Raw genomic sequence first — 72,089 nt, 5'->3', positions numbered from 1 at the left:
GAAAAATATAACACTTTTGCTAATAAAGTGCTTACCATATCTGACCACTGTTTTCCCCCAAAACTAACCAAGGTTAGAGCAAAGTCTACAAAGGAGCCATGGATTACTGAAGGAATAGAGGTATCTTGTAAAACAAAAAGAAAACTTTATCTGTCTATCCGAAACAGTTCTGATGTTAGTGCTATAGCACATTACCAGAACTCTTGCAAAATATTAAAGTCTGTAATACAGACAACAAAGCAAATATATTATAAGGAAAAGGTAGTCATATCAGTTACCAAAATAAAGACAATATAGAATGTAGTGAAGGAGGAGACCAGTAGAACCAGCCATGAAGAGGGACAAATAGCAATAGGAGTAAGTGATACATTGGTGACAGATGTGTATAGCGTTACAGAACTTTTTAGCAAACATTTTATAACTGTTACTGAAAAGATGGGGTTGTCAGGTTCTGTAGATGCTGCTGTGGAATACCTCACACCATACGTTTCAAGTAACTTTCATAATATGAATTTAACCCTCACTACCCCAGCAGAAGTAATGTCCATATAAAATCTTTATAATCAAAAATACCCATCAGTTATGTTGAAGTATCATAAAGTTAATTAAAGAATGCGATTCTGAGTTAAGTAACATGATAAGCTATCTCTATAAAAAGTCGTTTATCAGTGGAATATTTCCTGAATGGTTGAAATATGCTGAAGTTAAGCCACCGTTTAAGAAGGGAGACAAAAAAATAGCATCAAATTTCCGACCAGTTTCACTTTTGCCAACATTCTCAAAAATTTTAGAAATGGTAATGTACAATCAGTTTGATAACCATCTTATCACAAATAAGATACTTTCAAAGTCGCATTTCGAATTTCTAAAGGGTTCTGACATTGAGAAGACTATCTACACTTACAGTGAAAATGTACTTAATTCATTAAACGAAAAATTGCAGCAACTGGTATATTTTGTGATATGTCAAAGGAATTTGACTGTGTAAATCACATTATCCTTTAAAGTAAATTATAATATTATGGTGTAACAGGAAATGCTGGAAAATGGTTCTGATCTTACATCTCTGGCAGGAAACAAAGGGTGTTATTAGGAAGGAGACATGTATTAAGCTATCAGGCATCATCCTAATGGGAACTTATTACACCCACCATGGGATCCCACAAGATTCTATCTTAGGCCGTTATTTTTTCTTGTGTATATCAATGACCTTTCACCAGTAACATTACCACATGACGAGTTAGTTTGGTTTGCTGATGATACAAGCATTGCAATAAATAGCAAATCAAGTGTAGTCTTAGAAGGATCGGATAATAAAATATTTTTGGACATTAATCACTTGTTCCTAGACAATTTTTTGTCACTAAACTTTGAAAAAACACACTACATGCAGTTCAGAACTTGTAAGGGGTGTCCCATGCGTATATGCCTAACATACAACAACAAGCAGATAGAAGAAGTGGACAGTGTTAAATTCTTGGGATTAAAAATTGATAATAAATTTAACTGGGAGGAGCACGCCACAGAATTGCTGAAGCGTCACAACAAATCTCTATTTGCAATGCGAATTATGTCAGAAATAGGGGATATCATAATGAAAAAGCTGGCATCCTATGCTTACTTACACTCCATGATGTCATATGGGATTATTTTTAGGGGTAATTCATCAAACCAAGCTAAAGTTTTCCGGGCACAAAAACGTGCAGTAAGAATTATATGTGGTGTGAACTCAAGAACATCCTGCAGAAGCCTGTTTAGGGAACTAGGGATACTAACTACTGCTTCCCAATATATTTCTTCCTTAATGAAATTTGTCATTAAAAATATATCACTTTTTCAAACCAACAGCTCAATTCATGGAATCAATACTAGGAATAAGAAACGTGCAACAGTTCAGTTCATGGAATCGATACTAGAAATAAGAATAATCTTCACAAGGATTTGAAGTCACAGACTCTTGTAAAAAAAGGTATGCATTATTCAGGAACCACATTTTCAATAACTCGCCAGCTCCCACAAAAGGCTTAACAACCAATGAAATTCAGTGTAAGAGAAGACTACAGGATATATTGGTGGCCAACTCCTTCTACTCCATTGATAGATTTCTCAGTTCAGCCAACTAATATATATTAGGTATATAATACAACAATAAAATTAAAGTTGGTACTGACTGGACAAAGAAGCAAAGAAGCAGAACTAACAAATCACATATTAAAAAATATCTAAGCCGGAAAGGCGACGTCATGAATAGTTGTAAGTGAGATGGCGAGCCGCTTAGGGCTGTTCGTACTGTGAACAAGGGTTGCAACCCTTGTTCACAGTACGAGCAGTCCTTAGCGGCTTGCCATCTCACTTACAACTATTCATGACGTCGCCTTTCCGGCTTAGATCTTTTTTAATATGTGACTTGTGAGACTGCTTCTTTTTCCAGTCACTACAAACTGAAATTTTATTAATTTATTATATACCTAATACGTTTTCGAACAGTTAGTCTAATTCTGAAGACGTCGCTCATAGTAGCGTCGAAACCTGGTCAATTTTGACTTAATATTTGTGACCGAGGGCTTATTTGTTCTAATATAGTATTGCAGTAGTTCTATTTTATGTTTATTACCTTATAAATAAAAAAAACATGATTTCTTCAATTTTTAATTCAGTGCATTAATGCGATAGTACTAAATGAATGTTTGTAAAATGATTCTTTCATATAGTGTTCATTAAAAAAGAATAGACGATCTTTCCACTTGGGACCTGTGGAAGGTACATTAGCTTATTTGTTTCAGTTGTAAATATTTGTCATGTATTATTGTTTTTTTGACATGTTCTACAACCTGGAGGACCTCCTCACTACGAAACAATTAGAATGACAGTAAATCTAATCTAATCTAATCAACAGGGAACCTAGACCTTGCTGCACTCACTGGACAGTGTTTATAACGCGTTCAGACTGACTGGGTTGACTCCACACACATCTCGGACTATTGTCTGTTTGAAGCTATATGCGACACTCATCGGTGAAGAGACCGTGATGCCAATCATGAGCGATCCATTCAGCATGTTGTAGGGCCCATATGTACAGCACTGCATGATGTCGTAGTTGCAAAGGTGGACCTCGCCATTGACGTCGAAAGTGATATTGCGCATCATGCAGCCTACTGCGCACAGTTTGTCTTAACACGACGTCCTGTGGCTGCACGAAGAGCATTATTCAAGTAGCGGTTATCCACTGCAGTAGTAGCCCTTGGGCGGCTTAAGAGAGGCATGTCATCGACATTTCCTGTCTTTCTGTGTCTCCTCCATGTCCGAACAAAATTGCTTTGGTTCACTCCAAGATGCCTGGACACTTCCTTTGTTGAGAGCCCTTCCTGACACAAAGTAACAATGTGGATCCGATTGACCGCCATATTGACCATCTGGACATGGTTGAACTGCAGACAACACGAGCCATGTATCTTCTTCCTGGTGGAATGACTGGAACTGCTCAGTAGTCCAACCCACTCCGTCTAATACGCGCTGCTCATGCATGGTTGTTTACATCTTTGGGCGTGTTGAGTGACATCTCTGAAAAGTAAAAGGGACTATGTCTGCGATACAATATCCGTAGTCAACGTCTATCTTCAGCAGTTCTGGGAACCGAGGTGATGCAACCCATTTTTTGTAGTGTGTACTTCCCTCAATATAACAGCGTCGTCACCGAACAATCTTTTAGTGGTGCCAATTGGTTTATGTTTATTAACTTGTGTGTCATTCGCTATCCAGTATAACATAGTGTCGTCTGTTAATTAAATATTCTGGGACTAAAGAAGCAAAGTTTTTCTGACAGGATTGTCTTAGAAAACCCCAAACTCCTTCAACAAACTGCATACCAAATGACATTTGCTTTATGTATTTCAGACCACGTCATAAGACTTTTTCAACCTCATATCGCGTTTACCTAGCGACATTCTCTTTTACTGGCATTTACGGCCAACGCCCATGGTATTAAAATCAGGTAGCATTCCAAACGTGACACTAGGTCAGTCGGTCATGGCAATGAAAGGTTTTTATGCTGTAAATAGCGTTAATTAGTGGTGATGTATTTCAGACCACGTCATAAGACTTTTTCAACCTCATATCGCGTTTACCTAGCGACATTCTGTTTTACTGGCATTTACGGCAAACGCCCATGGTATTAAAATCAGGTAGCATTTCAAACGTGACACTAGGTCAGTCGGTCATGGCAATGAAAGGTTTTTATGCTGTAAATAGCGTTAATTAGTGGTGTATTGCTGGAAATAGCCCCCACAACACATATATTTCATTCTTTCCAACACAGGGGACCGCTATCCATTTCTGTGTCTGTGTTGTGACCTAGCTGCAGCCAAGGAGTTCTCCATGTTTGATAATTTTATAAAGTAATGTGACTAAAGTTACATATTTTTAAGCTGCTATTTGCAATACGACGGTGCTGCTTGAGTTTTTCATACTAAGAACCAGTATCTGTTATGCATCCTTTGTCATACGCTACTGTGTGTTGAAGACTGCGTAACAGTGTTCTACGAAATGTACACTGCGTTATGAGAAGACTACACTGTGCATTTAGAAGCTGGGAATCAATTTTCCTAGTAATTCAAAGTCCTGGAAAACTGAATTTAACAGCAATTCATCTGCTATAGTGGATAACATACTTCGATTACACAGACACCCAACTTGTTTATGATGCGGTGGCCGATTTACCGAGTTGCCATTAGGGTATGATTTATAACTATAGTGTTTGCGTGTACACAAGGAAATATTAACAGCATGATAATTTTTGGATTGTTTGGGGGAAGAGACCAAACAGCGAGGTCATCTGTCTCATCGGATTAGGGAAGGACGTCGGTCGTGCCCTTTCAAAGGAACCATCCCGGCATTTGCCTGGAGCGATTTAGGGAAATCACGGAAAACCTAAATCAGGATGGCCGGACGCGGGTTTGAACCGTCGTCCTCCCGATTGTGAGCCCAGTATGCTAACCACTGCGCCACCTCGCTCGGTCAGCATGATAATAAACGGAGGCAATATATAAAAAAAAAATCAGTGACTGACGAGGGATCATATACCTAAGCACTGTAATCTGAAGAGTGACACTTTCTAGCAGAGTTTTCTGATGGAGCGTCTGCACCTCTCTGGCCCCATATTTGTGACATCGGTACCTTAATGGCTCAGGGCTATTTTGATGCGGCCATGGCCTTCCCTACAGCTTTGGTGGAGCAGCAGTCATAGTATCAGAATGGGACTATAGTGTGCGTTACTTTCGGTAGTTGCCGCAAAAGTATCTGATACACTGAATAACGTCTGATCGTGTCTCGTGCACTAGCGATGGGGAGGAGGTGGGAGGACATAGCTTGCGGCGGGAATAACTTCAGGCCTGTTCTAATATGGCTGCAAGTGTTGAGCACACGGTCCAGTGGTCTCGCCCTATCAGACACATATGACAAGGCAGCTTAAGCTGTGAATGGGGCTTTGCGGCAGTCATTGTGGAAGGCATATTAATGTCATTGCCACTGTTCTCTCCTTCAACAATCTCTCTCACACACACACAGACACACACACACACACACACACACACACACACACACACGCGCGCGCGGCCGCGCGCGCGCGCGCGCGCGCGTGCACACTGGTAACGATGTGTACAGTAAACGAAGACTCCATTACGATCAGTTCTGCAGTCGATGATAATGGTAAAGGGATGAAGTTAGACACACTCTAGTAGCATCACGTCTTTCACAGTCAGAGATGAGTCATCCTTTGGCTTCGTGAAGCACGAGAAAAGTGAATGGAAGAATTAGATTCCTTGTGTAGTGGGAAGAGGTAGGAGGCACTGTATTAAGACTCGGCTGAGCTTTCCAAGTGATTTATTGTTTCCAACTACAGTGCCCCCATTCCTCGTGATCTGCGTCACTGGGTCCTGCATTGCTGAGGACACCAATTTGATATCTGCAAAGCGGCTTGGTGCAGAATGGCTGCCTCATCAATCCGTGCACGCACTGCTGGCTGTCGGCCTTGTACAGCAGCGAAGTTGTCCTGTTGTTAGGATGCTGGCAGTTGACTCAGCAGTCTGCATCCCTGCCGACTCAGCGATGCTCGGTGTGAGCTGCAGGCAGCCAGCTGTGTGCTTCTCGCTGCTGTGGGTAAGGTCGCGCCGACAACAAGCACCCAAGACGCGGAATCCGAATCTGTGGCCCTCACCGTGGGATGCCAGCGACCCGCCGTGGACTGGAATGCTGGCACCCCATCTGCTGCTGCGTGTAGCTGGTGGTGTGACACGCCCTGTCATCCAGGACAGCTGCCACACTTGAATGAATCTTGTTAGAAATCGGCACCTATTTATACGTGGCTGTGAGCCTCTGTTTTCCCGTGCGCGCTGCTTCGCGTCACGTACTCATAACATGCTAAGTTGGCCAGTGTCCCCTTCTGCCTATGATTTGTGACATGCAAAGCTGCTACGTATACTCTTTCAGCAATTTTATGGTCCTGTGGCCTCTATTCTACTTCGCAACTGTTGATATGCGTGACTCACTGCAATCCGGCCCACACCTGGCTCTAACTTGTGCTCAGAATATTGCACAAAACTAACTTTCCCTATCCTAAACGGTGGTGCCAGCTACACTGGGAACCACTAGCAAGGCGTTATATCACCATCACTACCACAAGGCGTTATATCACCATCACTACCATTCATCAAAAATACTTACGGAACCCTTTGCTTCCTAATTTTTGAGGTTTCTGATCTATATCAGGAATGGGAATACCTTAACTTTATAATTCAGTGGACAGTACTGTTGCATGTTATGCATTTTACGTTCGGTGATATCCTGTTAACATGTTAGCTATCTTCATTTACAAATCCTATTTAGAAGGCTGATATCACGTGTGAGGTGTGGAAAACATGATGAGGTGGAATGTGAAATTCAGTTACGTGGTGTTTGTCACGCCTCATTTGCTGAGTGGGTAATTACATTTCATCCTTTGATGTATTTTTCAACTGCAGTGAGGAGATTTTGACATGGAAATTTCTCGATTTACATGGGAAATTTGTTATTTTGTTTTTGTTTCCCAAATGCCTACTGCATTTAAGTTCGCTTGTTTCATGGCTCTGTCTTAGTTATGTTCTGCCTTCAGCCATTCCACACATTCTTTGGTGGTGAATTTAGAATCATAGTACCAGAAACCAATGTTTTGGACTTTGAGCCGTTGCGCTAGTGTCCAGTAAGAGGAGGAAAAATATGCATCTCTTGATTTGTCAAATTCCAGGCAACATAAGCATTGGTTAGAAGTGACTTTAGAGTGCTCTGACGGACGTCTCAAACGGACTGGCGATCTAGAACATTGCCACCATGGAAAGGAAGCTAACTTTGTGCAGCATTTGGCAGCGGCGCCTGCAGTCGGGCCAACCCTGAGTGATGCAGAGTCTTGGAGAACGCTGTCAACTATTGCGGTGACGTCGTGTGTGTGTGGTGAGGTAGCGGGGATGGCAACGTGACCGGTAGGATCTTTTCCTCACAGTGTTGTGTTAAAGATATAGAGCAGAACGTTCCAAACTTAGAGGAGACATACTTTGCCTAACAGAATTGCCTAGACCTACACAAACATCCTTCATCTCAGGTGGTAATGTGAAATCATAGAGCCAATACTCAAGAACTTGGATTCTGGCATCGTACAGCCAGTGTCAGTAATCTGGGATTTGGATCCTGATGCCATAGAGCCACTGCCAGTATTCCAGGTCAGCCATCTAGCACCACCGTCTTCGATTCTGCTATCGTAGAGCCTGTGCCAGTATTCCTCATCACATAGCATGACAATGTACACTCTTGGAATTTTGAATTCCGCACCAGTTTATGCTTATGACAAACGCCATATGTCATAGGACTGGCGGTGGGCAAACAAACTAATGCAATTGCCTATGTTTCTACTTTCCTCCCAATTTTTGAATTTACCACTAAAAATTAGAATGTGCGAGAAAATTTTGAATTTTTACAGAATTTGAATTTCTCACCAAAATTAGAATTTCCCACAAAAATTACAATTTCCCGCCAATTTATATATAGAGCTATTGACCTTCAATGACATCATCGCTGATTTGTTGTTGGACTAATCAAGCAGAAAACTCGCTCTATCTACCTATAATCACAGTGCCATCGATAAGCTCAACAACGTGCAGTGGTAGACGCTAAAATAATGGCGTTGTGCATCTCAAAGATGATGAAATTTTTAGGCCATAGATTCTAAGAAGAGTGAAGCATTATACTACTCCCATCAAACACATGAAGTTTTATCGCCTCAAAAGCTATTGTTTCTAATTTTTTTCTAGGATAAATATTGTCAAGTTGGGAGTTCGTCTTTATTTTCAAGATTGGTAAAATTTTATTTTATTATTCAACATTTTGTCAGGCTGCCCTTACCGACGCCACAGTTGCCAAAGTAACCTAACGGACGGAAGTCGAGACCACCATAAGTCTCGTGTAAGCATTTTTGAACGTGTAATCGTATTTATTTCCTTGAGTGCAGTATTCTCTGAGGCAGAATTTAGAAACTGTGGTGGTTCTTTTTACGTATGCATTGCTGGTATTTGTTTCTTATTTATTGTTGGAGTTAGCATTATTCCGCCTGCTTTGCAATTGGAAAATTATTTACTCCATGGACTCAGTTGTGACACTTCTCGTAGTTAGTTTGCCCGACAAGATCTTTTTATACCAAAAGACACCACATCGCGCCTCACACCACGGTACGGGACTACAGCCACACCTTCACCTGCCCATGTTAAGCAAAATTTTCTGCCTGACTCATGTAGTACTATCACCGTCAGAGGGTGGCACGGGACTACAAGTCCCACCGCCACACCTCCAAAGTGAATTGCAGTGACGCAGTCACTGCTCTGTGGAAATTTACTGGCTCACCAACACAGTTAGACCGCAATAGACCGGTGATGCTGTATTGTAACATATCACCCCGGACTACAAAAAAAAAAAAAAAAAAAAAAAAAAACCAACACAATATTCTAGATTTACTGCTGCAGTTTACTTTTGTTATTATTTGATTTAGTTGATGAGGGTTTCTCAGGTCGCCAACCGGTTGGTAGCGTTGATATCTCGCGACTTCTCGGGAAGTGTCGAGATATCGCGGAGAGCGGGATATTCATATGCGCGGTCACCCCTCTCCACTAGGCTTCGGGTGGCTGCGGTGGACCAGCTTTGGTGTTGTGAAAATGTAATGCTGAAGAGATTCTCGCAATAACTGTTGAAAGGAGATCAAAAAACTTTATTGAAATCACATTAAATGAATTGTGTTCAATATTAGAAAAACTGACTACTATTACTGTTTCAAGAGGAGAAACACTAATCAAGAGAACTCTCTTACATTTAATTATTTGTCAAAATTAGAAAATATTAAAATATTTATTACGACTCTAGGCCGTTATCACTTGCAATAAATGCGTTGACCTCTGCGCCACTGTCCCCCTATAAAATTTGCATAAATTGTTAATATATATCACTTCATGAATATAGGAGTTGTTACAGTAAAACATAAGCGACGCTTTTAAGTACTATTTGATTATATTTATTCTAAATATTACATGAAACGTACACGTTTTCGTGCCACGTCACAAAATGACTTCTTACACTACGAAGAAACAGTTCTAAGTTCTAGGGGACTGATGACCTCAGAAGTTGAGTCCCGTAGTGCTCAGAGCCATTTGAACAAATTGAATCACATATCGTATTAGTTGATTGCATAGTCTTTTGGATTTTTCTGCGACAATGTTTATTTAGTTACGACGTCAGTTTTGTTAAATTCGCGAAATTCTCCAATTGTATTTTTTCATGTTTTGTGGCGTACCGCTACATGGGCCCCCAAGTGAGAGTGTACCCACATATTTTGTGAGGCCTTGTGTTTAACTTACTCATTGCCCTGCCTCAGCGCATGAAGGCGAACAGTTCGGAATAATCTATGACTCGATGACAGGCTTATACTCCCCCATTTGGGTTACGGGCGTGTGGGAAAAAATGGGTCGAAAATAACCGCGCCCGGAGTCTTCGAACTGTTTACTTTCCTGTGATACTTAATAATTTTTTCGAATGATAGACATTTAAACATAAATATATGCAACAGTTATGATAAAACAGTATTTACATCAACACAAAAGAAAAATAGTTCATGTAGAAGTTGGTAAAAGTACAAATTATCTTAGAAAGTTTTTCATATTCACAGATTAAGAATGTCCACGACATGGTTGGTTTCTTAAGGCTCAAGTCTGTAACAAGTTATACTAGTTTCACATATAAGGCAAAAGTCTTTGTCAGTTTGGCAATATTGCGTCATGCACATGAAAGTTCATTTGACTTTACACTCATTGCAAAATGTTCCATGATTTCTCAGTTACTTTCGTAAAGTGCTCATATCAAATGGTCGCGATGGCAGTTGACGGTGTCGGCGAGTATTCAGCGCAGGGCAGCGACATAAGCAGGAACAAGGTGCTCGGAAAACAGGTTCGTTGATCGTGTATGACAACAGCGAAGGGGCGAGCGTCGCCCAGCGCCGACCAGCTGAGCGGCCCAGAACTGCTACGCGCCCGCTCGCCTCTCGCGCGACATGAGGAGTAACCCACCGAGTATTAGCTTTCGCACTACAAAATACATTGACTTCGGGGACACGTTATTAGGCCATTCGCTCCACAGTCACACGTGTATTTGTAAGTGTCTGTTGTATGTTGGTCGAGAACAGACAGTAAGAGTACTTCACTTGGGATTTTGGCTTTCTCAGATCACTCTTTTACTTTACGTAAGTGTGATTCGTAACGCACGTGTTCACTATGATTTTCCTGTTGGTCACTGTGGTGGACGTCCGTACAAGGCTATCACTGTGACACTTTCACACTGTTCCGCTAACATTTGTGCCACTAATAGAGTTCACTTGCGATTTCAGCTCGCGTTTGGCTGTTTCTTAACCATACAGTTTTAGGTACGATGTATAGTTTCACTGTCTTGCAATAAACACCACTGTTTCTTGCTATGCACAGTTCAGTGAAACTATAACAACCATATAGCACTTTACTTATTATAGTTCAGCCATATGTGACGGGCATTTCTGTTTACTTCATTACTGCTGCACTATGGTACAGTTTATCAATGTTTTGTCTAGCTATAACACATACAGTCTTTTCATTTTTACTCTGTTCAAAGTTCGTACCATGTGAGTAACATCTTTCCTTATGTCACTATCTGAGTGTCCGGGAAAGTACTTCACATTAAAGGCACATTGAGAAAATTTTGATCCTTTTCATTTAAAGTATATACATAAATACATATACAGGGTGAGTCACCTAACGTTACCGCTGGATATATTTCGTAAACCACATCAAATACTGACGAACCGATTCCACAGACCAAACGTAAGGAGATGGGCTAGTGTAATTGTTTAATACAAACCATACAAAAATGCACGGAAGTATGTTTTTTAACACAAACCTACATTTTTTAAAATTGAACCACGTTAGTTTTGCTAGCACATCTGAACATATAAACAAATACGTAATCAGTGCCGTTTGTTGCATTGTAAAATGTTAATTACATCCGGAGATATTGTAACCTAAAGCTGACGCTTGAAACCTCCGACGTTCAGTTGGTGTTGTAACAAACACGGGCCACGGTCGGCGAGTAGCATCAGCAGGGACATGTTTACGATGACGACCGTGTTTACTAGTGTGGCTGTAGTGCACTTTTGTGGTTTGGTCAAGCTGTCGCAGTGTCCGCATGTAGCGCTTGCTGCTATTGTTATTCTGCATTCGTCTCCGCACGCAGACCAACTGTAGTACACCATGTTACCAGACGTCTGTGATAGTGTAGTGTTGTAGGAACTGTGACCATGGTGTATTCGAACTCTGAAAAGGCGGAGATGATACTCATCTATGGCGAGTGTCGACGAAATGCAGCTGAAGCGTGCAGGGTGTATCCAGAACGGTACCCGGACAGAGAGCTTCCAACGTGCCGCACATTGCAAAACATCTACCGCCAACTGTATGCAACAGGTATGGTCGTAGCACGCAAACGGGTCCGTAACAGGCCCTTCACAGGAGAAGCGGGTGCAGTTGGTGTGTTAGCTGTTGTTGCCATGAACCCACACATGAGTACACGGGACATTGCGAGAGCCGGTGGACTGAGTCAAAGTAGTGTCATGCGCATACTGCATCGTCACCGCTTTCACCCGTTTCATGTGTCGCTACATCAGCAATTACATGGTGATGACTTTAATCATCGAGTGCAATTCTGTCAATGGGCATTAACAGAGAATGCGTTGCAGTTCTACCTGTTTACCGATGAAGCGGGTTTCACAGACCACGGGGCAGTGAATCTACGGAACATGCATTAATGGTCCGTGGACAATTCTCGCTGGCTCAGACAGGTAGAGCGACAGCGACCGTGGACTGTAGATGTATAGTGCGGAATCATTGGCGACCACCTCATTGATCCTCACTTCATTGCGGGGGCCAAAACAGCTGCAACATACATCGCGTTTCTACAGAATGACCTGCCAACGTTGCTCGAAAATGTCCCACTGGAAACGCGTCGACGTGTGTGGTATCAGCATGATGGTGCACCTGCACATTCCGCAATTAACACTAGGCTGACCCTTGACAGGACGTTCGACGGGCGTTTCATAGGACGTGCAGGACGCATAAATTGGCCAGCCCGTTCTCCTGGTCTTACACCTCTGGACTTCTTTCTGTGGGGTACGTTAAAGGAGAATGGTACCGTGATGTGCCTACAACGCCAGAGGATATGAAACAACATATTGTGGCAGCCTGCGGCGACATTACACCAGATGTACTGCGGCGTGTACGATATTCATTACGCCAGAGATTGCAATTGTGTGCAGCAAATGATGGCCACCACATTGAACATCTATTGGCCTGACATGTCGCGACACACTCTATTCCACTCCGTAATTGAAAACGGAAACCACGTGTGTACGTGTACCTCACCCCTCATGGTAATGTACATGTGCGTCAGTGAAAAATACTAATGAAAAGGTGTTAACATGTGGACTAATGTGCTGTTCGAGTCTCTTCTGTACCTAAGGTCCATCACCGTTTCCTTTGGATCCCTACGTAATTCGGTGCTCTCCGATACACACAATCGAACAGCGGAGGAGTGGTACTCAAGCGTCAACTTTAGGTTACAATATCTCCGGATGTAATTAACATTTTACAATGCAATAAACGGCACTGATTACGTATTTGTTTATATGTTCAGATGTGCTAACAAAACTAACGGGGTTCCAATTAAAAAAAACGTAGGTTTGTGTTAAAAAACATACTTCCGTGCATTTTTTTATGGTTTGTATTAACCAATTACACTAGCCCCTCTCCTCACGTTCGGTCTGTGGAATCGATTCGTCAGTATTTGATGTGGTTTACAAAATATATCCAGCGGTAATGTTAGGTGACTCACCCTGTATAATCGACATTACATTTTCCGTCGCTTTACCAACAAGTAATTTAGTCAGTAATATGCTTTGTCTATTACAAAATTATAATGTTCTTTGCCAAATCGTCTTATTCATGAAGTGTCGACCATTTGGCCATTCTGATATCGTGAGTTCGGTAAATGTTGTACATAACATTATCATTCAACACAGAATCATTCGCTTAACGTAGATTGCGCGCTTGCAGCTGCCTTGCATCTGAGAGTGCAGCGACAAGTACGTCTAGCTGGTATTCCAGCTAAATCTATCAAGCTGTACTGTAGTTGAAATGAGGAATACGGACGATTCAGTGGGACAAATTTTCTGGCGCACGCACTATGCTCAGTGTTAGTATGTCATTTATGGACACGAACGTCCGATTCAATTGCTAATATGTTAGTTCATGTAAATACATGATGCACACATTCAATTCAACTCATTCAAAAATACATATACTCTCATACAAAACAGGACAATAACATTTATGCACAAAAATACATATTCAAATTAACCTAAATTTGTTCGAATTATGCTTGCTTATCAAGTACGAATATATTTACTATTTTTCCTGAGTGATTCTGTATTTCCCTTCCTACCGCCTGTTTTTGCGATCAGGGGATAGAGCAGGTGGCGCGGCAGAGTGTAACGTGAGCTCGGACTTGCATATTGTACTCATACCCTGTGATTATACCGAATCTTTCGGTAAATACAGAGGCAAATAGGTCAAGCAACTGTGTTAGTTCACTTTGTTGCTGTTCATTCAAATATGTGTATTCGGCTACCTCTTCGACAATATTTGTCTTAATGCTCCTTGATTCCTGTACCCAAGCATGCTCAGTATCATTTTCACTCTCTTCTGAGAGATTATTCACCTACATTAATGTGGGACTTGTAACGCCGGAAATGCATATCCTCCTGTTTCCATCTATTGTACTATAATTTTTTTCCTTGTTTTGTTACCTAAGATATGACATTTCTGTCTCTTTATATATTGTAATTGTTTTTCAAAAGTGACTGGTATATTTGAAACGGCAATAAAAACTAAACGAGCAGCGATAGAAATACACCGTTTGTTGCAATATGCTTGGGACAACAGTACATTTTCAGGCAGACAAACTTTAGAAATTACAGTAGTTACAATTTTCAACAACAGATGGCGCTGCGGTCTGGGAAACTCTATAGTACTATATTTTCCACATATCCACCATGCGTAGCAATAATATGGCGTAGTCTCTGAATGAAATTACCCGAAACCTTTGACAACGTGTCTGGCGGAATGGCTTCACATGCAGATGAGATGTATGGCTTCAGCTGTTCAATTGTTTCTGGATTCTGGCGGTACACCTGGTCTTTCAAGTGTCCCCACAGAAAGAAATCACAGGGGTTCATGTATGGCGAATAGGGAGGCCAATCCACGCCGCCTCCTGTATGTTTCGGATAGCCCAAAGCAATTACACGATCATCGAAATATTCATTCAGGAAATTAAAGACGTCGGCCGTGCGATGTGGCCGGGCACCATCTTGCATAAACCACGAGGTGTTCGCAGTGTCGTCTAAGGCAGTTTGTACCGCCACAAATTCACGAAGAATGTCCAGATAGCGTGATGCAGTAATCGTTTCGGATCTGAAAAATGGGCCAATAATTCCTTTGGAAGAAATGGCGGCCCAGACCAGTACTTCTTGAGGAAGCAGGGACGATGGGACTGCAGCATGAGGCTTTTTGGTTCCCTATATGCGCCAGTTCTGTTTATTGACGAAGCCGTCCAGGTAAAAATAAGCTTCGTCAGTAAACCAAATGCTGCCCACATGCATATCGCCGTCATCAATCCTGTGCACTATATCGTTAGCGAATGTCTCTCGTGCAGCAATGGTAGCGGCGCTGAGGGGTTGTCGCGTTTGAATTTTGTATGGATAGAGGTGTAAACTATGGCGCATGAGACGATATGTGGACGTTGGCGTCATTTAGACCGCAGCTGCAACATGGCAAACGGAAACCCGAGGCCGCTGTTGGATCACCTGCTGCACTAGCTGCGCGTTGCCCTCTGTGGTTGCTGTACGCGGTCGCCCTACCTTTCCAGCACGTTCATCCGTCACGTTCCCAGTCCGTTGAAATTTTTCAAACAGATCCTTTATTGTATCGGTTTTCGGTTCTTTGGTTACATTAAACCTCCGTTGAAAACTTCGTCTTGTTGCAACAACACTGTGTTCTAGGCGGTGGAATTCCAACACCAGAAAAATCCTCTGTTCTAAGGAATAAACCATGTTGTCTACAGCACACTTGCACATTGTGAACAGCACACGCTTACAGCAGAAAGACGACGTACAGAATGGCGCACCCACAGACTGCGTTGTCTTCTATATCGTTCACATCACTTGCAGCGCCATCTGTTGTTGAAAATTGTAACTACTGTAATTTCGAAAGTTTGTCCGCCTGAAAATGTACTGTTGTCCCAAGCATATTGCAACAAACGGCGTATTTCTATCGCTGCTCGTTTAGTTTTTATTGCCGTTTCATATATACCGGTCATTTTTGAAACACCCTGTATATATATATATATATATATATATATATATATATATATATATATGCATTTATGGCGATGTATAATTGGTTGTTTTGTAAATATTATTTGTATTTTTAAGCTGGGTCTTGCCTAGGGAAAACTATGCTTCGAACGAATACGTCGATAGGTCGTGTAGAGAACCAGAGTGTTTAGGATCTTTGGTAGTGTTAACTCTGTCGCGTGCAGCGCAGGCAGAGAGAGAGTCTGGCTGGGGTGTTGCAGTGGAGCAGGTGTGTTGTGTGAAGCTCCCGCAAGTTGCCGCGCTTTCGGGGTTTGGCAGCATATAATTGCGCTCGATTTGCGATGATAGTTTCTGACATGGTGTCGCGGACGGGAAGCATTAGCTGGCGCACATCAAGAGCCCGTTTCGTCTGGTGACCGTGTCGAGAAGAAGGCGCGCCAACATCCAGCTTCTGCAACAGCGACGGCCGACAATGAGTGACTGTCGCCACCTCCTAGATCGACGGCTTCAAACGCACGTAAAGTTTTAGAACTGTATGGCAGACCTCAGCTTTTCAAACTTTTAAATTTGTTGCATCACAAAATTACAGCAACTTACCACGAACCCTTGTTGCTCATTTTCCCACTTGCATTGCCAAGCAGGGTCCCTTCCTTTTCCGAAATGAATCCGAGTGTCGTTGAAATTCAAACGCCAACATTAAAGTAATATAATTCGATTTCACTGTTTTAATTTCAAAGTTCAGTTGAAGTATTCATAGCTGGCTACAATATTTAGATTACACAAGCACAAATTAAGAGTGCGAGTTTTGTTACCGTATTTTAGCTTACCTGTGACTGCAGCTCAGCTTGGTATGTACTAAATTTTACTACTGTTAATTGTTCAGAATCATTTAATTCAAGTTCAAAGTTAAATCTCTTATTTCTAAATTGCGTAGATTCAAATAGCTTTTGAAATGATTGTTGAGGTAGTCCAAGACTAACCGTATTTTACTGACATTCAATGTGCTTCAGAAAGAAAGCTCACTATTAACTTCAGTCACTAAATTAACTGTCGATTATCCGGTTTTATTAATTCTTTTGCTAAATTAAGTCAGAGTGTAGCGAAATTTATTACTTCTGACAAACTTTCAGTTTTCACACTACACGTGTGAACCTTCAGTTGCCACGCTTCTAGTGCTAATTATATATGTAATAACCTATCTTTTTCAGTTACTATAGTAATTGTCCTTAGGACTGGCGACCGTAATTTCCCCCAAATCTAAAATATCTAATTACCGCTAGTTAATTGTTAACGTAACGGCCGCACATTTACTTTCTTTATTAACTTTACCCCTTTTCAAAATTACTTTCCACCGGTTTCATTTGCATTTTTCCTTTCATTTAGATGTAACTCTTTCCTCCCTCTTTACCGACAGATTAACTTCGGTGACGATTGCTTTTCCCAAATTTCCATTAGGTACACGCAGTTTAATTTTTCACTGTCATTTAGGTCGATAAGTGAGGGGGAGGTTACAGACTGTCAGGGAGCACTACGCTAACGTGCCGACAACAGTTGGTGCACGTATCAGGCGTCCTGTTTAACACCAATTCGATCTACATACCATCGTATACTGAGGTGCAGACGCCTCGTGCCAGGTCAATTTTCGCCTTCATTTCACGGAGAGCATCTAAACCAAGGATACAGGGTACGGCGAGATTTGTAAGTACCAGGAATGAGCTTGTAAATGCTTCTTTTTCCAGTGTTAGCTCTACTGCTCCTGGTTTTTTATTACCTGCCCCTTCCCTCGTAGGGCTCCTACCACTCTACAGTTCTCTACTGGTAAAATCAACAGCTTCCTGATCTAGTTCACGCAACGCCGTTGCCAGTGGTCGTTGATCGTGCGCATGTTTTTCTGTGAGAAGTTGGTATAACCCACTCCCTCATCTTTCCGTTTACAGTTGTAGTTTTCATTGCGTTTTTACTCGGTGAATAAGTAGGTCGTGAATATTGGTTCCATTCCGTATAGTTAGGTTGCCAATTACTATTATTCGGCGGCTGGTTATGCCCCGCCTGCCTTTTACTGCACGCTTCACCATTTGAAGAGTCATTATTTTTCGCGAAACCGTTCTTTCTGGGACTGCTACTATTCAAATACCGTGATTTGTTTTTTCTTTTTAATTATTATTTCCCCGCTTTGCCATATTCATTTTGAGGTGCATCTTCTTGGATTAAATCCAAAGAGTCTATTTCTCTATGTCCTTGCCTGGGACATGCACGAGCCGGCCGTGGTGGCCGTGCGGTTCTAGGCGCTTCAGTCCGGAACTGCGTGACTGCTACGGTCGCAGGTTCGAATCCTGCCTCGAGCATGGATGTGTGTGATGTGCTTAGGTTAGTTAGGTTTAAGTAGTTCTAAGTTCTAGGGGACTGATGACCTAAGATGTTAAGTCCCATAGTGCTCAGAGCCGTTTTTTTTGGGACATGCACGAGTTTTTCTCGTATGGCAATGGGTAATACTCCTTTAACAATTGTCAGTACTTCTCTTGCCAACATCAGTTCATCCCAATAGCGTGTCTTATTAAGATATTTCGCAAAATACGTTCTTAAATTCTCCTGGCGTGACTTGAACAGTCCGGGGTTGTAGAATTGTTTTCTTAAATGTGCTTGTGTAGATCGTGACCAGAACCTTGTAAGAAATTTGTTTTCAAAATCAGAAAACGACGCGCACTGTTCAGCCGTTTCTAGTGCCCACAACGGTGCATCTCCTGTTATAAAGGATGTGAAGAATTGTATCTTTGGCCACTCTGTTCATGGGAGAGGTAAAATGTTTTTGAAACATTTTATAAAGATGACAGGATGCACAGACTTTTTCTCATCAGTGTATGTCTGAAACTGTTTGTGTTTTATCACCGATTCCTCAAGTTTTATTTGAGCAAGGATTGGTAATAAGCCTGATTCTGCGGCACCATCAATGCCCGTAAAAGGCGGTGGAGTCTGGATTGGCTGACTTTCGCAGACTGATTTCTCATTGTGTTGTATATTAACCAGAAGGTTGGCATGCAGATTGTCCATGGGCGTAGTTCAGGTTAAATACCTGAAAGTGTTTTCTAATACTAGTGCGTTATCGTGTCGTATCGTTATAGTTTATGCACCGCGTAGCAGCGTTAGTATACCTGCTATGTCGGCGTTGGTGTCATAGTTGTAAATACCCCAGGGTAGTTTGTGGTGTGCGTAGTTCTCTCGTGCCGGGCCCCTGGCTATGTCAGGCGGACCCGTGTCCACTATGGAGAAGTTCGCGGAGCAGCCATCGCGACCCTCCGAACCTTCCACCGCCGCCCTTCGGGGAGAACCGCGCCGGAAACGCCGCCCAACCCGGTCACCCGCCGCGCATAATGCTCCGCCCACCTCGCAATGGGCGAAGGATCGCTTGAATCGCATCAACCACCACAAATCGCCAGTGGATACCACCGGCACTGAAACCGATCATTATGAAGACTGTCCACCGTCCCGTGTCAGGGTCCGTTCATCCGTGTCGTCGTCGTCCGACGATTCACCTGATCGCCTAGTAATTGATCTTTCTCGTAGTGAGGCGGCGAACACATCGGCTCTGTCTGACCACCACCCGGCTGTACCTGCACATCTTTCTACGCCGTCCCGCCACCGTGGCGACTCTTCTAGACACCCTGACCCAGTCGGAAATTCCTCTGGCCGTCGCTCCAGACGCTTCTCCACCCACGTGGGCTGTAGTGACAGCGGATCGTGTTCCGATACCCCCCTGCCGGGGGACACCGCACCGGATGGTCCTGTTGATGAGGAAATGGTTCATACTCCCGACCCTCCTTCTCAAGAGATCCCGTCAAGCCCTCTGAAGAAAGAGAAGATACCCCCCATTGTGGTATAAAATTTCACTAATTACACGAAACTGAACACTGAGCTCCAGTGGCTCATTGTCGAGAGCTGTTTACCAAAATGATCGTGTGAAATACCTGCTTGACAGTAGGGACGACTATCTTACCATTCTCGATTACGTAAAATCAAAGGCGATGCCTTACTTTACCCACCAGACGTCGGGTAACAGCCGCACCAAAATCATCAAGGACATGCCACCAGAGGTTACGGCAGAGGAGATGAAGGAGGAACTGCTTCGATTCTATTTCGAAGATCCTTTGGTCCACCAGTATAGCAAGAGGAATCCTGAGACCAGGGCATTGATCCCCTGCCCTACCCACGTCATCTCCCTTTTCCAGGATGAGGACATAGAGCGGATTTACCAAATCCGGTATCTTCTCTACAAAAAGTATGGATTGAATCTTACGAGGGCCGTAACGGGCCAGCCATCTGCCGCAAATGCCAACGTTTACGACATACTGGGAATTACTGCTCCCTGCCGTTGCGGTGTGTTAAGTGTGCTGGTCAACATTTAGTGGAGAACTGCACACTCCCTGCTTTGGAGAAACCTACCTGTGCCAGATGTTTGGGAACGATGCACGATCCCCACCACATGGCATCCTGGAGGGGGTGCCCTGTTTACCAGAAGGCACTGAAGTCTTCTCGTCCTCCCAAAAAGAAGCCAAGAACAAATCGACCTCCCCCACCGCTATGGGACATGATCAACTACCCTGTTTGACGGGGTCAGCCTGGTGCATTGTCCTCAGCAGCCACTCTGGTACCAGCCACTCAGGCACCAGATGGTTTGGTGGCTCTTGTGCCCCTTCCTGCCGAGACTCCCACGGCATCCTTTGCTGCTGCAGCCCGGTTACCTCCTTATTGTCCATCTTCCGTGATTGCTCCCACTGCTCACCAACTACAGGAGCCAGCTGCAGCTCCCTCCAGTCCATCTGTGGCTCTATCCCAACCCTCTGCCCCTACCCCCACTCTGCCTACTACTACATCTGCACCTGCCTGCTGTAGGGGCAAGCAGACCACACGGGACCCTCCCCCAGTGGTAGAGACTGATGCGTCTTCTCGGGAGGACATGCGTGAAATCATCCTTGTCATCTCCTTTTTCACGAAACCCCACATCCGGTCTGTTATTCGTGACACTGCACAAAAAATCCGTCGGTTGGAGGACAGACTCTCCAAGGTCACCGCCCTAGTGGAAGGACTTAGTCAAATATTGTTGTAATGGCGAATGGACCTCCACACCACCACCAGCCCCTCGGGATCTTGTCATCTGCATTTTTAATGCCAATGGCATAAAACGGATGAAGACGGAATTAAACACCTTTCTCCATGACCATCGTGTGGATGTTTTACTGGTCACAGAAACACACCTCAAACCGGCAGACGATTTCTGCCTTCGCAACATGGTGTGTTACCGCTCTGACCGCCTCGACCGCCATGGTGGAGGCACAGCTGTATTCCTCAACAAAGCTCTTATCCATACCCAAGAGACTCTCCAGCCAATGGAACACATAGAGGCCACAGCGGTTACCATCTCCACACGCCTCGGTGCCATTACCTTTGCAACAGCGTATTTGAGCCCAAACAAGCCACTGCTGGAAGCAGACCTCCGCACATTGTCATCCTTCGACAGGCTCATCATTGTGATGGATCTCAATGTCTAACACCCAGCTTGGCATTCTCGCGTGTCTAACCCCAAAGGCCGGCTCCTCCTTGACCTGGAGGATACTTTAGCACTATCAGTCTATGGCCCCCACGAACCTACCCATATCCCAGTCCGTACTAACTGCCAGCCAGACGTTGTGGATGTGGCCATTTTCAAATACATCACCATTCAGTTTCCACTGGAAGTTCTCCACGAACTGGCCTCTGACAATGAGCCAGTACTCTTGCACCTCACCAATGCTGCCCTTTCATTTGATGTTCGTTCCACTGCGACCCTCACCAATTGGGACAAGTTTGCCAGGATACTTTATAACACCACTCGACACGACCTCGATTTGACAACACCGGCCAATATAGTCCATGCTGTGGATTACCTTACCGCCAATATACAGAAAGCAGTAAAACTCTCCACCTCCACTGCACCTCAAAATTTAACAACCCTGGACGACCTGCCCCCTCTGTTACGAGAGCTGAAGGTGCAAAAGAACCGCTATCGCCGGAGGTGGAAGCAGTTTTGTGACCCTCAGGACAAACGCCAAATGAGACGCCTACAACGCGAATTCGGCCACTGGCTCGCCGAATGGAGGTCTGAACAGTGGGAGGACAGAATGTCCACTGTCTTACTCCACCAAAAATCTGACTGGGCTGTCATTCGCACCCTGCGGCGTTCTAGGCCAGCGACTGCTCATCCTGTTCGCACAGCAGCGGGCTTGTCGTATGATACCCTGCAAATTGTGGAAACACTGGCAGATGCGTTCGAGGCCCAAAACCGCCCTCTGGTCCAGGACCTTCCTCCGAACGAACTATAGGAAGAACATGAAGTCCTGACAGCTGTTGCTGCTTTCCGCAACCGCCCACCCCAGTCTGCTCCCCTTGTTACGTCCATGGCAGAAATTCAGCGCATCCTTCGACGGAAACGTGGCCAGTCGCCCCTGGATTGGACGGAATTTTAAATGAACATCTTTGCCACCTTCCCCGCACACCAGTCATCTTGTCCACCAAGATTTTAAACTGTTGTCTCACGTCTGGCCTTTTCCCCCCTCAGTGGAAACAAGCCAAGCCGATTGCGATCCCCAAGAGGTTCAAGGACCCTACAGTCCCCACCAACAACAGGTCCATCAGCCTCCTAAATACTATGGCGAAGGTCCTTGAATCTGTGATCCTTCACCGTCTTTCCCAACCTCTTGCGGCAGCTGGGACGATCCGTCCTGAACAGTTTTGATTCACATCACACCTCTCTGCTGAACTTCAGGTCCTACGGATCACTGAACACATCAGCAAAGGCTTCAACACTGCCAAGTAGACAGCTGCCGTTTTCCTGGTCTTGCAAAACGCCTACGACAAGATCTATCAAGACAACCTGGTACACAAGATGCTGACACAGACCTCTATACCGGATATTTATGTCAAGATCGTGGATGACTTCCCCCGTGGTAGGACTTTCCTAGTTTCTCAACAGGGAATGCGTTCTGGCATTCGCCAGTTGTCGGCAGGCACTCCGCAAGGATCGGTGCTATCTCCCATTCTTTTTAATATCTATGTCAATGATATGCCGATCATCCCCGAGTTCCACCTTGCACAATATGCTGACGACACGGCATTATACACCACTGGCCGCATTACTGACGTCGTCGTCGCCCGCCACCAGCGACAGGTGGATGCCACCATCACCTGGTGCCGGACAAACAAAATAGCTCTCAATGACGCGAAAACTACGGCAGTTTACTTCACGAAACGGCGCCCAGTCCTCCGCCGCAATATCTCCATTGCAGGTGTGCAGGTCCCCTGGTCCCCGACAACCACCTATCTCGGGGTCTAGATGGACCACAAGTACTCTTCCACTGTCATGCGGAGTATGTCACCAACAAGGGGCCAAAGCTAACCAGGGCTTTGTACCCGCTCTTTCGCAGTAGGGAACTTAACCTGCATACCAAGATCCGCATTTACCGAACAGTCATCCTGCCTGCCCTCACGTATGGATCTGCTGCATGGGCCACGATTAGTGTCACCAGGATGCGGACATTGCAGCGCCTGCAGAACAAGGTGCTCAGGTGGAGCCTGCGTGCCCCGCCACTCACGAGAACTGTCACTCTCCACGAGGAAGCGGATATCGTCCCCCTAAAGACGACCATACGCAACAACGCGCGGCGGCTCTATGAGGAAGTGGATGCCTTGCGGGACACTGTCCATAGGTTACGCCACTTTGGGACCACACTTCCACGCCGCTGGCATCGACATCTGGTTCCCCTAACCATCCTAGAGGAATCGGATTCCGACCATGGCTAACGATAGGCCTGGCACGCCCACCACGGACGCATCCTTTGGCGGGTCTAGCCCCCATTCTACGGCCAATACTTTCCGATCATACCTGTCCACGTTAGGCTAAATTTTTCTGCCTGACTGATGTAGTACTGTCACTGTCAGAGGGTGGTATGGGACTACAAGTCCCACCGCCACACCTCCAAAGTGAATTGCAGAGACGCAGTCACTGCCCTGTGGATAAACTTACTGCCTCACCAACACAGTTAGACCGCAATAGACCGGTGATGCTATATTGTAACATATCACAAAAAAGGCAGATTGTGGGAAGTTACTGGTTGATACCTCTCTTCCGCCCCTGAAGCGCGGCAAGGCTGCTGTCGAGTGTATTAACCATGCCGCTGATCCCTCCCTAAAAATCCTTGCTTTATTCTACGAATTCTGAAACGTGCTTTCTCACATTAACAGCTGAGGTCATCAGTCCCCTAAATTTAGAACTACTTAAACCTAACTAACCTAAGGACATCACACACACCTATGCCCGAGGCAGGACTCGAACCTGCAGCTGTGTGGCTCCGGACAGGAGCGCCTATAACCGCACGGCCACCGTTGCTGGCCGTCAAGGTCATTTTGTTGTACGAATTCCGAAACTTGTTGTTTTATCATATTCATCTCTTGTCATAGATGTGAAATAATAGCCTTATCTAGTTCATCTAAAAGGTCGTGTAGTTTTTGTACAAGAAGGGCATCACGCTCTTTCTCTCTTTTCTACCTAGCGAGGGTTTCAGCCTTCTCTCTTCCCTCAAGAGCTTTGGCTTGTACGCTTTCTCTTTCCTCACGTTCGTTACGTTCTGATTATAACACGTCTTTTACCTGACTTAAAAGAGCTTGTTCGCGTTGTCTGTCTTGGATATCTAATTGTGCTAATAGCATCCCAAGAAAATCAGGACTGGGACTGTTGCTACTGATGCACCATCAGCTGATGCTGTGGCAGCAGTCTTCGTTTCTGGCCTAATCTCATGAAGATGTGTGCTAACTTGAGCTTGTTCAGTATTTTCAGTAAAATTGTGAGATGTTGGTCCCAGTTCTGTTTCCTTTTGACGAAATTGCGGACGGGTATTCTCCAATGGGTCAGTTATTTGGAGGTTGTGGACGTTATCGTCCACTTCTGTGTAAGACAGAGCCTCACTCTTGGTACATTTCTGTCTATGTGGCCTACCCATGCTTATTCAATGACAATATACACAAGACACACACAACAACACAAGAAATATAACACACGCCTTAAGTGAAATTGTCTCACAATATACTAAAAAAGAAACACAAAAAATCAGAATTTTCTACTCAAATTTTGCTTACTTTTAGTTATATAAGCCTATCATTAACTGAAATTCTTTCAGATTGACTCACAATTGACGCTGTACACGAATTGAGCAAGTACACGTATACAGAACTGGAGTGCAGTTTTACCTATCCTCAATTGTTAACTATCGAAAACACTGAAAAATTATCTTGTGACCTATGCTATGAAGTTAACTTTGTGCACAATTTGATTTACACTAATTTGGCAAGCAAATTCGTATGAAATATTCACTGCAAAAGTATGTCAGACACTCAAATTGAGCTCTATCATTCACTGATTTTAGTAAATGTATCGTTTTGACTTCGCTGCAAAAATATGCAAATGGAAATTTATTAAAATATGTAGACAATGTAAAATTTATCATTGAGCAGCGTGCCTGGCCGCCACTCACGAAAGTCTTTTTATCCACCAACCAGCAGCACTTGTATCTGCACTATAACCTTTTGTAGTTTTTGGTTTATTTTGTCCTGGTTATTTTTTTCTCAAAGCTGCAGCCCAAGGATCGGTTACTGCAGACACTTCTCACACATGGATAGGTTGCTTGTACGATTTTGATGGAAGTGGTACATGAAACAGTTTATTTTTATAACGTTAAAATATGTACCACCTGGAATTTCTACATAAAAAAAATATACATTTACATCTAAGTTTGAGATTCTGAGTTTAATCAAAAACTAAATACAGCTATGTATCTGTTGCACATCTGTTCTGATATATTTATGTAAGTGGTTCGAGTTGCTCGCTTTGGTTTCCAGTTGTGGTGGTGCTTTATGTACCTCCAGAACTGATATATTTATGTAAATCGGTGGTTCGTACCCCATACGCTGGTCGCCATTGTGGTGGTTCTTTTTACATGTGTATTGTTGGTATTTGTTTGTTACGCAAAGTTGGAAGTTAGTATTATTCTGGCTGCTTCACAACAGGAAAATTATTTACGCTATGGACTTTGTTAAGGTAATTCTCGCAGTTAGTTTGCCAGACATGATGTTTTTATATCAAAAGACACAACTTGCATACCACCACCATTCACGGTACGGGACTACTAGTCCCACCGCCCCGCAGTCACTGCACAGTGGAAATTTACTGGCTCACCAACACAGTTAGACCGAAATAGACCGGTGATGCTGTATTGTAACATATCACCCCGGACTACAAGTGCATTTAAAATAAAAAAAAAAATTGCATACCACCTTCATATTTACCGACCAGTTATCCTGCCTGCCCTCACGTATGGATCTCCTGCATGGGCCACGATTAGTGTCACCAGGATGCGGACACTGCAGCGTCTGTAGAACAAGGTGCTCAGGTGGAGCCTGCACGCCCCGCCACGCACGAAAATTGTCACTCTCCACGAGGAAACGGATATCGTCCCCTAAAGTCGACCACACGCAACAACGCGTGGCGGCTCTATGAGAAAGTGGATGCCTTGCGGGACACTGTCCATGGGTTACGCCACGTTGGGACCACACTTCCACGCCGCTGGCAGCGACATCCGGTTCCCTTAACCATCCTAGAGGAATCGGATTCCGACCATGGCTAACGATAGGTCTGGCACGACCACCACGGACGCATCCTTTGGCGGGACTAGCCCCCATTCTACGTCCAATACTTTCCCACCCTACCTGTCCACATTAGGTTAAATTTCTCTGCCTGACTGATGTAGCACTGTCACCGTCAGAGAGTGGTACGGGACTACAAGTCCCACCGCCACACCTCCAAAGTGAATTGCAGTGACGCAGTCACTGCCCTGTGGATAAATTTACTGCCTCACCAACACAGTTAGACCGCAATAGACCGGTGAGGCTGTATTGTAACATCATCATCATCATCATTTAAGACTGATTATGCCGTTCAGCGTTCAGTCTGGAGCATAGCCTCCCTTATACAGTTCCTCCATGATCCCCTATTCAGTGCTAACATTGGTGCCGCTTCTGATGTTAAACCTGTTACTTCAAAATCATTCTTAACCGAATCCAGGTACCTTTTCCCCGGTCTGCCCCGACTCCTCCTACCCTCTACTGCTGAATCCATGAGTCTCTTGGGTAACCTTGCTTCTCCCATGCGTGTAACATGACCCCATCATCTAAGCCTGTTCGCCCTGACTGCTACTTCTATAGAGTTCATTCCCAGTTTTTCTTTGATTTCCTCATTGTGGACACCCTCCTGCCATTGTTCCCATCTACTAGTACCTGCAATCATCCTAGCTACTTTCATATCCGTAACCTCAACCTTGTTGATAAGGTAACCTGAATCCACCCTGCTTTCGCTCCCATACAACAAAGTTGGTCGAAAGATTGAACGGTGAACAGATAACTTAGTCTTGGTACTGACTTCCTTCTTGCAGAAGAGAGTAGATCGTAGCTGAGCACTCACTGCATTAGCTTTGCTACACCTCGCTTCCAGTTCTTTCACTATGTTGCCATCCTGTGAGAATATGCATCCTAAGTACTTGAAACCGTCCACCTGTTCTAACTTTGTTCCTCCTATTTGGCACTCAATCCGTTTATATTTCTGTCCCACTGACATTACTTTCGTTTTGGAGATGCTAATCTTCATACCATAGTCCTTACATTTCTGATCTAGCCCTGAAATATTACTTTGCAAACTTTCAATAGAATCTGCCATCACAACAAAGTCATCCGCATATGCAAGACTGCTTATTTTGTGTTCACATATCTTAATCTCACCCAGCCAATCTATTGTTTTCAACATATGATCCATAAATAATATGAACAACAGTGGAGACAGGTTGCAGCCTTGTCTTACCCCTGAAACTACTCTGAACCATGAACTCAATTTACTGTTAACTCTAACTGCTGCCTGACTATCCATGTAAAGACCTTTAATTGCTTGCAAAAGTTTGCCTCCTATTCCATAATCTTGTAGAACAGACAATAACTTCCTCCTAGGAACCCGGTCATATGCCTTTTCTAGATCTATAAAGCATAGATACAATTCCACGTTCCACTCATAACACTTCTCCATTATTTGCCGTAAGCTAAAGCTCTGGTCCTGACAACCTCTAAGAGGCCTAAACCCACACTGATTTTCATCCAATTGGTCCTCAACTAATACTCGCACTTTCCTTTCAACAATATCTGAGAAGATTTCATCCACAACGCTGATTAAAGAGATACCTCTGTAGTTGTTACAATCTTTTCTGTTTCCATGTTTAAAGATTGGTGTGATTACTGCTTTTGTCCAGTCTGATGGAACCTGTCCCGACTCCCACGCCATTTCAATTATCCTGTGTAGCCATTTAAGACCTGACATTCCACTGTATTTGATGAGTTCCGACTTAATTTCATCCACCCCAGCCGCTTTATTGCACTGCAGTCTATTGCCCATTTTTTCCACTTCCTCAAATGTGATCCTATTTCCATTATCATTCCTATCCCATTCTACCTCGAAATCTGAGACATTACTGATCGCATTTTCACCTACATTGAGCAACTCTTCAAAATATTCCCTCCATCTGCCCAAGGCATCCACAGGATTCACCAGCAGTTTTCCTGACCTGTCCAAAATACTTGTAATTTCCTTCTTACCTCCCTTTCGAAGACTGCTAATTACACTCCAGAATGGTTTTCCAGCAGCTTGACCCATAGTCTCCAACCTGTTTCCAAAGTCTTCCCACGATTTCTTCTTGGATGCTGCAATTATCTGTTTGGATTTGTTTCTTTCTTCAACATAACTTTCTCTGTCTACCTGGTTCTGATATGTAGCCATTTTTGATACGCCTTCTTTTTCCTTTTACAGGCTGCCTTGACTGTGTCATTCCACCAAGCTGTCTGCTTCATCCTACTTTTACACACTACTGTTCCAAGACATTCTTTAGCCACTTCTAGTACTATGTCCCTGTACCTTGTCCATTCCTTTTCCAGTGACTGTAATTGACTACATTCAACTAACTGGTACCTTTCTGAGATCGCTGTTATGTACTTGTGCCTGATTTCCTTATCCTGAAGTTTCTCCACTCTTATCCTCCTACATATGGACCTGACCTCCTGCACTTTCGGCCTCACAATCCCAATTTCACTGCAGATTAAATTATGATCAGTGTCATCAAAGAATCCCCTGAATACACGTGTGTCCCTCACAGCCTTCCTGAATTCCTGATCCGTTATTATATAGTCAATGACAGATCTGGTTCCCCTGCCTTCCCAAGTATACCGGTGAATTTTCTTATGTTTAAAAAAGGAGTTTGTGATTACTAAGCCCATACTGGCACAGAAATCCAAGAGTTGTTTCCCATTCCCGTTGGCCTCCATATCCTCTCCAAATTTACCCATAACCTTTTCATACCCTTCTGTTCGATTTCCAATCCTGGCGTTAAAATCACCCATGAGTAGAACACTGTCCTTGTCCTTTACTCTAACAACTACATCACTGAGTGCCTCATAAAAACTATCCATCGTAGCTTGATCTGTCCCTTTACAATGCGAATATACTGACACAATCCTAATTTTCTTGCTAGACACTGTCAAATCTATCCACATCAGTCGTTCGTTTACATACCTTATTGCAACTACGCTGGGTTCCATTTCTTTCCTGATGTAAAGCCCTACACCCCATTGCGCTATTCCTGCTTTGTCTCCTGACAGGTAGACCTTGTATTCTCCCACTTCCTCTTCTTTCTCACCCCTTACCCGAATGTCACTAACAGCTAAAACGTCCAGCCCCATCTTACTTGCAGCCTCTGCCAGCTCTACCTTCTTCCCAGAGTAGCCCCCATTGATATTAATAGCTCCCCATCTCATTACCATTTGTTTGCCAAGTCGTATCTTCGGAGTCCCTGGTTTGTCAGTTAGAGGTGGGACTCCGTCACCTCCAAAGGTCCGAGGCATTTTGCTCTGATTGTAGCCAGCATCATATTTAAAGTACCAGGGAAGCAGGTTGCTAGCCTCACTTGCCCGAGTCCCATTGGGTTTTACCCCTAACGGCTGAGGGACTAACCGGTGGATTTGGTAGTCTTTGCCGTATGAGCATAAAGGTGACCACGACTCAGAATATGTCCGAGATGCCCAGCCTTATTCCAAAGTAACTGGTATCCCGACTGTCGGGACCACTTACTTGGCCACTCATACGTTGTCCGTGGTTCATGAACTAGGACATGAACCATTATTGTAACATATCACAAAAAAATGCATTCAGTATTCTAGATTAGCAGTTGTAGGTTAATTTTGGTAATTGTTTGATTATATTATGTGTAAATGCGTCGCCGAGGATATTCTCGCAATATCCGTTGGCGGATACCAAAAATATTTACTGGAATCACGTTGATAGATGGTTCAATATTAGAAAAAGTGACTACAATTACAAGAGAAGAACCACTAATCAAGCGAAATCGCCTAAATTTACATTTATTTTAAATTGTTTGTCAAAATTAGTAAATATTAAAATGTTTAATATGACTCTGGGCCGTTATCATTTAGAACAATGGCGTTGACCTCTGCGCCAATGTCCCCCTATAAGATTTGCATAAATTATTAATATACATCACTTCAAGGATATAAGAGTTGTTAGCGATACTTTTAAGTAATGTTTGATTATATTTAGTCTAAATATTACATGAAACTTATGCATTTTAGAGCCTCGTCACAATATTGGCTTCTTACACAACGAAGAAACAAAAGGGAAATCTGTCGGATGTTTTATCAAAAGGAACTGAGATTACAATAACAATCATTGATCATATTAGTTGATTAGATAGTCTTTCGATTTTTCTGTGATAATATTTATTTCGTTACGACGTCAGTTTTGTTAAATTTGCGAAATTCTTCAACATTACTTTTTCACGTAATGTGGCGTACCGCCACAGAACCATCTCAACATTTGCCTATCCGAGCGTGGGAAACCGCCTAAGAACTACACTGGGTTGCCAGCGTACTAGACCAAGGTTGTTAGGAACACAATCATATCCCAGCTCCAAAACAGAGCCACGTGCGCTGCTTAATGAACCAAAATTAATTCAAGCTGTCTACTGATAAAATAGATAAAAAGTTCAATAATGTACATGTGATTTAATGATCACTATTGCGAAATTAGAGGCTGTGACTGTTTCTTTCACGTGCAACACGTATAGACATGGAAAAGAGCGCCGGGAATACTTTTTATAAACTAAGCACCGTTCGCCACACACCGCATGGAGAACAGATGTAGATACTGATGGATGAGTAAGGTAATGGAATATGCTATCCAATTATCACAAAAGTCAGTAATTTGATATCTGCCCTGTTGGTGCACTCCTTCCAAGCTGGACACGGAGAAGGTCAGCGGATAGGAATATACCTCCCATTTTATGTGTAGCGAGGTTAGAACAGTTCTCGCGCATGCGCAGAGACGCAGCTGGTGCAGCCGCTATCAGCCCGCAACTTGCCTTAATTACGGCGCAGTTTGCCCGCGGCCGCAAGCAGCGCAGCGCAGCGCGACACACACGACTTAGCCACGGTTTCGCTGCTCCGGCAGCCGTTATGTTTACGGCCCAGCCGTGTTATCCTGCAGCGCGGCGAACTGCTTTATAGCGCGCCCGCTTCTCTACTTCTCGCCGAATTGCTAGTAGAGAACTCCAGCTCTGGTCTGCAGACTGCGCCAGATAAGTGAACAGTGCTAGAGCTAGTAGTGCAAGAACGTACTTAACATGTGTCTTGTTTTCTCGTTTCCGTTCTTCTTTTTCCTCTTATTTCCAACATAACAATTGGCGTCAACATAACATTTGTTGTTACTCGTCAATATATTTGTAATATCGCACATTAGTGGAACTAAATGAAACCTCACACTGGTTTTCATGTTAAGGGGGGTAGGACATCAAACGGCCCGACTTGGAGCAAGACAGGCACCACAGGAGATTTTAATTCCCACTGTCTATATTTTTACAAATAAATTCGTAAAACTTTCTCAGCATGACCAGGAGGGATCCAGGATTCACACTCATAGTAGTGGAAGACCAAAAACATAACAAATTTTTTTTACATGTGAAACTTCATCTTTTTTTCATTTACTACTGGCTGCATTTGTTGCTATAGGTACCCTTTTCTTCGTAAGTAAGAGAGATTCTTCGATGAATTTTGCACAGCACACAAACCATACTTACAGGTATATGAAACTCTACAATTTATTTAATTTATGTAAAAATGAATGAGCTGTTGCATTTGAAACTTCATGTTTAGAAAAAAACTCAAGTCTTATAGCTAACTACCTTAATTTTTACCATAGTTTTTAATAGATTTGGAAAATTCTAGAGTTTCATATACCTGTAAGTATGGTTTGTATGCTGTGCAAAATTCATCGAACAATCTCTCTTACGTATGAAGAAAAGTGTACCTATAGCAACAAATGCAGCCAGTAGTAAGTGAAAAAATGATGAAATTTCACAAGCAACAAAAAAATAAAATAAAATAAATTGATTCTGTTATGTGTCTGATCATGCACTGTTATGAGTGTGAATCCTGAATCCTTCCTGGTCATGCTGAGAAAGCTTTACGAATTTATTTGTAAAAGTAAAGACGGTGGGAATTAAAATGTCCTGTAGTGCCTGTCTTGCCACCCTTAAGGAAAACTAAAAAAGACAACAGATTTGTAAAAGAGTGAAAGTAAGCCAACTATGTAACATCCCTCAGGCGATGATTAAAACGAAATAATCCTCTGATAGTCTTTCGATAGATTGCAGATTTTTCAGCAACCGAAAACGCCTTTTTGACTCTTGGAAGGTACGCAGAGAGCTTAGGGCAATGATTCACAAATTTAGAATCACAAAGCTGGGATTAGAGATGAAACTTTATAGTGTATCACATGACGCATGAACCTTCGAATTTCTTAATACTTGGTATCTCTCTTTCTCTCTCTCTCTCTTTTTTAGACGTACTAAGATGCGTTATTGAGCGGCTCAACATATTCTTTTGTAGTTCGTACTTGGTACTGCAAATTCTAATAGTTCATGTGGCATTTGAGTTTCGATCCTCTGCTTTTAATAAGATAGCACATGTGAGAATAAAGAACATGCACTGAGGTGACAAAGTCATGCGATAGCGACATGCACATAGGGAGAGATGTAGTGTAGCGTACTCGACGTATAAAAAGACAGGGCACAAGTAGAGTTGTCATTTTTACTCAAGTGAATCAAACGGAAGGGTTTCTCACGTCATTATTGCCACACGACGGGAATTAAAAGAATTAGAACGTGGAATGGTAGTTGAAGCTAGACTCAAGAGACGTCCCATTTAGGATATCGCTAGGGAATTCAATATTTCGCAACACAAAGTCTCAAGAGTGTGCCGAGAATACCAAATTATCAGGCATTACCTCTCACCACGGACAACGCAGTGGCTGACAATCTTCGCCTAACGACCAAGAGCAGTGGCACTTGCGTACAGTTTTCAGAGGTAACAGACAAGAAACACTACGTGAAATAGACGCAGAAATGTGTGGGCGTACGATGAACGTGTCCGTTAAGACACTGGGAGAAACTTGGCTATGGCAGTAGACGACCGACGCGAGTGCCTTTGCTCACAGTCCTGCTTCGCCTGCAGCGCCTCTCCTGGGCTCGTGTACGTATTGGTTGGCTCCTACAAGATAGGAAAACAATGGCGTGGCAAGATGAGTCAAAATTTCAAGCTGATGAAGTTAGCGTTCGAGTGTGGGGCGTACCCCACGAAGCGATGTATCTAATTTGTCAACAGGGCACTGAGCAGGGTGGTGGTGGCTCCATAATGATGTGGTCTGTGTTAAAATGGAGTGGACTAGATCGTCTGGTCCAACTGAACCGATAAGTGACTGGAAATAGCTACTTTCGATTACTTTGAGGCCATTTTCAGATATTCATGGACTACATGTTGTTAAACAATGGTGGAATTTTATAAATGGCAATGCGCTATATCTGAACATTGTGAACAATTCGACAGAATGAATTGGCACCCAGCTCGCCCTACATGAATCCCGTCGAACGTTTATGGGACATAATCGAGATGTCAGTCCATGCACAAAATCCTGCACAGGCAGCACTTTCGTAATTATAGAAAGCTATGGCTCAATATTTCTGCGGGCGATTTCCAACGACTTGTCGATTTCGTGGCACGTCGAGTTCCTGCTATACGCCCGCCAAAAGGAGGTCCGACGCGATGTTAGGAGGTATCCCATCACTTCAGTCACCTCAGTGTGCATATTGGCTAAAACAGCGTGGTAAGCAGGCAGCACACAAGCAAATACGCAGTCTAAATTACTTTCAGCCACTGGAAGTATGCAGTTATTTAAGTTTTAAGACTACACTTAGTGAAAGGCACAATGTATCTTCAAATTCAATATTTCCACATCTAGATTGATCTAGAAATAATAATGTTAAATCAGCATCTAAAGTGTATACGAATGTATGCATTCTTCATCGGAATCAGAATGTTCACATCGAAGCTAGTTCTACAGCTTTAAAACAATAATAATAAACAATAATAATAATAATATTTCGACAAGACACACACGTTATAAAAGAATCTTCATATGTATTATGTTTGTCAATATATTTAATAGGGGCTGAAATATCAATTGTAGGATATGCAACCCACTGTTCTAAAATCAGACTATGAGCACATGACACTTTTACATAATTTTCTACATCTACATCTATACTCCGCGAGCCACCTTACGGTGTGTGGCGGAGGGTACTTATTGTACCACTATCTGATCCCCCCTTCCCTGTTCCATTCACGAATTGTGCGTGGGAAGAACGACTGCTTGTAAGTCTCCGTATTTGCTCTAATTTCTCGGATCTTTTCGTTGTGATCATTACGCGAGATATATGTGGGCGGTAGTAATATGTTGCCCATCTCTTCCCGTAATGTGCTCTCTCGTAATTTCGATAATAAACCTCTCCGTATTGCGTAACGCCTTTCTTGAAGTGTCCGCCACTGGAGCTTGTTCAGCATCTCCGTAACGCTCTCGCGCTGACTAAATGTCCCCATGACGAATCGCGCTGCTTTTCGCTGGATCATGTCTATCTCTTCTATTAATCCAACCTCGTAAGGGTCCCATACTGATGAGCAATACTCAAGAATCGGACGAACAAGCGTTTTGTAAGCTACTTCTTTCGTCGATGAGTCACATTTTCTTAGAATTCTTCCTGTGAATCTCAACCTGGCGCCTGCTTTTCCCACTATTTGTTTTATGTGATCATTCCACTTCAGATCGCTCCGGATAGTAACTCCTAAGTATTTTACGGTCGTTACCGCTTCCAATGATTTACCACCTATGGCATAATCGTACTGGAATGGATTTCTGCCCCTATGTATGCGCATTATGTTACATTTATCTACGTTTAGGGAAAGCTGCCAGCTGTCGCACCATGCATTAATCCTCTGCAGGTCTTCCTGGAGTACGTACGAGTCTTCTGATGTTGCTACTTTATTGTAGACAACCGTGTCATCTGCAAATAGCCTCACGGAGCTACCGATGTTGTCAACTAAGTCATTTATGTATATTGTAAACAATAGTGCATCAAGACAGAAAATGTAATTTCAGGGAGTGGGGTGGGGATAGTGCAAACTGTTATCAGTGTTACGAAAGGCTAAGACTGCTTATTACATGTGGTTATCTATAAAAACAATCTTTTGAGAGAGGCCCCAACATTTTGTAATCGAAACTATGATGCCACAGCTTACTAAAACGCTCACAAACTTTATTTCCATAGTCAACGACTGATGTACAGTTTAAAGTACACTTATTGACAAGATTAGTGTGATTTATGCATGAAAATGAAAATATTATTGCCCAATTTAATTTTGTAAAAAATCATCTCAGTTCAGATAAAGTTGATATTCATGTCTGCTGAACATAATAGTGATCCTTATGCTAGGGCATTAACTTTATATTGCAGTAAAAACGTTTATCATGTTCAGCCGATAATGCTAAGTTATGTTGTCACTCAGTGAAGACTACTAGCACTCCTGCAAAAATTTGTGTTAGTAGATGAGCTTAATTTGACATCTGCACCACACATTAAGATGCAAGTTAAGTGAAAATGGTTTCTCTAACATCACAAATTGACATGGGTTCTGCTGCAAACTTATATCTTAAAGCAGAAAATGCATTATTGACAAGATTAGTTTGATCGTAATGCAGAGATAAACAGTGTTATTCCAGTGTCTAAATTTGTCTAAAGCAGATCTTAGTAGTGCTAAAAAAGACATCCAAGTCAGCCAAACTTTACGATGATTTCCATAATGCTAGGGTATCTAGTTCATCTTGCAGTTAAATATATTTTTCTTAGTCTATCGATAATGTAAAATCATGCTGACGCATAGCGGAAACTACATGACACTTCGATGAAGTAGCTTATTGAACAGTTGTAAAACACATTCTTAATGGGAAGAAATGAAGCTCACCGTGTTTTCAAATTACCTACATTCAAATTCCGTTAAACAATGTAGTAAGCCTATGCTTGGGTGTTAAGTTTACCTTACTGCGCAAATGTTTGTCGCCTTCTGCTGTCACTCAGTGCAGACCGCATCACACTTCACTGCATTCATTTCCATGTCACAACAAACTCCAAAAAATGCCTCATGTCACAGAGAAGCATGTAATAAACTTTCTCATTGCTGTGTCGTTCGAACAAGACACAACCAGGGCAAAAGCACCATACGCACAATGATGCGGCGCTGAAGATATCAACTTCACCTCTGCCAACTGCCGGCCGAGTAGAGTCCGGCAATTACCGGACGACAACGGGCAGAAACCTACACGGAAGATAGAAGAGCAGCTCTCGCCCACTTGGCTACAGATCATTGTCCAGGGCTGACAGCCAGAGAACGTGGTTTACTGAACTCTTAGAAGTGAACAGAGAGTTGCTGTAAATTTAATTTGCTATGTACTGTGGAGTTTACCTATGATTATTTGCACTTAGCCATTGATGGCCTTTTTGTGTTATATTACATGAAGTGTTGCACACTTCATTATTCGAAAAGTCACAAAGATAAGTAAACCTTTTTAACTCACCCTGGGGCATGGCTGTGTATTTGTGGCAAGGAGAAATCGTCTTAGCGGTGTACTGCACCAGAAGCCGTTTTACGAACTCACAAACTCGGCCTAATGTAACAAAGTGGTAACTCGGCCTCCACAGCAGTAGCGACGTGGCCATTATAAAACTGGCGACGAGGGTTTACAAAACCTATACTACATAAAAATGTGAGAAATGCCCCAAAAATCGATATGTTACAGCAAAGTGGTACCAGATTCTGCGGATTTCAGCCAATATAACAAATTGCCTCCCATGTCACACTAAAACGGCTATAAAATGCTCCATATATCTCGATGTTTGTTTAATTGTAACAAATTCTCACTTACATCACTGTGTTCGAGCAGAGGCAAATACTATTGAGGAGATATTGATTTACAGGGTGCCTCAATAATCATCATTTTACAAAGTGACTACAATTACTCCAAATGCAACAGGAGGAGGTTGGACGGGGAAGCAACGATTGTCACTTTACATACATGACCATGTTACAACAAAACTCTAAAATATCAATGAAAGGTTTACAGGATGGGCAGTGATGGTTTGTTTACAGGGTTTAGACCATTATGCTGAATGCAGCTGGGGACAATGATGCTTAGTTTACATATGGTAATTACCATTACTCTCCATGTAAGTGGGGCGATGACAGCCAATTTACTCACTGACTACCATTACCCTGAGTGCATCTGGGATGGCACTTGTAATTGAGTAAGTGCAGTGTGAGTTCCATTACCTCGAAAGCAGTTGGGAATAATGGCAGTATGTTAAGTCACAGTAAGTAGTAACAACTACAGGGGTGATTGGTGGTGTCAACTGTAGGAGGCGTCAACTACTGTTGCTTTATTATTTGGGGATTTCACCTCCTTGAGGAACAGTAGACTTCTGGCTACCAAGTTCGTGACTATCTGGTGTCCATACTACCTGGTCTACTTAACAATTGTCATTATAAAACTTCTCCATGATAAATTCAGTATTAATTTATTGTACCTACTGTACTTTTCCAAAGCTTTAGCAAACTTGATGCTGGCTAACATGCTGTGGACCCTTTGAAAATGCTTTATGCGTCTTTGTACTTGGAGTACATCTGGACTCGCAATTAAAGAATCTGAAATGGGCGATTAAAAAAAAATTAGGGACTATGCATCAGAAATCATGTGCTGTAACGCAACTGGATTCAGGGCTAGCAACCTAAACCATTGCTTCAGAACTAGGGGTAGTAAAATGTATTGTTGGAGACCAGAGGAGAAATGGAGCAGAAATTGACAAGCGGTGTGCTTCCCCAAATAGTAGATGTGGATTAAAAGTAGGGAAGACAATGGTGAAGGTTAAATATAAAGACGTGGAAGAAGCATTATTTTTGTGGCATTAACATTTAAGACGAAAAGGTTTTTCTATTAGTGGGCTGATAGTGCAGGAAAAAGCAACGCAGTTTCAGTGGCAAATGGAAGGAGAAGATTCAAAATTCCTTGCCAGTGATGTATGGTTGTATCGGCGGAAAAACCGTTCAGTATTCGATAAATTACCGTTAGTGGAGAGGCTTTGTCCACTGACACTGATGCGGTGTCGTTACTTAAGGACTATCTTTCAAATTTAGTTATTGGGGAGGCAGTTTCTGACCAACAGCTGTCCAGTTACGATAAGAGTGACTTAAATTACACGATGCTACAAAGAAAAACGCTTGCTTCAAGGAAGGAAGTTGTGGAACCCAGACAGAAGAAACGTAAGGACAAAGCTATCATACTAACTTGTAGAAAAAGAACTGACAACCACAAGCTTAGATTTACATTACTAGGGAAATCACGGAAACCTAAAGCTTTCAAAACCTGAAAAATATGGAATCACTGCACCCACAGTACGTTCATGAAAAGAAAGTATGGATTAATTCAGAAATATTCCGAACCTGGTTCCAAAAGGAATTCATACCATCTGTAGAAAAACACTTGAAAGGTAACAATCTACCAGGGGCAGTTGCTCTGCTTCTTGATAATGTGTTTTAGACTCCTGCCAGTGATGAACCGATGGACCAGGACATCCTCGAAATACTAAAGGGGAAGTATCACCACAGCCTTCTCTATTTGTTCATGTCACTGACTGATATTAATGGAGACAGTGTAACCGTGCTGAAGAGGGTTGAGTTGCTGTGTGTCATAAGCTGGCTGGCTGAAGGGTGATGAGAGATCCTGAACACATCAATTGTAAGGTCTTGGAAAATTTCTTTAGACAACGAAGGTGGATGTTTTCACTTCACAAAACGGATGGCAAATGATGATGGTAATGAACTAACAGACAACGACAATATGGAAATGGTGACCGAGGTGTAAGTAACATAAGAAGAAGAGCTAAACTAAAATGACAGGAGAAATATAATCCTACATCTGCAATAGCTCAAGACGATTGAGACAGTGTTGTAGTACTTTAGTACGCTGAAGAAAGCAATGCCAGCAGGTATCTCTCATTGTGTAAGTAGAATGATGCTGCAGCGTAGGAGAAGGCTAAAGCAGGGAAACAGTCATGTACAAAAGATGTGTTTAAAATCTTGTAATTTTCATCTTTTTTGTTACACCTGGCATTTTAGTTTCTGTAATCAATATGATCATACTTTACAATGCAAATCGTTTTCTGTTTCATGTAATAATTTCTGAAGGGTGCTGTATGCATATGACGAACACTTGTAACTAGAATGTATTAACGTAAGTAGTCAGAAAACGTTAATACAACTGAGTTTTGAAAAAAGGGTGTTTTGAATGGTATAGCCAAAAGATAATTTATTGAATCCCTGCCTATTCGACTTTGCTCTTCTTGTCTGGCTTGCATCACCTGGCCAGAAAGTCATGGGTCTGCTGTGTAAGGTACTTGCGGGTATTCATAAAACTATCGCTGACGGTGTGAACGGCTGGCTGTCATTATTCAGAGCACGTTTTTGAAACTGTTGTGGGGTACAACAACGGTCAGCCTACAGTTTTGGATAGTGATCGTCAGTACAGAATGGAGCAGTGATGATCAGTTTACAGCACGAGGCAATGATGGTGGAAACATGTAGTAAATTGCTCAAGATTATAGCAAAGTTTATCACAAATTGCACCATGGTACAATAAAATTTGTAACAAATTGCACCACCTTACACAAAACTTTAAAAAAATTGCACAACGTTATTATAAAAATAATAACAAATATCCCCATTTTACAGTAAACTAGTAAAAAGTTATCCCATCTTTCATTTGTGCAAAAATATGTGCATATAAAATGTGTATGTATAGTTACATTTTTGTAGTAACAAAAAGACGGATTTTTACAACATGCAATTTGTTAGAATTTTTGCTCTATCATGGGGCAATTTGTTACAGTTTTTGCGGTGTCAAGGGCAAAATTGTTCAAATTTTACTGTCATTTTGGGATATTTGTTAGAATTTTTGTTTTAAGTTCTGATTATTTTGTGCTATCATTGCCCCACCCTCCAACCTGCTGATCATAACTCAATAAGCTTACACACCCAGCAGCTGGCTACCAGTAGCTGGCAACACATATTAGCTGACACCACAGTCCACTAGCATCATTGCTCCTCAGATGGGCCAGGGATAATAGCATTCACCCTGTTAACTGAGCTTCAGGGCCCTTCGATTTGTGTCTGGGGTAATGTTAGTCACGCTGCAGATTCACCATCAATGCTCCCCAGTGCTCAGAGTAAATGCAGTCACTATCTATTAGCTGATCATCACTGCCTCTCATTTGTTGGGGGAAATGTTAATCACCGTATGTCATACAGCTTTCTTTGCTCTTAGTTGCATTTGTTATAATGAATTCATTCATTAAATTTATCAGAGATCCAGTAATTGGGGCATACATTATTTACCATTTTGGTATAATAGGTTCTGTACATAAACAGACCATCAATGTGTTCCCCCAGTTGCCCTTGGGCTGAATATTTAGCATTTCTGTCATTAGTCACGTCTCTGGTAATGTTTGTCATCATACATCAATTGAAATTCATTGTCTCCTATTGTATTTATGTTTGAGGTAAACATTCTGTAAATTAAATCTCAGAACCCCACCCTGTAAACTGACTGTTATTGTCCAATAGTATCCGCCTTTGCCATAATATTTCAATATATGGGGCAATGTATTAACATTTTTCTGTAACATTTGCAAATTAGTTGAATTTTTTGCTCTAACACTGACTGTATTGTTATAATTTTGATGTAAAGTGGTGCTATTTGAAATATTTTTTCTGCCACACAGGACAGTTCATCACAGTTTTGCTGTAGCATGTCAATGTATATAAGATCTTTTAATGTTTTAGTTACATATAAATTATATGAAGGGGCAGTGTGCTTCAATTTTGTTGTTACACGGTAATGTATAGAGCTTTTTCGTACATTTTTATCATGTCTAAGTGAAGTTTGATTCATTTGGGATTTAACAAGGTGTTGCATCAAACAGTTTGTTCCATGTTTGCTACTAAACTGTGAAGTATTCTGCATCGTGTTACAATCTTCATGTAATGTAGGAGATAATTTGTTACATTTTCACTGTAACTTGCTGCAGTTTGCTACAGTTGCATCCTGCATCATGTTAACATATAAGGTATCTGTTAAATGTTTGCTGTAACATCAAGAATTACATTGCATTTTTTATTTAACAATGAGGAGGGAGAGATTATTATATTTATTTCTATAATTTGACAGTAAAATGTCAATGTGATAATGATATGTTACCTTTTGGCATATCATGAGGCATTTTGTTGCATTGTTACTGTAATATGGGGCAACATGTTGCAGTTTGTTACAACATGGTTATGCATGGAGAGAAGTGTCCAGTAGCCTCCACTGTGTGATAACAGCAGAAGAAATGCTTTCATACTGGAAGATAAAGTTAATATCCTACCATGTGGTTACTATGATGTTTGGAAAACTACAAAAATGAATGATTGAAATTACAGCAAACGCTTGAGGCGTGTGTTGTTGGTCATGTGGGCCGTGGTACTGACAGTTACCTGGATGGCGCTTGGCTCGAAAGTTGTTTTGATAGACTCCAGCTGTCCAATACAGGGCTCAGGAAGCAGTAAGTGATGAAATAAGTCGGAGGCAAGCCTTGCCGGCTCGCTTAAGGATTGATAGTGGCGAGTTGCGGGAATAGTAGTGGAAATCGTGCACAACACGGTCGGCAAGTTCCCGACCTAATCTGCAAGACGGCACCTCCAAGACGGCCTGTTCGGTTTGGAGGTAATAACACGCTTGGACTCCTGGAAATCAAGGCTCGTAAGTGGAGTTAAGGGCTTTTTTTAATTTTTTGGGCACCTGTTATCCTAAGGCCATGTCTGTGTTGATGTGGAGTTGGACATGTTATATTAACGCGCCTCCGAGTATTATCATTGGTCAGTGCAACTGATGGTAATTTGTTGTTCCAGCCCACATTCTGTGCCAGTGTGCAAGTATTCTTCGTTATAAATTGACTGGATGAAATCAGATTTGTAACATGATATGTGTCGGAGGCAAGGCACTCTTGTATATGAGTGTGTTCTTGCCATTGCGTTGGTAGGTGCTGACATTCGCATTCAGGTTTACATTTTAAGGAGTGTTAAGCTTGCTGTTAGTTAAAACTACCTACATCTTATGTATTCTCGTTTGTAGCCTTATGTGGGAAGGTTTCTGTTCCCTTCTGGTGTCTGTTGGCCAGGTACTTTTTGGCAGCATATGACGCCTTCCTGTTCCCTGGGGCCAGAATGGAGACGTGTTTTCTTTCTGCTGTGACACTTCCGTCGTTGCACGATGTCTGAGTTGGCATGCAGTCTGGTGCCTCTACCAGCCACATCGTGTTGGCTGAACTTAGGTAAGGTTCATCGTTTGATACATGCCATGGCAGAGTGTCGCCAGTTAATTTGGGACTAATAATCTATCCCGTTTAATGAAACAGTAAGATTATGAGATTTAGAGCGTGTTCCACAAGTCCGAAGTTCCACCTCACCATACCTGCTCTTTAACTACTGGTTTAAACCTTGCACCATTATTTTTACTTCTGGAGTGTGTTAAATGTTAAGGTATTTTACATCTACATCTACATCTACATCTACATCCATATTCCGCAAGCCACCTCACGGTGTGTGGCGGAGGGTACCCTGAGTACCTCTATCGGTTCTCCCTTCTATTCCAGTCTCGTATTGTTCGTGGAAAGAAGGATTGTCTGTATGCTTCTGTGTGGGCTCTAATCTCTCTGATTTTATCCTCATGACCTCTTCGCGAGATATACGTAGGAGGGAGCAATATACTGCTGGACTCTTCGGTGAAGGTATGTTCTCGAAACTTTAACAAAAGCCCGTACCGACCTACTGAGCGTCTCTCCTGTAGAGTCTTCCACTGGAGTTTATCTATCACCTCCGTAACACTTTCGCGATTACTAAATGATCCTGTAACGAAGCGCGCTGCTCTCCGTTGGATCTTCTCTATCTCTTCTATCAACCCTATCTGGTATGGATCCCACACCGCTGAGCAGTATTCAAGCAGTGGGTGAACGAGTGTACTGTAACCTACTTCCTTTGTTTTCGGATTGCATTTCCTTAGGATTCTTCCAATGAATCTCAGTCTGGCATCTGCTTTACCGACGATCAACTTTAGGTGAACATTTCATTTTAAATCACTCATAACGCGTACTCCCAGATAATTTATGGAATTAACTGCTTCCAGTTGCTGGCATGATATTTTGTAGCTAAATGATAAGGGATCTATCTTTCTATGTATTCGCAGCACATTACACTTGTCTACATTGAGATTCAATTGCCATTCCCTGCAGCATGCGTCAATTCGCTGCAGATCCTCCTGCATTTCAGTACAATTTTCCATTGTTACAACCTCTCGATACACCACAGCATCATCTGCAAAAAGCCTCAGTGAACTTCCGATGCCATCCACCAGGTAATTTATGTATATTGTGAACAGCAACAGTCCCATGACACTCCCCTGTGGCACACCTGAAATCACACTTACTTCGGAAAACTTCTCTCCATTGAGAATGACATGCTGCGTTCTGTTATCTAGGAACTCCTCAATCCAATCACACAATTGGTCTGATAATCCATATGCTCTTACTTTGTTCATTAAACGACTGTGGGGAACTGTATCGAACGCCTTGCGGAAGTCAAGAAACACGGCATCTACCTGGGAACCTGTGTCTATGGCCCTCTGAGTCTCGTGGACGAATAGCGCGAGCTGGGTTTCACACGAACGTCTTTTCGAAACCCATGCTGATTCCTACAGAATAGATTTCCCGTCTCCAGAAAAGTCATTATACTCGAACATAATACGTGTTCCAAAATTCTACAACTGATCGACGTTAGAGATATAGGTCTATAGTTCTGCACATCTGTTCGACGTCCCTTCTTGAAAACGGGGATGACCTCCGCCCTTTTCCAATCCTTTGGAACGCTACGCTCTTCTAGAGACCTACGGTACACCGCTGCCAGAAGAGGGGCAAGTTCCTTCGCGTACTCTGTGTGAAATCGAACTGGTATCCCATCAGGTTCAGCGGCCTTCCCTCTTTTGAGCGATTTTAATTGTTTCTCTATCCCTCTGTAGTCTATTTCGATATCTACCATTTTGTCATCTGTGCGACAATCTAGAGAAGGAACTACAGTGCAGTCTTCCTCTGTGAAACAGCTTTGGAAAAAGACATTTAGTATTTCGGCCTTTAGTCTGCCATCCTCTGTTTCTGTACCATTTTGGTCACAGAGTGCCTGGACATTTTATTTTGATCCACCTACTGCTTTGACATAAGACCAGAATTTCTTAGGATTTTCTGCCAAGTCAGTACATAGAACTTTACTTTCGAATTCATTGAATGCCTCTCGCATAGCCCTCCTCATACTACATTTCGCCTCGCGTAATTTTTGTTTGTGTGCAAGGCTTTAACTATGTTTGTGTTTGCTGTGAAGTTCCCTTTGCTTCCGCAGCAGTTTTCTAACTCGGTTGTTATACCACGGTGGCTCTCTTCCATCTCTTACGATCTTGCTTGGCACATACTCATCTAACGCATATTGTACGATGGTTTTGAACTTTGTCCACTGATCCTCAACTGATCGCAACGAGTACTTACAATGCTTGCAAGCAATTTGAGGGCAATGACGTATGCGCTATTGCTGCCAAGTAGTGTGTACCATGCAAATTAACTTAGCTAGAGAATAACTAGGAGTCTCGGTTTCACCGAAGATTTAGGAAATGTATCCGACTTGTGTTTAAGGATACAGGGCACTTATAAATGGTGGAAAAATCGAAATTTTTTTATGACTTTATTAAATTCTATAGCGATTCCTGATTACGTTTTGTATACATTATAGGTTTTCAAATTCAAAATGAACTATATATACCAAATATCAAAGTTACAGTCATGTATGTCACCACGCTCTCTTTGTTTCTGTTACGAAAACCAGTTTTATTTCGGAAAGAGCTGTGAACTTCCAGTTTCCAGCGTTTATACATATGATACATTGTATATATCGGTAACAGTGCAGGTTTCTAGTATATGTAAATGATTATCTTTGCTAGTATTCTTGTTTCGCTGAACCAATTTGTTCACTTGTAACTGAATATTTGTTGCTCAAGTGCAGCATATATTTGTCGACGTACATATCCTTTAGTGTGCAATAAATACTAACTATGCCACACATCGAGAAATGTAATAAAAGGAAATTCCATGGTAACCAGTTTACAAACAAAGCAAGCCACACTGTTGAAAGTAACCACGCATCAGTTCTTTAGGAAGGAACTCCCACATCGCATGCCTCCTGGGTATTCAAATTTTTATGCTAACAATGACGCTGTTTGGAGTGGATTTATTGTTGTTGATGTGGGCACTTATCTTCTTTGATAAAGGAAGTGCCGAAATGTAAGCTATGTGATGGTGTAGGCTGTCTGGAAATAACTGAACAGCAAAGTAGCAAGAAGGGTTTAGCGTCAAAATTAGTTTTTCTGTGTAGATCCTGCAATATATCTACCTCGAAAATGACTTCGAACATTGTGGATAATTCATATGATGTGAATTTGAAGTTAGTGTATGCAATGCCTGCAATAGGAAAAGAAGAAAGGGATGCTGAAACGTTTTGTGGTTTGACTGACCTTCCTCCTTCTTCCAGTAGGTTAGGCAAGTACATACTAATACTCTTAGGTGCCTTGACTGCTGTGTCTAAATCATCTATGAAACATGCAATAGAAAAAACTGTAAATATCAGTGGAACCAGGGGCATTGCTGTTGCACTTCATGGGACACAGCAACGTCGAGAAAGTCGTTTCTTGAATAGTGTTATAAGTGCTATTTCTATGGAGAATGGAATAGTTGTTGATGTTGAGTGCTTAGCTAAGTACTGCCACACCTGCCACGGTAACACTGAAGGACGGATCCAACATCAGTGTTCTAAGAATTGTGATGGTTACAGTGGAGGTATGGAGTGTGATGGAGCTCTAAAAATATTTCAGAGGCTGGTTCCTGTCATGCACATCTGGAAAAAGTTTGCGTCTTTCAAATTACAACATCGGATTAAATGGTACCTAAACCTGAGGAAGCATTTTGGGAAAAATTGCCTCAATTTTTGTAATTTTTTTAATAACCCTAAGCAGGTTCAAACATATTCAAAATACTTCTAATTTGCTTAGAAAGTGTGCTGTATAAACTGATATCAGTAAAAAAATCTGTAAAACACCTACATTATAAACTGTGCCAGAAAGAAATAGGTGACAATTTAAACATAATATTGATCCGGAAAAGTACCTTGTATCCTTACAGTCAAGACAGATTTAGAACAGATTCTCACGTTCACAGCTCGCGCTGACAGCCGCCACTGCCGCCGCCGACGCAAGGTAAACACACTGGCGCCCACACCACGCCAGCAAGCGATATTCAGTCGACATTCAGAACTGTGGTAATCTCTGTCTCTGGTAGTTTTTTTGTATGTTCAACCATGACCTGTAGTGGAACATATTTACGATTGTCTTTTTGATTGCTCTTTACCAACCCCCATATATTTTGGGTATTTCACTCTGCATTTTAGCATAATTAATATCTCTGTCCCTAATTGTATTTAATTGGATTGTATTTTTATCGACACCCAGACATGGTCATCAACGACCTTACCATTACAGAACTTTATAATAATTAGGAATTTCGCTTCACAGTTGTGAACACCCAGTATCAGTATTTTACCATCCACGTAATTTTGCTAACCTTGCTATGTCATGAAGTCATACTTAGTGAAAAAATAAACCTTAATAACGAAAATCTAAGATTTTAATGTTTTTGTGAACATATAGTTACACCTGAACCCGTACACTAATTTCTGTTAGCGATAATGTTTGCTTTACAGGGAGTGTTCAAAATGGCTCTGAGCACTATGGGACTTAACATCTGAGGTCATTGGTCCCCTAGAACCTAGAACTACTTAAACCTAACTAACATAGGGACATCACATACATCCATGCCCAAGGCAGGATTCGAACCTGCGACCGTAGCGGTCGTGCGGTTCCAGACTGAAGCGCCAAGAACCGTTCGGCTACAGGGAGTGTAGTGGAGCCAACATTAAGATCAATGTCTGGTTACATCACGGTCCATACCACTGCACTCTTCTGAACTCTGCATGTGTGAGATGGTATCTTCGTTTCTTGAAGGCCGTAGGTTCAATAGTAAATTCCTAAAACACTCGCAGAGCGTCCTTGCGCAACTGTGGTAGGTAGACACATCAGAATCAGTCACACGCGTTAGAGCATGAAACAAAAAATGACGAAATATGTGAGTCCTATTTCCATGTGTCTTTCCTTTAAATTATCCAAGATCTTGTTGTGAGATATCAGAAAGTACGTCCACTTTTGAGTGGTGGACCTACAGATGGTGTGCAAAGGAACCGCCACTGTTTCAGTTCCCGCGAGTATGTCCGATGGCTTACTCAATTGAAGCCTGGTGGACTGTATCAAGATGGCGTTATGTTTCGGCTGGAGAGCCGATATGAATATTAACGTGTAATGTTTTTGGGAGTTTGTCTCCAAAAAATTTAACTTTCGACTGAAAGAGGTCTGTAAACAAGATGTTAAGATATAATATCAGTCTGTAGACTATAATGTGGAAAATGTCTTCTATAATACTGAACATATTTTGATTAACCGAAACGGCCTTGCATTACTGGTACTACGAATTTCTGAATGCAAGGGGAACTACAGCCATAATTTTTCCCGACGACATGCATCTCTACTGTATCGTTAAATGATGATGGCGTCCTCTTGGGTAAAATATTGCGGAAGTAAATTAGTCCCCCATTCGGATCTCCGGGTGGGGATTACTCAGGACTGCATCATCATCAGGAGAAAGAAAACAGGCGTTCTACGGATTGGAGTGCGGAATGCCAGGTCCCTTAATCGGGCAGTTAGGTCAGTAAATTTAAAAAGGGAAATGTAAAGATTAAAGCTAGGTATATTGGGAAATACTGAAGTTCTGTCGCAGGAGGAAGAGGACCTCTAGTCAGATGAATACAGGGTTACAAATACAAAATCAGGTAGGGGTAATGCAGAAGTAGGTTTCATAATGAAAAAAATAGAAATGCGTATAAGCTACTATGAACAACATAATGAATGCATTATTGTAGCCATGATTGACACAAAGCCCATACCCATCACAGTAGTACAAGATACATGCCTACTGGCTTCACAGATGCGGAGGAGATTGAGGAAATGTATGATGAGATGAGAGAAATTATTCAGATGGTAAAGCGAGCCAAAAATTTATTATTCCTTTGGGACTGGAATTCTATAATAGGGAAAGGAATGAAAGAGGGAGCCACCTGGTAGAATTTTCCACAGAACATAATTTAATCATAGTTAACACGTGGTTTAAGATTCGTGAGTGCAGTTTGTATATGTGGAAGAGACCTGCAGACACCAGAAGATTTCAGATTGTCTATATAGTCGTTAGACAAAGATTTAGTTACCAGATTTTAAATTGTAAGACATTCACAGGGGCACATGTGCAGTCTGGTCGCAATTTATTGATTATGAACTGGAGATTAAAACGGAAGAAACTGAAAAAAGGCGGGAATTTATGGAGATGGGTCCTTGATAAACTAAGAGAACCAGCGGTTGTAGAGAGTTTCAGGGGGAGCATTAGGGAATGATTGAAGAGAACAGGAGAACGGTGTGTAGTAGAAGAATGAGTAGCTTTGAGAGGTGAGATAATGAAGGCAGCAGAGAATCAAGTTCGTAAAAGACGAGGGCTAGTAGAAATCCTTGAGTAACGCAACAGATATTGAATTTAATCGATGAAAAAGTTTGGCAAAGCACTGAAAGACTTAAGTCGAAACAAGGCAGCTTTGCGTTAGAGATACTGATAGCCTTGTTGGAGCCAGCCTTGAGAAAACTCTTCTATCTGGTGAGCAAGACGTGCGAGACACACGAAATACCCTCGGAGCTCAAGAAGATTTTAATAATCCCACTTCTAAAGAAATCAGGTACTGACAGGTGTGAAAATTACTGAACTATCAGTTCAATAAGTTACTGCTGCAAAGTACTAATACGAATTATTTACAGAAGAATGGACCTCCGGGTAGATTAGTTTTGATTCCAGAGAAATGTAGGAGCACGTGAGGCGATACTGACCCTACGACTTCTCATGTAAGATAGGTTAAGGAAAGGCAAACCTACTATTATAGCGTTTGTAGACTTAGAGACAACTTTTGGCAATATTGGCTCGATTGCTCTCTTTCAAATTTTGAAGGTGGTAGGGGTAAAACACAGGGAACAAAAGCCTATTTACAATTTGTACCAGCTTGCAGTTATAAGAGTAGAGAGGCACGAAGGAAAGCCATGGTAGTGAAGGGAGTAAGACAGGGTTTTAGCCTATCCGCGATGTTATTCAATCTGTATCTTGAGCAAGCAATAAAGAAAACAGAAGAATAATTGGGACTAGAAATTAAAGTCCAGGGAGAAGAAAATGTTTGCTGATGACATTGCAATTTTGGCAGAGACACCAAAGGACTTGGAAGAGCAGTTGAAGGCAGTGGTCGTATCTGGAAAGGATGATATAAGACGAACATCAACAAAAAGAAAACGAGGGTAATGGTATGTATTCGAATTATATCAAGTTATTGCTGAGGGAACTAGATTAGGAAATGAGACAATTAAACTAGTAAATGAGTTTTGCTGTTTGGGAAGCAAATAACTCAGTTCAAATGGTTCAAATGGCTCTGAGCACTATGGGACTTAACATCTGAGGTCATCAGTCCCCTAGAGCTTAGAACTACTTAAACCGAACTAACCTGAGGATATCACACACATCCATGCCTGAGGCAGGATTTGAACCTGCGACCGTAGCAGCAGCGCGTTTCCGGACTGAAGCGCCTAGAACCGCTCGGTCACAGTGGCCGGCTCAAACCAGCCTTTGGACTGATGACCACAACAACAACAACAACAAGTTGTGATTTCAGAAATTACCTTGTGAAGAAACCGTTTGAACCATTGTCCGCTTGAATCAAAAGTTATGGAATGACCATATGTACTGCATAACTGGCTCCAGACCTGGAAACCTTTTTTCCGTTCAGTCGATTACACAACCTCGGACATCAGGAATGTCCTCAAATTAATACCCCTCAGTCCTAAAAGATTCGAGACTTGATTAATAAAAGGTAGACAGAATTAAAGATGCTGATTTTAATGATTCAGGTGTTCCGTGTAGCCTCTCTGGACTACAGTACAACGCACAGATCGTTCACCAAGTGAAAGAGTCATAAAAATTCTGTTTTACGATGTTGTCCACCTCGTGCATCAAATTTACTTGAATGTCGACTATGTCGTTAGAATGTTGACTCTTGATGCGAACTTCCACTGTCTGCGTTTCTTCTGGTAGGTTCGTACTGATAATACCAAGCCTTGTCACAAGTGACATGTTTTGCATTACTAACAGGTCGCGCAAGGTGTCAAATGTTGAAATGTGTGTGCAATCTTATGGGACTTAACTGCTAAGGTAATCAGTCCCTAAGCTTACACACTGCGAAGTGCCGGGGCTAGCAGTGTATTTAACACTAAATTCTTCTAGAATCTTCATATATAAATGATGCTCTAAACCCCCTCCCCCCTATTCTAACTCCGACTTTTGCTGTTGCACATGGATTAAAAATAAACGCGAACTGACTGTAATCGACCCTGCAAGTGGAGTAGAAAAGAGTTTGGCACCTGCAATAATTTAATTTGATAAATAAGTTAAATAAAGGAAAGTTTCATTAACGTAGTGAGAAATGAAGGGTTGCTCTACCGATTAACTGAATGATATTTCTGTCCAAAATAACAACATGATTTATTATGACTAAAATCAAAATACATGAAACATTTACAATACATCAAATTGGCTGAAATTGGATACTCAAATAAACGCTGTGAAGGTGAAGTTGTCCCTAAACTAGATTGTGACATTTATGACGAAGTGGTATGTGGAGCCAATTCCTTGAAACTCACATCCTTAGAGAAACACACAGCCAACCCAACATTAATTCCTGCTACAGTAGTGAGAACTCAGACAATGAACACCCAAGTCAGAACAAAGTTAGAAAATGACGAACAGGCGCGCTCTGCTGAGCTCTGATTATCACCTAGGAAAATCTCTATCTGCCGGTGCTGTGGACATACATTACCAAACTGTCTTCTTAACTGCAAGAACACGATCTGGCGTACTGGAGGCAATGGCTGGCTGCTTCGACGTCCCGTCATGGTGATGATAATGTTGCTAGTATAGCCCGAAAGAAATTATCTTGGTCTGGTTGTTCCAGACTAAAGACTTCCTAGCAATACAAATGCGCCTCTGTGGGAGACGAAGAAGGCTCGCCACACAATCACTGACGGTATAGTGATTGATTTTAACAAGTGAAGTCACACAGTAACTCCGATACAGTCAACTTTAGCCAAAACTGCTCAAGACAGACAACATAGGCCAATTGTAAGCAGAACGCTCAACTGCCAACTGTACTCGGAAAGTTACGTTGAAGTCGAAACTTCAGCAACTTCGTCAAACAGTTACAGTTAAATAAAAGTATATTAGACAGCCAACGGAAGGCAGGCTGTCCAGAGCAGCGAGAGCTCAGTCTTGTAACCTACTCCCACCGAAAGGCGAGAGCCGACTCCCCACAAGATCACTCGTACAAACCGAACACAGAACATTCCCGCCCCCACGACAGTGGCCGTGGTTAACCGTTCCAATCAGCATGTGGAACCGGTGGAAAATTCCACTCTATTGCCAGAGCACTACCATTCCACCAATGGAGATTCTTGGCGCCAGTTTCTGCGCCGATTTTGCTACATCACGGAGCTATGCCCTGAGCAAGCCAATTACACGATTTCCCTACGATTTTGCAGAAAGCGCGTGAATTTGCCCACCAAAACTGCCTGGGTACACAAGTCATTCCCACGCCTCGCTGGTAGCCCGCCAGAAAGTGTTTCCGCTAAGTTTCTGCGAAGTAACGGAACCTGTAGCCCAGCCGCTACTTCAGGCCCCTGCGAGCATGTCTCTGCCGTTATTCTACAATGTCGGCGTCTGGAGAGCATTCACTCGACTCCCTCACACCCGTCGGCTTATCCTTTCAAGATCAGCAGAGCCCGCCTGTCACCGGACCACCCGGGTGACGAGAGACGCTGCGTGGGAAGTCCGCGTGTGAAGGAATAGCAACTTTTCACCGCATGCAATTAGAGAGGAAACTCGGAAGATAGAACTAAGAGAGGGGGCTCATGCCACCTATCAACACTACTTAAACTAAATTATCCTAATGAGAAACACACACACTCCACCGGGACCATTTGCACAGTCCATGACTGCAGCGTCCTAGACCGCTCAGCTAATCCTGCGTGGCGGTTCAGGTGTTCAGGAGTAACGCCGCGCGCGAGAAACTTTACACACTCTTCTCACTTCGTATCAGTCTGGAGATTGCCTCGAACACTTGATTTACGCATGTTACTCCATTGCGATACGTGGCACAATATTAACGCACTATATCTGCACGTCTACTATATGTTGTTGTTGTGGTCTTCAGTCCTGAGACTGGTTTGATGCAGCTCTCCATGCTACTCTATCCTGTGCAAGCTTCTTCATCTCCCAGTACCTACTGCAACCTACATCTTTCTGAATCTGCTTAGTGTATTCATCTCTTGGTCTCCCCCTACGATTTTTACCCTCGACGCTGCCCTCCAATACTAAAGTGGTGATCCCTTGGTGCCTCAGAACATGTCCTACCAACCGATCCCTTCTTCTGGTCAATTTGTGCCACAAACTTCTCTTCTCCCCAATCCTATTCAATACTTCCTCATTAGTTATGTGATCTACCCATCTAATCTTCAGCGTTCTTCTGTAGCACCACATTTCAAAAGCTTCTATTCTCTTCTTGTCCAAACTATTTACCGTCCACGTTTCACTTCCATACATGGCTACACTCCATACAAATACTTTCAGAAATGACTTCCTGACACTTAAATCTATACTCGATGTTAGCAAATTTCTCTTCTTCAGAAACGCATTCCTTGCCATTGCCAGTCTACATTTTATATCCTCTCTACTTCGACCATCATCAGTTATTTTGCTCCCCAAATAGCAAAACTCCTTTACTACTTTAAGTGTCTCATTTCCTAATCTAATACCCTCAACATCACCCGACTTAATTCGACTACATTCCATTAGCCTCGTATTGCTTTTGTTGATGTTCATCTTATATCCTCCCTTCAAGACACTATCCATTCCGTTCAACTGCTCTTCCAAGTCCTTTGCTGTCTCTGACAGAATTACAATGTCATCGGCGAACCTCAACGTTTTTATTTCTTCTCCATGGATTTTAATACCTACTCCAAATTTTTCTTTTGTTTCCTTTACTGCTTGCTCAATATACGAATTGAATAGCATCGGGGAGAGGCTACAACCCTGTCTTACTCCCTTCCCAATCACTGCTTCTCTTTCATGCCCCTCGACTCTTATAACTGCCATCTGGTTTCTATACAAATTGTAAATAGCCTTTCGCTCCCTGTATTTTACCCCTGCCACCTTTAGAATTTGAAAGAGAGTATTCCAGTCAACATTGTCAAAAGCTTTCTCTAAGTCTACAAATGCTAGGAACGTAGGTTTGCCTTTCCTTAATCTTTCTTCTAAGATAAGTCGTAAGGTCAGTATTGCCTCACGTGTTCCAGTATTTCTACGGAATCCAAACTGATCTTCCCCGAGGTCGGCTTCTACTAGATTTTCCATTCGTCTGTAAAGAATTCGTGTTAGTATTTTGCAGCTGTGGCTTATTAAACTGATTGTTCGGTAATTTTCACATCTGTCCACACCTGCTTTCTTTGGGATTGGAATTATTATATTCTTCTTGAAGTCTGAGGGTATTTCGCCTGTTTCATACATCTTGCTCACCAGATGGTAGAGTTTTGTCAGGACTGGCTCTCCCAAGGCCATCAGTAGTTCCAATGGAATGTTGTCTACTCCGGGGGCCTTGTTTCGACTCAGGTCTTTCAGTGCTCTGTCAAACTCTTCACGCAGTATCGTATCTCCCATTTCATCTTCATCTACATCCTCTTCCATTTCCATAATATTGTCCTCAAGTGCATCGCCCTTGTGTAGACCCTCTATATACTCCTTCCACCTTTCTGCTTTCCCTTCTTTGCTTAGAACTGGGTTTCCATCTGAGCTCTTTATGTTCATACAAGTGGTTCTCATATCTCCAAAGGTCTCTTTAATTTTCCTCTAGGCAGTATCTATCTTACCCCTAGTGAGATAAGCTTCCACATCCTTACATTTGTCCTCTAGCCATGCCTGCTTAGCCATTTTGCACTTCCTGTCGATCTCATTTTTGAGACGTTTGTATTCCTTTTTGCCTGCTTCATTTACTGCATTTTAGTATTTTCTCCTTTCATCAATTAAATTCAATATTTCTTCTGTTACCCAAGGATTTCTACTAGATCTCTTCTTTTTACCTAATTGATCCTCTACTGCCTTCACTACTTCATCCCTCAAAGCTACCCATTCTTCTTCTACTGTATTTCTTTCCCCCATTCCTGTCAATTGTTCCCTTATGCTCTCCCTGAAACTCTGTAGAACCTCTGGTTCTTTCAGTTTATCCAGGTCCCATCTCCTTAAATTCCCACCTTTTTGCAGTTTCTTCAGTTTTAATTTACAGGTCATAACCAATACATTGTGGTCAGAGTCCACATCTGCCCCTGGAAATGTCTTACAATTTAAAACCTGGTTCCTAAATCTCTGTCTTACCATTATATAATCTATCTGATACCTTTTAGTATCTCCAGGGTTCTTCCATGTATACAACCTTCTTTCATGATTCTTAAACCGAGTGTTACCTATGATTAAGTTGTGCTCTGTGCAAAATTCTACCAGGCGGCTTCCTCTTGCATTTCTTAGCCCCAATCCATATTCACCTACTACGTTTCCTTCTCTCCCTTTTCCTACACTCGAATTCCAGTCACCCATGACTATTAAATTTTCGTCTCCCTTCACTATCTGAATAATTTCTTTTATTTCATCATACATTTCTTCAATTTCTTCGTCATCTGCAGAGCTAGTTGGCATATAAACTTGTACTACTGTAGTAGGTGTGGGCTTCGTATCTATCTTGGCCACAATAATGCGTTCACTATGCTGTTTGTAGTAGCTTACCCGCATTCCTATTTTCCTATTCATTATTAAACCTACTCCTGCATTACCCCTATTTGACTTTGTGTTTATAACCCTGTAGTCACCTGACCAGAAGTCTTGTTCCTCTTGCCACCGAACTTCACTAATTCCCACTATATCTAACTTTAACCTATCCATTTCCCTTTTTAAATTTTCTAACCTACCTGCCCGATTAAAGGGATCTGACATTCCACGCTCCGATTCGTAGAACGCCAGTTTTCTTTCTCCTGATAACGACATCCTCTTGAGTAGTCCCCCCCCCCCCCCCGGAGATCCGAATGGGGGACTATTTTACCTCCGGAATATTTTACCCAAGAGGACGCCATCATCATTTAATAATACAGTAAAGCTGCATGCCCTCGGGAAAAATTACGGCCGTAGTTTCCCCTTGCTTTCAGCCGTTCGCAGTACCAGCACAGCAATGCCGTTTTGGTTATTGTTACAAGGCCAGATCAGTCAATCATCCAGACTGTTGCCCTTGCAACTACTGAAAAGGCTGCTGCCCCTCTTCAGGAACCACACGTTTGTCTGGCCTCTCAACAGATACCCCTCCGTCGTGGTTGTAACTACGGTACGGCTATCTGTATCGCTGAGTCACACAAGCCTCCTCACCAACGGCAAGGTCCATGGTTCATGGGGGGGGGACGTCTACTATAGTCCAATTAAAATTACTTCGTAGATGACATCTGTCTCTTACTGCTGCAATGTTGCAACATCAGCTGCCGGTTTCCTGATCGGTTATAGTTGACACATACAGGCGACGGGTTTACAAATTCTGTTAATCTTCACAGTAGGAAGTGGCTGCTACTGGGTATGACGGAAATGCTAGTTGCTATATCGATAGCCAATTTCAAGTGACGAACGACTGAATGTGGCAGACTACACATTTCGTAGCTCCGAAGCAAGCCCCAACCTCGTGATGTGTAATGTACGCGACAAATTACGGGTGACAGTATTCGGCAGAACTAAAATCGCGATTACTTTGTTTACAGCGGTTAAACCTAACCTCCACGGTCATATTCAAGACAGAACAATTTCTTTTTCAACTCTAAAAGCAGACTACAATTTCTTGCTTTCCTTGGTTATCTGAAACATTCGCTACACGAGCTGCCAAGTTATGAACTGATGGGCAGTCCTGGTGAGCACTTTATTGCATAAGTCAAATTCCAAACGAAAATAGAATTATGAGAAGAAAAATAAGAGCAATTAAAAAGTGAATATGATGATTAAAATGATGCTGCAAATTATTCGAAATAAAATATTATAATTGAACGAATTAACGGAATTAAAATAATAATCAGAGTCCTTTGATTATATTTAAAAATACAAAGAGTTTGGTTGCATCTGACAAGATTCAAATCCACGACATTCTACGCGTCAGATTTATACGCTTACCACTGCGCCGCACCACCCGACGGCGTAAAGTTATTAACACTATAACACTGATGTCCCAGTCGCAATGATGAACTTGCAGCCTTCAAAACTCGACAATGCACTGCGAAGCTTATCTAACGGAAGTAGATTTCTGTGATTATATGCTGAAGGGCCAAAGAAAGTAGTAGACGCAGGCGTATTCAAATAAAGAGATATGTAAACAGGCAGAATACGGCGCTTTGGTCGGCAGCGCCTATATAGGACAACAAGTGTCTGGCGCAGTTGTTAGATCTGTTACTGCTGCTACAGTGGCAAGTTATCAAGATTTAATTCAATCTAAACGGGGTGTTATAGTCGTCACACGAGCGATGGGACATAACATCTCCGACGTAACGAAGAGGTGGGAACTTTCCCGTACGACCATTTTAAGAATGTATCGCGAATATGAGGAATCCGGTAAAACATCAAATCTCCGACATCGCTGCTGCCGGAAAAAAGATCCTGCAAAAAAGTTACTAACAACGACTGAAGAGATTCGTTCAACGCGTTGGAGGTGCAAACCTTCCGCAAATTTCTGCAGAGTGCATTGCTGGGCCATCAACAAGTGTCAGCTTGCGATCCATTCAACGAAACATCACTCGTATACGCTTGATGATTGCACGACACAAAGCTTTACGCCTCGCCTGGGCACCTCAACACTGACATTGGACTGCTGATGACTGGAAACATGTTACCTTGTCGGACGAGTCTGGTTTCAGTTTGCATCTAGCGGGAGGAGATGTACGGGTATGGAGACAACCTTATGAATCCATGGATCCTGCATGTAAGCAGGGGACTGGTAAGGCTGGTGGAGGCTCTGTAATGCTGAAGGGCGTGAGCAGTTGATGTGATATGGGACCCCTGATGCGTCTAGTTACGACTCTGACAGGTGAGACGTACGTAAGCTTCCTGCCTGATGACCTGCAATAATTCATGTCCATTGTGCATTTAGACGGACTTGGGCAATTCCAGAAGGACAATGCGACACCCTACACTTCCAGAATTGCTACAGAGTGGCGCGAGGAACACTCTTCTGAGGTTAAACACTTTCGCTGGCCACCAAACTTCCCAGGTATGAACATTATTGAACATATTCTGAGATGTCGTGCAATGTGCTGTTCAGAAGAGATCTCAATCCCCTCGTACTCTTACGGATTTATGCAGAAATCATGGTTTGAATTCCCTCCAGCACTATTTCACCGCGTCATATTGCGGCAGGTATAACAGTTTACCTGGCTCTTCAGTAAGATATTTGTGACGCTGAGTAGCCTCTTGGGCCGGCCGGGTTGGCCGAGCGTTTCTAGGCTCTTCAGTCTGGAACCGCGCGTCCGCTACGGTCGCAGGTTCGAATCTTGCCTCGGGCATGGATGTGTGTGATGTCCTTAGAATAGTTAGATTTAAGTAGTTCTAAGTTCTAGGGGTCTGATGATTCAGATGTTGAGTCCCATAGTGCTCAGAGCCATTTGAACCATTTTTGAATAGCGTCTTGTGCGGAAGGATCCACTGGTGCCAGATTATGTAAAAAAATTGAAATTCTGTGGTAAGAACGTATGGGACCAAACTGCTTAGGTCATCGGTCCCTAAGCTTACACACTACTTAATCTAACTTTAACTCACGCTATGGACAACACACACACACACACACACACACACACACACACACACACTCACACACACACACACGCGCGCGCGCGCGCGGGGGGGGGGGGGGAGGAGGACTCGACGGGATTAGCCGCGCGGACCGTGGCAAGACGCCTGAGACCGCGCGGACTATGTTATGATGTATATGAATCGTGTGTATTTCATTAGCACCGTTGTGTACATGTGTATTCAGTTTTGGTGCAGCTATTATGTGCGATGAAATACGAAAGTAAAGGGTGCGATCTAAATTTCTGGATCCAAATTTGTGGAAAAAGAAAGCCGCACAAGGAACTGAAAACTAAGTTATCGATTGTGGGAATTCGGAAACGGCTAACGTTTTGGTCGTGAGGTTGAATGCTCTGAGTGGAAGAAGCCAGCTCCAGCGCTTGAAGGGTCAGCTTCTAAGTAATTTTAATTGGACTATACTTACCACTTACCACTCAACTGATTGATCGAATGCAGATCTGTCGTTTACAGTGATCAGTCCACACTGCCACCGTTGTTAACGTGCTGACGTCGCCTACATGCCAGGAACAAAATCATACTCTGAAGTTTGTGGACGAAACAGTATTTTAAAATGGGAAAGGAACATCAAAAGCGAAAAGCAAAAGTGGCTGGAGTGTTACGTTCTCACTTGACGCATCAGTGCCTACGTCCAAAAGCTACCCAACAACATACCGTAACGTAGCCACAACGACTATCGTTTCATGAAAGGAACAAGAGTAATTGAGTAGCCATATTGTAGTGTTCCTTAATTGTCAGTACTGGTTTCACTCCTGCGAGCGTATGTATTACACCATTACTTCGTTGGCGCATTTCATACATAATGCCACTATTCCATCTCGACTACGCCGTTCCCTTTTCCATATTACACTGGCCTGGGTGGCTTTGAAACCTGTCTGTAATTTTGTAAATCGTCCTCATTCCACGAGAGAGACACACGGACCTTTTGTTTCACGTTATTTCCCTTTCATTCAGTTCAGTTTCATAAATAGCCACATTAAACCATCCTACGTTTCGGAAGAGGTTAATGTATTTCACAGTCAACTGTTTGGCCGTCAAATTGCAACAGCGTATGTCCGCCATCGCCGACATTCATTCGTCACGAGGCTCGTGCGGCGAAAGCCGGAATCTGTCTGCGCTCACTCACTCACTCACTCACTCACTCACCAGCGGACTGCGGGACTTGGGTAATTGCTCCTGTTTCAGTAAACGGCGGCCGCTGCTTTGGCAGTTTAATCGAGTCACAATAGCCACATCTGACGCTCATCCGCAATGATTGGCTATTAACACCGGATTGCGCGATGAGGCGGATACCGACCGCAAGCGGAGCGAGCGCCCCAAATAATGGGGAGCAAACCGCCGCGCCGGCCAGCGCGCTATCGCGTCGGGTGTGCGCCGCCTGTGCATTCACGCAGCCCGGAACGCAGCGTTCGATTTGATGCTCGCTTATCGCGATCTCCCTTCAGTGACAGACATCCTGTATCGGCGAGACGCACTGTGCACCATCGTTACCATGGGAACCTACCGGTGTTACTCGTACGTACAACTGTCGATGTACAGCGATAAACACGATTGTGGAATCACGATTCCTTTTCTTTTCTACTGAGATGGTATTATGACAGAGTGTTCGATGGAAACACCGCGAAAAATGCGTGCTTGAACGTAAATGCATGTTCCGCCGTTGTAACTGACCTCGAAGTACCTCAAGATGTTGCAAGTGTGAGTCGTAATTAGAAAAGTTCTCTGTGCAGTCAAGAGTGCATTATGTCGGAGCAACTTCAAACGTGGGTAAGTTATTGGTGCATGTATGGTGTGTGCTTCCGTAACGAAAGGAGCCGAAGTATTTCGTGTTTCAGGAAAAACCATATCGAACTCCATAAACATGGAACTGTAGGGTGAATTGGAATTCCAAAACGAATCGTCAGTGGTTAAGATGCCTCCAAAAGGAAAAAGTGGTGCCGAAGGCACAAAACCTGGATTATGGAACAATGGAAGTAAGTAATTTGGTCAGATGAGCCTTGTTACACACTGTTTCCAATTACTTGTGATGTTTATGTTCCAAGGGTGAAACATGGTGGCGGTTCAGTGGTAGTCCGGGCAGCCATATGGTGCTGTTCTATTGGCCTCAAGGTTACTCTACAAGGTCGCATTACTGCCATGATTAGGTGACGATTTTAGTTGATCAGGTCCATCCTATGGTACAATGTTTTTTCCCCTGTAGTGATACTGTGTTTCAAGACAACAATTCGTACCGCCCAGAATCGGTCTTGTCAGCCTGAGAATCAATTGTTGCATGTGCCCCTGGCAATCAGAGTCAGCAGATCTCAATATTACGGAGCCTTTTTGGTGTACTTTGAAGAGAAGAGTGCGCGATAGCTATCCACGTCCGTCATCGTTAACCGAACTTGATACTAATTTGCATGAGGAACTGTATAAGGGTGCCCTGAAAACTATGCAAGATCTGTATTAATCCATTCCGAGAAGACTGGCGTCTGTTCTGAATGTCAGTGGTTTTCCTGCATAGTGTTAGCTACGGTAACATGTGTGTTTGGTGCTCTCATATTTTTATACAACTCCTGACTCATTCCCTTTTCGTAAAAGTGATGCTTTTGTACTTTTTCGAGAGTCAGGAATATAACGAATGTAATGTAGGCGTTTTTTGCAATTATTCTGTTCACAATAGCACCTACCAGGAAATGTGAAGCTACCTCAAATGCCAATCTCATAGGAAATGGGTGTGGCTGACAAAAGATAGATTATATAAAGGAACAATAATATTTCAAGACACATGCGGTATAATGCATAGACAAAGACAAAGACAAAGGAAGACTAGTGTCCTGAGACATCTGCCTCGGAGCGAGGCTAAATTACGAAAAGTGGTACTCACGAGCGTCTCTCTGCAGGTATACGTTGGAGGCAGTTGCTTGGGCTCTTTAGCATGTCTCCAGATTGGTTGTTGTAAGGATGCTGCGACATACTGCGACTGTGTACAAGCTCTGTACTGCCTTTGGCCTTCGGTCCAACAGTTCAGCATTCATGTAGAGGCACGTGTGACTGGAATGATCAAAATGCTGATAAAAAATTAAGTGCATGACAAGGGACTTCGAGTCGAGAAAAATTATATAAAAGAAGCGATATGATAGTAGTGTTCCGTTTTGGAGCTATGGCCACAAAACAACTCTTACCCTCTATATATTGACAGCTATATCTTTCAAAAAAGGACTGTTCAAAAAGCAAATATGGTGTTGTAAGCCTTTTTATAGGTGATTCTTATGGCTCAAATGCTCCATCGTGATACTCTGGATGCTACACTAACAAAATGTTTGAATTAATGACAATTTCTTCACTCACTCTAAGACAAAATTCGGGCTACAAAAAAGTACTGAGGACTGCATTTCTTCGGCATCACCATCTGTGCAGTGGAAATTCACATACAGCCTCCCACAGACCTATTTGTTACAAACATTTTTCATACGCGATTTCCACATTACTGAACAAACAGTCAACGGTGGGTGGAATGCTTAGGACAGAGAGACAGATATTATAACATTCTTGATTATCATTGTTTTAAAGTTGTATTTCAGGCTATTGAAATTTCATTTTTTAAACAATCCACAAAACTTATAATGGCGCGTTATACACAGTAAACGCCAGTGAGACCAACAGAAAAATGCAGTGTTGGGAGAAATACCACACTTCTACAGGACGGTGTTATCAAATCATTTCGATTATTTTCGTTGATATATAATTATTGATTTTATGTAGTAAATTTCATCATGAAAGAATACTTGATGTAGACCCTACGTACAATTTAGATTGGTGCATTAGCATGCATATAGCAACGCAGCCAAGTTATTGGTGCACTTCTACGGCAGTTTATTAGATTTTAATTTTGTACTAACACACACACACATTGCATTCAAACTGCAATGACGAAGTTATATGAATGAGTGACGTCTGTTCTTTGGTGAACATGTCGGAAAGAAGTGACAGCAGACACCAGGCAGCTGTGATACAGTACATGTAAACTGAGGGCGGACGGGGAAGAAAGGAAAGGAAACGGGAGGGACTGTTGATGTCTGCTGCATCGGAACGTTATTTGGAATCAAAGGCTAGGACTGAAAATGTGTGCTGGATTGCGATTTTAACCCGCGATGTCCTGTTTACTAGGCAGTTGCATAAAGTTACTGCGCCACCCGGATACAGTGTTTATCGAAATTGCGCGGACTATACCGCCATGCCTCTCGGCCGACCCACTCTCCCACCCAAAGCCACGTATTTGCCGTCGCTATCCTTGTTCTCCATTCTCGCTGCTGTGTGATTCCTGCAGGAGGTCAGACGTAAGTGTGCATCGGCATTGAATAAGGCGGATTCGTTGCCCCTCGAAGCGAATCAGTTATATGAATGTGTGATGTCAGTACAGACACTACGCAGTCATGTAACCGATTGGCGACATAGCCCACTGTCATTTGGATGGGTTCATCAATAAGCAAAATTGGTGCATTTGGGGGACTGTGAATCCACAGTCCTCCGAAGACTGTGCGGTGTGCAGCGTCCAATCATGGAATAATTAGTGTGATATTCTTTGATGGGACGGTGACTACCGAATGGTACGTGAAGGTTTCGGAAAATGATTTCATCTCCATTAGCCAAACTGACCCTGATGTCGACAAGATGTGGGTTATGCAAGGAAGAGTTTGATCCCATCGACGCAGGAGAGTGTTTGATGTCCTGGAGGAGCACTTTGGGGACCGCATTCTGGCTCTGGGGTACCCAGAGGCCACTGGCACGGGTCTTTATTGGCCGCCATATTCTCCGGGTGTGAACACATGCGGCTCCTTTTTGTGGGGCTATATTAAAGACATTCATAAGCTGAAAACAGCCATTCAGGAGGCCATCGACAGCATCCATGTTTCGACACTCCAGTGACTGATGCAGAAATTCGCTATTCGTCTGCGCCACATCATCGCCAATGATGGCAGCCGGCCGCAGTGGTCTAGCGGTTCTAGGCGCGCAGTCCGGAACCGCGCGACTGCTACGGTCGCAGGTTCGAATCCTGCCTCGGGCATGGATGTGTGTGATGTCCTTAGGTTAGTTAGGTTTAAGTAGTTCTAAGTTCTAGGGGACTGATAACCACAGTAGTTAAGTCCCATAGTGCTCAGAGCCATTTGAACCAATGATGGCAGCCATATCGAACATTTCATAACCTAAATCTTAGTATCTGTAGTGACGTTTACATGTTGAATGGAGTATATGCGCACAGTAGTTTGTAACTAATTTAGCTTTTTTTTCATATAGTTCAATAACTGTCACCCTGAAGGTGGATCACGTTAATTTGAAAACTATGTTCTTCCCTTGGTATTATTATGAAATGTGAAAAGCCATTCAGACAAGCATTACTTTATGTACTCTTTACTTTTCTTACGACATACTTTTAACTGAAAAAAAACGTAGATGTTGTTGATCAAAATGGAATCATTGCACTACAGTAACGACACAGCTAGCCCCTGCAGCAAACAATTCTTTTGATTTCATCTTTTTCTGAACGTTCTGTCATACAACGAAAGCGTCTTAAAAATCATTGTCTATCCTCAATCACACCATGGAGCATCTCAGATAAAATTCATTCTTTATTCAGCACGTTCGCCATCAAGGCTCCCGCTCACTGACCACTCACCACTCGCTCCACTCGATCTTGTAGCAGACTCTCTCCGGCAGCCAACGAGTAACATACTATTCATATGTTGAGGCATCCCTTTATTTCAACTTCCGTCAGGCGTATAGAGACGCTCATTATGCCTAAAATTCCAGATAAAATTGCCATTTCTCCCAATACATAAACCTTGTAATACTGTGTATACAATGAATACTTTATATACAATATCTGATTGAAATTGCTGTAATCTTCCCTGAGATACATTTTTCACTAGCACTCCAAGGGAGGTAGGTGGATCTCACTGCCACAGTGCTTTTATCCTGGTGGTAATTGATTAGTGTACCTAGTTTGGTTGATATAGGTTCACTGATTTAGGAGATGGTGAACGTTCATACATGTGTTTGGTACTGGGTTCTTACTGCAGGGCAGCAGTGGGCAAATGGTTCTCTGCTAGAGGCTAACGATAGAGTAGGTGAAGAAGGCAGCCAAACAGTTGACTTTGGACATGAACAGACGTGGTTCAGCACATCTGAAACAGACAGACTGCATGTGGCAGATGATCCTCCGACCCAGCACACAGGTATGGGGGTGCCGATGTAGGCGTTTCTTGTTGACAATAGGAGCAGGCCAGCTGCCACAGCATGTTGGTGGATGATGGTAGGTGTCCGACGGCTACTGGGTGGTGGGACACACGGGCAGCCAGAGATGCAGCGATGATCGTCACACCTTCTGCATCGTCGGATGGCCCAGCTGTGATAATTTGTTGACCACCTGGTCCTTCTGGTTTAAATCCCATTTCTGCATGCTTATGGCTGCGGAAGCCCCGTATTTTGATGTCATGTCGAAACATCTGGAGCAGGATCAACGGCTCAGGACATCTGCTCATGCAACCGTAGTCGGCGTGAAATCCCTTGGGATGTGATCCCAGCTGCCAGTGTTTGAGCCGTTACACTTATACAATGTAAAATCAGAGACTAGCACACAAATTTGTGGCTGTACCATCAGGTGTAGTAGTGGGGGAAACTTTGAAATGCGGCTATACCTTTGGACTTGCCTCTCTTTCACCAAACTGATCTCAGTTGTGAGCTTAATGCAGGATTGACAAAGATTAGGCTTAGTGTTGATGGCAACGTAGTTTTGTGTGCTGTATTTCATGGTGAAGGAATAGTGCTCATGTTGGAAATGTGTCTCACTCATGGCAAGATAAGGACGCTGTTAAGCGTGACAACCGCTGCTGGTGAAGATAGCAAAACAGCCACTTTCTAGCTGGCAATAAAGAAAATATGAATGGCCGATCCCCGCTATGCTGGGTAAAAGGCAAAGGGACTCGGTGAGTACTTCCTTCTGTGGGTGAAACGGTGGCAGATGGGCCTCAGCAGCAGGATGTATACCAGTGTTATGCAGGGACACCCGATCAGCAGGACTAAAGGCAGTTCGGGTCACAGGGTGGTGCCGGAGATTTTAGGCTAATTCACGAGACTGAATTGGCGTAGGGCACTCTTAATTGACTCCTGTAGAGGAAAGAGTACGTCTTAGCTTTCATGGGTTGCACTGACAACGCTTTTTCTATGACCCTTCCGGAGAATGCCGTTTCAGACAATGAAAGAAAACTTTTTGCCTCAGTTTGAATAATGCTATGGCGCAGCTAGATATCTGCCACCCAGGTATTCCTAGAATTCTTGCATTGTTTGAAGGACGTTCTGGTTCCCACGCCAGTATTCCTCTACGGAGAGAGAAGCGATCTTTTGACTGGCGATGTTGACGTGTGTAGTGGAGGGCACATGTTCGATGTCGCAGTAAAGAGAGATTTGGTCGAAGGGGATCTGCCTATCTGTTAGAAGGAGGCAGTACTCGACATTAAAATATACGCTATTGGCGAATAACACAGTTCACAGACCTCCACTGGAGAATTCTATTTTTTGAAGTATCTGCGCATGGGGCACACTATTTTGGAAGCCGCTTACCAAAGAGGAGATGCGCGTCTTTGGTGTTGTGAATAGAAGACATGGGTCACCATTAGACAGCCGAAGAGAAATCGTGACCAGACTTCCCGAATAAGCGTTGTGGGGCAGCCGCAAGGCCCACCATGTACTCCAGGTCAGCTTCAAGGTAACTCTGGCTGATTTTCCGTTTTATACCGCGAGGTAAACGTGAGTGAATTTTCTGACACCGCTTCATTTGTTTGTGAGGTACTGCAATTTCGTGTCTGGTTTTGAGAGGCATTTTCGAGTCCTCCAAGGAACAGTGGTTCAAATGGTTCAAATGGCTCTGAGCACTATGGGACTTAACTACTGAGGTCATCAGTCCCCTAGAACTTAGAACTACTTAAACCTAACTAACCTAAGGACATCACACACATCCATGCCCGAGGCAGGATTCGAACCTGCGACCGTAGCGGTCACGCGGTTCCAAACTGACGCGCTTAGAACCGCACGGCCACACCGGCCGGCTAAAGGAACAGTGAAGGCTGGTACCTCGTTCAAGTCGTTAATGTGGCATGCATTTCGCTCCCGATGTTGCGTGATAAACGTTGCACTGTACTGGCATGGCGGGAACATTAGAGCCGAATTGTTCACCGCGTATGGTGTTCGCCCCTTCAAACAGCAACAATCGTAGCTCGATATACACAGTGGCATTAACGTGTAGTTTACCGTTCAGAAGCTCAGTCAATTCAATGCATACAGTCAGTTTGTGTTATCCACATTCCAAACGGAACTGTGGAGTAGGACTTCACTCGTTCTAGATTTGGTCCACTGCGCTACAACAGTTTTTATACCCTCTCTAATTAAAAGTAATTATGTTAGCTTAGTGTATTTAACTCTTGAGTTTTTCCTTTAGTAAATCTGTTTAATCGCATTAAGAATCTTTAATTTCAGTGTAAATGAGGGCCTACAACCCTTTTTAAAGTAATTTATGGGGAGATAGCTGGAACAGTGGAGAATCAGTAACATTATGTCTTCATCTGTCCCACCATTAGGGGCAAAATATTAAATAGTTAATGTTGTGCATAGTTTTATGGTGATGTTGTTGAGGAGTGGCTCTGTCATGTAGGGTACTACCTGACAGATTGAAGTAAGGAGCGAAAACTCATATTCGGTAATATGAGTATCATCACACCATGGCCGTTTTAAAATGTCTCAGATCCTACGAGATGGCACTCGATATCTTGATCGCTGTGAGTGACGGATTTACGATGGTATGAGCTGCTGTGAGGATGTTAGTGTCGAACTTTGAATACCGTAGTAAAATACGAACGCCTGATAATTTTTTCTCTTGTGAACAATCACTATCTGACTCTACATAAATTTTCTGCGAGACGGTTGACAGACATTTAGTAAAGTCGTTATGCGAAATGTGTCTAATGCCACTGAAGTTAGAAAAAGAGGGAACTGAAAGAATTATGCTAAAGCTTTTGTAGTTCATTATAGCACACCAGTCGCACTAAATTAGTATATGTAACTGCAGCCAATTTTCTTATTTTAACTTCTTAATATTACGTATTAATGTGGTCGGTCGTATAACGAAGAGCGGGCCAAATTTTATCTTTCACAGTCCCAAACCTAATGCATAAAAATGTGAAAGAAACGATAGGGTCGTAGAACGCGTTACGCAACACAACATAACGCAACGCATTACGCAAACTTAAGCAAAAAGTTTTCTTTCACTGCATAAAGCAGCATTCTCCTGAAGGCTCAGAGAAAAAACATGGTCAGGGCAACGTGTGAAAGCTGAGGAGCGCTTTTGTCTCTGCTGGCGTTAATTGCTAGCACCCTATGCCGACTCGATTCGGCGAGTTAGCCTAAAATCTCTGACACCGTCCTCTGCACCCGGACCACTGATATACCCTCTGCTCCTATCTCATCTGCCACTGTTCCACCCAGAGCAGGTAATGGTGACCGAGGCACTTTGCCCGTCGTCTAGCATACCTGAGATAAGCCATTCACGTTTTCTTAACTGCCTCCTAAAAAGTGGCTGTTTTGCTATCTACACCGGCAGCGGCTGCTGCGCTTAACAGTAACCTCATATGGCCATGAATGAGACGCATTTCCAACATGAACACAATTCCTTCACCTTGAAATACAGCACACAAAACCACATTATAACCAACACTAAGCCTAATCATTGTTAGTACTGCGTACTGTTCGTTTAATTGGTCACTACGTCTTCTTAGAGTACGCGAGTATTTAAATCTGCATAACAGGTCGTAGAACAATTTCGTTACTCATTATAGTTACTTCGGCCATTAGGCAGACAGGAAACAGAGCACAGAGACAATCAACTAGGTACGAAACGTGATATTTGAGGAGAATATCCAAGTTATTTTTGCCACTTGTCGCAATTCATTACCGAATGCTTCTAGTAATACACACCAGACGAGACGTCGCCCCTTCACGTCTCACGGAAGCTCACTGTGGAGCAAGGATCGTGACCGCTCTGACGAAGACAGTTAACGATCATTTTGGAGAGTGGTTAGGCATATGTGAGACGTTTGTGCGTTGGCAGCTTTGGATGAAAGAGTTCTTCTCTCTTGAGTTGTACTTCCATCTAAAGAAAGGAAAATATGCTTGTGACACTTCAGCACTGTACAGCGTTTATCCATTACATGTAGGTCATTATAGGTTATAGTTATCGACACGCTAGTGATCCTCTGTGGTGCAGGCCACCGCTAATATACTTCTGAAGTTCTCGCTCCACAGGTCGAAGCCGGTCCCCCCAAAGGCCATTACTGATGTAAGGGCAAAACCAAGTATCATCCATAAACATGAGTTACCATTGCATATTTTTCCATCTGTTTCTTTTTCCGCTCTATCTGAGGCGGTCTGCACATGCATGGATTATGAAATAAAGCACAGCAGGCGAGACTGTTTCCTGTCACCACACTTTCAGATACCTCAGTCTTACACTTTCGATACATCTGTCCATATCCGTGATACAGTAGGTGCTTGTCTGATGTAATGGTCGAGATATGAATGTGCAAGCCAACACTGTGCTTCAGCACGACAACAATCATATAAACGTTCTTTGCGTTACCGGCGTTATCACCGACAAGTAACTGACAGTACATATCCAGCATGTCGAGCCATTCTTCGGAATGACCATCCAGTCCTCATCGTTCTGTAATAACACGATGCTGAAATACAAGTCATTGCACAAACTGAGATGACTGGTGGTTTTCTGCACGTTTACAATCTTGAATAATCCAGCATGTTACGCTAAACGAAAGGTGGTTCTGGATGAACCGAAACTGGTCATATGAATTAAAATTTTGCTAACAAGACGGGTTATAAGTAACATTATATAATCACTGATTGCTGCTATCCCATCAGACATTATGTCTGTTTTTGCTAAACGAAAGGCTTACGTCACGACATCAGGTCGCTGGATTAATAGTAGTCGCCCCCGTAAAAGAGCACACTGGCTATTTTGTTGCTACAGACAATGTAGGACTGTTTCGGGATGGGCATATGACCGTCCACCGCTGACGAAGTCATGATTACGAAACATGTATAGGCCCCAGTAGGTTGTATTAAATCTGTGGAGTCAGAACTGTCGACTGAACACGAAACCTGAAGGGGGAAGGGTGGTACTGTTTTCTGACGTCCTCATCACCAAATCGTGAACGAAATTTTCCGATTTTACATCTAGACGGATATTCTGCAAATAATACTTAACTATATGGCAGAGATTTCATAGGATCACCTTCACAATAATTCTCTGTTGTTCCACTCTCGAACAGCGTGTGGAGTAAAACGAACACCTATATCTTTCCATGCGAGCTATGATTTCATTTGTTTTATTATGATTATCGTTGCTCCTTGAGTGGGTCGTCACACCGAATGCTGTCTCAATCCCTGATACTCACTCCCCTGTTTCTCGGTACTACAAAACACGCTGCTCTTCTTTGAACTTTCTCAGTGTACTCCGTTAGTCGCATCTGGTAGGGATCCTAAACCGCGCAGCAGTACTCCAAAAGAGGACGGACAATAGTTGTGTAGGCATTCTCTTGAGTAGATCTGTTGCATCTCCTAAGTGATCTGCCAATATATCTTAGTCTTTGGGCAGCCTTCTCACAACATTTTCTGTGTGTTCTTTCCAATTAAAGATGTTAGTAATTGTAATTCCTATGTATTTGTAGGCACTTTGTTGAATTTACAGCCTTCAGATTTAACTGATTTATCTTGTAACCGAAGTTTAATTGATTCCTTTTAGCACTCATGTGATGACCTCACCCTTTTCATTATTTGGAGTCAACCGCTAATTTTCCCATCATGCAGATATCTTATGTAAATCGTTTTGCAGTTGGTTTTGATCTTTTGATGGCTTTGCTGGACGACAAACGGCAGCATAATCTGCACGCAACCTAACACAGCAGCTATGATTGTCTCCTAAACCGTTTTTATAGAAAAGAACAGTAGAGGTCGTATACCACTAGCTTGGGGAACGCCAGAAATATTTTATGTTTTACTCAATGAGTTTGTGTTAGTTACTACGAACTGTGGCCTCTCTTAAAGGAAATTACGAATCCAGTCGCATAACTGAGACGATATTCGATAAACACGCGATTTGATTGTATGTCTCTTGTAAGGTACAGCGTCATAAATCTTATGGAACTCTAGAAATAAGGAATCAATTTGAAACAAGTTTTCAATAGCACTCAACATTTCCTGTAAGCAAAGAACTTGTTGTGTTTAACAAGATCGATGTTTTCTAAATCCGTGTTGACTTGGTGTCAATAGACCGTTCCTTCGAGATAATTCATGATGTTCGGTCGCTATGTATGTTTTGAGGTATATCAATGCTAGTTACACATAGGTAACAGCACATCGCGCGAAGCCACATAACACGGGGTAAAGAGTAGTATTCGCACCAGACATGGGCCGGAGACAAGTGTCGTTTTTAGTCAAATAGTATCCGTCTCAAACCACACAGGGTTTGCTGGAGTAAGTAAACGCAAGTTCATCTCAACAGATATCGAGGAACGATAGCAGCGGGAACTGTATGCAAAGGACACTTAGGAACCGCTACCTCGGGAAAGGACTTTCTTCACATTTGCATATACTGCTAGTCTTCTTCAATGGGCCAGACATCACATGCACTGGGCAGTAACTGACTGGAGGTCTTCAGTATAGTGTAAAAACTTCGCCTCTTTCCAGATCATGTAAAGTGTGAAGTAAGTCGAAGCTGTTCTTCAATTCCAAGGTGTTTCTGTGATGTTTCAGAGATGTATTTCGTACCATGACTTTGGCGCACTGAATCAGGTTACCGTGATTCTGAACGTTTATTTCAACATTGTCGGTGACTGTTGCTCTTTCTTGTAGAGTTTGATAATTAATATATTGAGCAATCTTATCTCGTATGACAATAGCCGCATTCACATGGCTGCAGGCGTATACACTCAACCACCGTAATGCACCTGGAACAGCTAGCTAAATCACTCGATTTTAGTCCCAGGTAAAATTTCTGGGACTATTTGGAACTTGAACGTGAACCAGGCTGTTTATTTCAACATTCTCGGTGACTAAGCTTTTTTCTT

The sequence above is a fragment of the Schistocerca cancellata genome, chromosome 5, assembly GCF_023864275.1.
Source record: "Schistocerca cancellata isolate TAMUIC-IGC-003103 chromosome 5, iqSchCanc2.1, whole genome shotgun sequence".
Classification (NCBI taxonomy): Eukaryota; Metazoa; Arthropoda; class Insecta; order Orthoptera; family Acrididae; genus Schistocerca; species Schistocerca cancellata.
This window is presented reverse-complemented; position numbering follows the sequence as displayed.